Source organism: Fundulus heteroclitus, chromosome 23, assembly GCF_011125445.2.
Source record: "Fundulus heteroclitus isolate FHET01 chromosome 23, MU-UCD_Fhet_4.1, whole genome shotgun sequence".
Lineage (NCBI taxonomy): Eukaryota > Metazoa > Chordata > Actinopteri > Cyprinodontiformes > Fundulidae > Fundulus > Fundulus heteroclitus.
In genome coordinates this window covers 21,073,254-21,145,342 of record NC_046383.1, presented here as the reverse complement: position 1 = coordinate 21,145,342, position 72,089 = coordinate 21,073,254, and the positions used below count along the sequence as shown (strand labels likewise).

At 39.7% G+C, this 72,089-nt stretch overlaps 2 protein-coding genes across 4 annotated transcripts in view; both read right to left on the bottom strand.

Annotated features, from left to right (window-relative positions):
* The window catches only part of spock1 (SPARC (osteonectin), cwcv and kazal like domains proteoglycan 1), a 194,545-nt gene extending 193,070 nt beyond the window's left edge, over positions 1 to 1,475 (bottom strand). Inside the window, exons 1-2 of one of the 3 annotated variants that reach the window (XM_036127090.1) lie at positions 1,327 to 1,475; positions 680 to 817 (exon numbers count right to left, since the gene is read on the bottom strand). In XM_036127090.1, coding sequence (XP_035982983.1) covers positions 680 to 814 — 135 coding nt within the window. In that variant the 5' untranslated portion in view covers positions 815 to 817; positions 1,327 to 1,475. The remainder of the gene's footprint in view (positions 1 to 679; positions 818 to 1,326) is intronic. The other 2 variants (XM_036127089.1, XM_012882163.3) reach the window with 2 other exon arrangements.
* Positions 1,476 to 31,633: 30,158 nt separating this feature from the next.
* LOC105939827 (serine/threonine-protein kinase kin-29) lies at positions 31,634 to 56,433 on the bottom strand. The gene is made up of 10 exons (XM_036127739.1): positions 56,365 to 56,433; positions 55,055 to 55,186; positions 51,688 to 51,784; positions 49,763 to 49,872; positions 49,584 to 49,667; positions 49,431 to 49,492; positions 42,270 to 42,359; positions 41,983 to 42,046; positions 38,170 to 38,352; positions 31,634 to 33,145 (listed from the first exon to the last, which is right to left on the bottom strand). The coding sequence occupies exons 2-10, from the start codon at positions 55,175 to 55,177 to the stop codon at positions 32,171 to 32,173; spliced, it is 1,788 nt and encodes a 595-aa protein (XP_035983632.1). The 5' UTR covers positions 55,178 to 55,186; positions 56,365 to 56,433; the 3' UTR covers positions 31,634 to 32,170.
* Between the last annotated feature and the right edge of the window lie 15,656 nt (positions 56,434 to 72,089).

Genomic DNA, 72,089 nt, shown 5'->3' with positions numbered 1-72,089 from the left:
AAGTATAGCCAAAACTATAGTTCTCTGGAAGTGCAAAGCTGCTATACACTGAAATTATGCACAACTTTATATGGTCTGTAGCACAAAGTCCCACCACATTGTTAATAATAATAATAATAATAATAATAATAATAATAATAATAATAATAATAATAATAATAATAATAATAATAATAATAATAATACCTTAGCAAGGTACTGCAGGTGGGATTTCTGCTTGTAAAGTTATTCATTGTATGAAATTTGACGTTGTTTTGTGTAGGCAAATGGAAGAAAATACGGGTGACATACCAGAAAGGCCAATTCTGATGAGGGAAAGATCAGGCGGTTTAGTGAGAAAGCAACTCATTCATTCAGAGCAGAAGAGAATCATTCCGCCATGTGCAGCACAGTAATTCTGTTTGTCTAAAAGTCTGACTGGCTTTCAAGCAGGGTTCCAACCTGCTGAGTTTCTACAAGGTGGATTACGCCTGCTGGCAAAAGCTCAAGTTCTCACTGGGTGTATCAAGGGCGCTGTGCGCTCACCCACACATGCACACAGAGGCGCGCGTTAACAAAGATAAGCCCCACTCGCACGCCTTTACGCACAAAGGGTCTAATTACATGCTCATTTTTGGGAGCAAGTTCGTTTTCTTTTTTTCTTTTTCTTTTTTTTTTTTTTTTTTGCAGCGCGACTCACATCTCTGAATCTGTTCCAGGATCGATCCTTGTTGTTCTGAGCCACGGTGCTCGGCCATTTCTCGTGACTGATGCCGTAGACCGCCGTCTCTGTGCTCAGCAAGAGAGCCAAGGCAGGTAGCAGAAAGAAGAGCATCTTCTGTAAGCAAAGAGAGAGAGAGAGAGAGAGAGAGAGGAGAAAAGGCTGACAGGGGAAGCACATGCGGAGGATGCTGCACAGTGTAGACTATGAAGAGAAAAAAAGTCTAATAGAGCACTTTGGAAGAAATCTTACAAGGCGCCGCATGATGAATTACATGTGCAATATATAATTCAAAACTTTACAGCAAGAATATCCACTGTTTATGTCTGGGAGTAGCGTGATAATTTCTCAAACTGCTTATCCTTTGTCTAATCGGATTATAAACCCTGGACAGTTGCCACCGTAGCAGATGGGGCAAACAATTACCCCCCAGTGCACCCCCCCCCCTCCCCCCTTTTTTTTATAAAGCAATTAACGGCGTCAACACAATTACCGCCCCCCTCACAGCTTTGTTCTGCCTTTTTTCAGCCTCCTCCATCAGTCTCAAACTATAAATGCTTCACTTTATTTTGTTATATTTATTTTTGGTTAATTCTATCAGCTTCCAAAAACAATTCGTTGCTTACCTTTGATGTTCTTATGTGTCCGATCTGGATTGAAAATAAGTCCAAGACGGCAGCGGGATCTCCTAGTTGCGCCCGGCTGCTTGTGGGACTGACTGGGGGGGAAAACAAGAGCGGAGCAGGAAGGACAAGTGAGAGGACCGGGAGCTTTCTCCTCCTCCTCGGTCATAAGAGACCGCCCCTTCTCCCTCTCCCCTCTCCACTCTCTCCATCTCTCTCTCTCTCTCTTCAGCTCAAGCCGTGTCATTGATTTTCAGCTGGTGGATTTTTTCCTCTTTTTTTTTTTACATTCACGCCAAAGCGAAGGCAGGATTTTCGAGCCATGTCAGAGCCCTGTTCTGCCTGTGCAAACACTAATTCTGGTTTAGTCACGCGCATCGCTTGTGTAATTTCACTTCACGTGCAATCTTATACTAAAAGTTAAATAAAACATTTAAAAAATATGGATTTATTTGTGCTGGCGCAAGTCAAGTGGAGGACGAATTTCTTTGATCGGCACATTTTTTAGAAGCATGGAGAAAAATGCAACTCACAAAAAGCTAACATTTTTAATTAAAGAAGGCATCCAGATCCCAAACAGGCCACACTCCTGGGGCTTCCATTGAGAAAGACTAAATCTTTCATTTTTAATCAGCGATCATTCTCCTTTGTGATCACTTTCTCTTTCATTTTAGCACTTATCCAGTCAAATTATTGCTCTGATGCCCGTGTCAATGTTTGGGGCAAGTAAGAATAATGGAAACCACTCCTCTATAGTTTATCTGTTCTGCTCTATTGACTTCTTTTGGGGAAGAGGGAGCAGTAACTCAATGAAGTTCTATTTCCCCAAGTCTCACATGAAAGGTTTTTTCTGTTTTAGCAGTCGTGTCTGTTATCTCTGTTGCCTTTGCTGATGTGCATGCTTGAGAAGGGTGCAGCTATTATGGATGAATGGGATATCAGATACAAAAAACTTGTTTTGCAATGTGAAAATACATTTCTGATTATGAAATGTGTTGTGTTGTGTTTCATTTTTTTTTAATTTTATTTTTGTATCTTTTGATCATTTTCAAGAAGTATCTTTACTCAATGTCCATCCATCCATACATCCATCCATACATCCATCCATCATTCCATCCATGCAACCTTACTGTCATGATTGGGTTTTGTTTATCACCCGCCGTTCAGGGTCCTGCTCCATCGCCGGCCTCACACATCTGGCTGGGGTCGCCCACCAGATAGGCTTCTGCATCTGGGTCGCCTGCCAGACACGCCGAGGCCTGCCTCCAGAACTCCCACCAGAGCCCTTAGTTCGCCTTTTTGTTTTTTGCTTTTTTTGGTTTTTTTTTGGACAGCTACCAGCCATTACCCAATCAGCTCAATCTGCCTTCAGCCTCCACCCTGTTCTAGGTCATCTCCACCTATTTCCACTAATTAGTTACTCAGTTCACCTGTTCACCAACCTTCATATGCCATCCTCTGCCAACTTTACCCTGTCAGAACGTCTCTCCGCACTTCTCTCTTCACTGCTCTCTTCTCATGTTTGATCACCCAGTGTGATGTGCCCTTCGCTACCAGGTACTTTATGATCAACCAGTTGGACTCTTCAGTTAAGTGTTGTCTGCGTGAGTTCCAGCCGTTTGCTGTTCTGGTGGTTTCCCAGCCTACATCGCTCGGTCTGGTCTCTCCCTACCTACATCATCTGGTCTCCTCCTCATTTCTGCCTGCCTGCACCGTCTGCCAAGATTCATCTGCCAAGTCTGGTTCTATTTGTCTTCCTCACCCGCCACTACTCATCATTCCCTAAATAAACCTTTTAATCATAACTCTGTGTCTCGCTGAATATCGGGTTCACGTGCAGTAATCCTTAAGTTTACAACTAATTAACTCTTTTTTTTAATCATGATTTTATTCATATGGCTTTGAAATTTATTTTTTTGTTGTTGACCAGTGTTGTCAACTATGAGAGGTTTTGTTCTTTGACTGCCTTCACAATTTTTGTAGAGTATTTTTATATTCTGAACCTCTTTCAGCAGTTTTGGATAAATACTTTGTGCAGAGCTTTACAGTTGTTTTTGTTCTCAGTATTTCTTTGGCCTAAACTCTTATTTACATTAAAAATGTGTTACTTTTAATTTATTTTTTTTATCACCTTAGCAGTTCAATTAGTGTATCACTGTCAACAGTGGGATCCTCTCCCTAGTTTTGTGAACCTCCTGGTTTATACAATGCTTTATTTTTTTCTAAAACTAAGCTTAATCCCATGGTTAACAACTGGAGATCCTAGTTGTTTATGTTGTGTAAGTGAAGGGGTAAAGGGTTTGCGGCCCTTAACAATTTAGATTGTACGGAATTACCCTTGGAAATGAATGATGGAGGATGTGCTTGCAAACACACACGCATAAATATTTCCATGTCAATAGAGCTTTAATGACACAATGCCCACATTGAAGTTTAATTCAATGCAATACATTTTCTAAGAGTATTAATAAATCCACTAAGCATTAAAATAATAGCATTTCACCTTCACCACATTACAGTTTTTATTGGTTGCTTTGACGCAGCAGTCAACTCAAAACCCACATTTTTCAAAACCTTTAATGCAGAGGCCTCAACAGTGGCACCAATGGTCAAAATTAAACATTTTGTTTGCAAAAGGCTCCGACTCTGCCAAAACATTTAACATATGATCCAAAAGCACATTTTGCCCTCAAACAACACAACTTGCACACAAATGTTTGAGCCCTTCCAATCATTCGTTACACATGGGGTAACAAAATACAAAATACCACACTCAATGTGAATCAGTGCAGCATTGCTGGTTCATTGAAGCCAAAGACTGTACGCAGCTTACATGGCAGTGTCATTTGTAATCAAATTAGCCTTTTTGCAAAAAATGGATCCAGAATCAAATATGTTGTGATGCAAATTTTATTGATTCTTCATTCTTTTTTCCCCCCAGATAAACAAATGAAATATTACAAAAGATGAAAGATTCCAACAGAAAATACTAGGGCTGTATGTACCTTCTGGTCCATTCTGTCCTGACGAATAAGCCACATGGCCTCATCTTCATCACACTCAATATTTTCACTTGTGATGCACCTAGGGAAAAATCTTCTTGCATGCCTGATCCATGCATCCATTGACATGCCTCTGCATCTACATCTTGGGCAGCAGCAGTCATTGCATTGAGCGAGGGCATCTGCTCATAGGGGCGGTGATCATATACCTTCCATCTCCATGCACTGAAGAATTCCTCTATAGGAATAGATAGAGATGTATATACTGTAAAGCAGCAATACCTGCTGTCCTGTCGAAAAACTCTTACCATGGATGCAACCATGTTTCTACTGAGAACAGGTTGGACTCTTTGTCCTGCACCTCTAAGTGAAAGGCCATGATTTACCACATGATCAATCATAGTTGCCCAAATTTCATCTGTAACTTCAGCCCTTCCAGCTACACTGCCACCTCGTACACGGACTCCTCTTCCTCATAATCTTCTTCCCCTGACCCATCTACCTCTTACTCTGACTCTCATCTGCCTTAGACCATTCATGCTTGCAAAGAACAACACACAACATGGCACCTTTTACGTAAAGCCTGCAAACTGACTGCAAATTGAAAAATTGTGTAAAGAGGTGTCAATCAAGTGCTTCAGTGATTTAATTCTGATCAAGAAGTTTCTAAGAGCTTGGAACAAATGGTTTCTGTTTTGCTATCACAGCTAAAGCAATGAAGTTTGGACTGCATGACTGACATCTGTGTTAACTGTTTTGCAAAAGGGTGGGGAAAATGAGTCAAACCAATGAGAATGGGTTAACTCATTTGCAAGAGGAGTCTTTTGCTCTGCTGAGATGGTGATGCTGAAAACTGAGAGGTTGCCAGTTTCTTCAAATAGGTCAAAGCAATCAATAAAAACTGTAAGTGAAAGGCCATGATTTGCCACATGATCAATCATAGTTGCCCAAATTTCATCTGTAACTTCAGCCCTTCCAGCTACACTGCCACCTCACACATGGATTCCTCTTCCTCATAATTTTCTTCCCCTGACCCATCTACCTCTTACTCTGACTCTCATCTGCCTTACGTTGACCATCCATGCTTGCAAAGAACAACACACAACATGGCACCTTTTACGTAAAGCCTGCAAACTGACTGCAAATTGAAAAATTGTGTAAAGAGGTGTCAATCAGGTGCTTCAGTGATTTCATTCTCATCAAGAAGTTTCTAAAAGCTTGGAACATATAGCTTCTGTTTTGCTACCACAGCTAAAGCAATGGAGTTTGGACTGCATGAATGACATCTGCGTTAACTGTTTTGCAAAAGGGTGGGGAAAATGAGTCAAACCAATGAGAATGGGTTAACTCATTTGCAAGAAGTGTCTTTTGCTCTGCAGAGATGGTGATGCTGAAAACTGAGAGGTTGCCAGTTTCTTCAAACAGGTCAAAGCAACCAATAAAAACTGTAGTAACATTGGTATCACTAAAAATATATTCTCACCGTCAACAAAACAAAGAAACAAAACAGTTCAGCTCTATTTTGTTTATTTTTGTAAAATGTAATGACAGGAGTATCTTAGTCTAGGAGAGAAACAGAGCTAAAAAGAAAAGCTCTGAGCCAGAAACAGAGCTAAAAAGAAAAGTCTTTGAGTGTAGAGGATAATAGACATACGGTTTTGCAGGTTAAGCTCAGCCAATGGTTAGGTCTAGGAAAGAGATAGGGATCAACACTGAAGGAATGGGTTAATTGTTTCCGTTATACGAGGAGAAAATTAAGTTGTTGGCAGAAGTAGTTCGGCAGATGCCCCTTTCCAGGACGGTCTCTCAGCTCAACAACGCCACGTCAGATGCAGCTACTATGAAGAAAAAACAAAGAAAACATCAAGTTAAAAGTAGAATCAACACATAATGCAGAATTGGACATTAGCAGAATGTAGCAGAGTAAGGTATCATGGCCATTATGACCTCAAGCAGCATAAGCTTAAAGCTCAGGATAACCTAAGCCACTCTAACTATAGGTTTTTCAAAAAGGAAGGTTTTAAACATAGCCCTAAAAGTAGACAGGGTGTCTGCCCCCTGGACTAAAACAAAACAAGATGTGTACAACAATTGGAGTTAAACCATTTCTGTCAAAGCCACTTAATGTCGCTGGCAATTCAAGATGCTCAAGTTAAATGCTAAAGAACACTTTCTTGCATTGCTTAAGAAGCACACATGTATTGTGTTTTTCCCGCTTTATGACACAGAATAGCCCTAGCTGCATTATATTAATAAAGAATGAAGTGGAGGCCTGCACAAAACAGACTCACAATGTGACATTTTTAGTTGTAAGTGCATTCCACAGTAAGCCCTCTTTTGCTGTGAAGTACAAGGGAGAACTGGGAACATTGTGTATCAGACTTAATGGAAAAAAGCAGATAGGCAGTTTATAGGTTAACACTTAAGGTGGACAATTTGGGGCTCTGAAAGGCAGTCATACATAGTGTATGTTAATAAAGATGCATCTTTTATAAAAGTATATCCAGAAATGTACAGGAAATTTTGATAAAGTTTTAAAAGTTTTTTTTTCCATTTTATGTTCAGTTTTGTTGAACCAACAGTTCAAAGTGAACAAAAGGTTGTAGAGTAAGCTTGTAGAGCATAAAATAATAAGGTGCAAAAATAATGAGCCCACTAAAGTTGTCTTGTAAAGACATGGTCTCCCAAAAGACATCTTTCACGTACAAATGTTAAATTACTGATAGGGATAGGTATGTTACATTTTTGTATTCAAGTATCCAAAAAGGTATTTAAATTACACATATCTTCTATTTTAATCCTGGTAGCTGATGCAACTGTAATTTGGTTTTTATAACATTTCTGACGAAATTTCACCACTCTTTCATTTCAGTTAAGGTCCACTTCAGTCAGATATTTTTTCTCCAACCTTTTTTTTTTTTTTTCTCTGGGAGATAAGACACAGGGGCAGCTTTAGGATCAACCAGTTTTCAATATTAAACATCAAAACATGTTAAACAGGACAAGGGGGAACCCTGTCCATCCCAACAGTAAGTTTACAGTTATAGATCCCTCACACTGCGAGTGCAGCTGGCGAAAGGAAAAGACGGAGGGCATGGGGGAGAAAAACAGAATGATGAAACAAGATTAAAGCTGAGTGTGTGGATGTGTGTAGGTGTGTTAGAGACAAGAGAAGGGGCAGCTGATGTTTGAACATGAACAACAATGTGTGATGGACAGCGTCTTAATGAGTTTTATGTGTGTAACTTTTGCATGACAACAGTTTCCTACAAGTGGCTCCATCTGTCTGTCTGAGAATGGACTTTAAAGACAGCACACTGGATACATAGCACCTCTAGTCTTTCCTAGGCTAGAAGGTAAAGGAGCTTCAGCAAAACAGAACATCTCTGTCACACAAAAATTTACATTTATAGTGCTCTTCGGGGCATTCATAAATCCAATTACAGATGACGTTACACACAGGATGAAAAGAGAAAACTCATAGAGCATGGAACACACCAGCAAATAGGATAACATGCAGACAGATTTTTTTATATACTGTGGTTCAGTTCCTCATCAGGGACCGTAAACAGAGCAGGATGGTGATATACCCAATCTAAAAACAGCATTCATTTACTCTCCAAATAATAATGAGACTATGTTTAGCATGTAAACACTTTAAAATCCCATAGATGTAGACAGACTCACTGGGTAACATCCCTTCTGTCGGTTTGATGTTTGGTCGGTTTCTTCCGTGTTTTATTTGGTTGCCACTATGTGCAATCTTCTTCAAAGCAGAGGTTTGGTTGGATTTTGTTGTTTTTCCCCTTAATACCTCGGTGAAAGTTTGATTTATCAGAGCTTGGGAAACTCCTGCATGACCACAGTGTGTCTTTGTTGATCTAAAAATGCTTTTCTGAATGTAGAAGGAGAAATAAATGAATTTAGCTTATTCTGTGTCTCAGAAATGTTTGGAGGTGGTAAATATGACTGAACTAAATCAATTATATTAATTATATGTGTTAATTAAATGTGTTGTGTTGTGTTGTGTGTGTGTGTGTGTGTGTGTGTGTGTGTGTGTGTGTGTGTGTGTGTCTTCTTTGCAATTGGTAGGACTGTTTGGACATATTTATATGAGTCTGGAACAAACACAAGCAGAAAAACAAGAGCAAAAATGTCTAAGCATGATTTAAGAAATCCAAGTAATTTAACATGATGCTAAGAGGCAAAGGCTACTGTCTGGTTTCTAGATATCAAACAAGGTTAACTTTTAAGCACATTTATTAACAAGACACCACTGAAAGTGTGATAAAGTATGACTTTAGTAAGACTAGTCTTAAAACTTTTCTTTTTGACAAAGCTTATAGTTAGAGTTACCTGCAACTTGCCTGCAAAGGTTGCAGGCAAATTAACGAGGTCAGTAGTTCAGCAGGTCCTCTGATGATGGAACATTCCAGATAGGTAAGCTTGTAATTTTTGTTCTCAGGTTAAAACTGCAGAGAACTGACATAAAAATGCTAACCAAAGTTGAGCTCCACAGGAGGCACACAGGAAATCAGCAACAGAAAAGTCAAACTTAAAAATAGCAAAGCAGAGATGGATAAATGCAACCACATTAAATAATCAGGCAACAGGAGGAGACAAGCTGCAGTAACTAACAACCAGGAATTGATTGCAAAACAATCGAAAAAATCTGCAGATGTTGAGTGTTTACAGGACTTGGATCAATTGGAACAGAGATGCAACAAACGAATGCAGAGACACCACCTGAGAGGTATTGCTGAAATGCTGCTCCGTTTTCTCACCCTAATTGGGTGTATTTTCCATAAAATAAAATCTAAATAACTATAAACAGAATGAAATATTCAAATTATATTTGACTATTTTTAAACAATAATAATATGATCCTATTTCAAAATATTACAACTTTTTTAAACACTGATAAAAGATAGAACTGTGATGTATTTTTCTTAGTGTTATAACACTATCATAATTTCACGCTACCCAGTGGCCACTGTCAAGTTAAAGGTCAACCAGTATCGAAGGCAATTTTTAGATAAAGCATGCAGAATCCTGTCTTTTATTCAAAAATTGGGCAGCAGAACTCAATGGTAATGTAACACAGCATAAACCGTAGGCTAAGGAGCTGTCTATGGTGCTGAGATTTAAAACGCACTTTAAAGTCTGGAACAAACAAATATCCTTTTAATCTGAGACTAACTGGAGCATCTATAAATTTACTTTCACCTTCTAATGCAAATACAGGTAAACAGCAAGATTCAACATTTTGTACTTAAGAATTACTGGAAGAGGATTTTTATTTTGCAAGGAAAAAATAAATGTCCCCACTCCTCAAGTTTCACCTTTTTTGTGAAACCATAACTTGTGGGGCAACTAAAGATGACTTCATGTTTATCGGCAAAAACACAAATAACTATCTTATGAAACAGAAGTGACAGACATTTTTTAAAGAGAAAATATGTATGTTTAGCAAATGTAAAAGGCCACTGTGTGAAGAGGAAAACCTTCAGTGATGAAAAAGCATTGTTCAAACTGTCCTTCAAAAATAGAACATTGATTATCTAAAATGATGAACTGTAGTCAACCTTTAGGTGATATATTCAGCTTATATTCTGTACTGCAAAAATATTGGAAATCCCTTGGAGGTGCAAAACAATGCAGCATTATCAGCACATTGTTAAACAGCACTGACGAAATTATAGAATAGGGGCTGTGTAGAGATATTATGCAACATATCTCTAAAAAAAAAACTTCCACATGATCATATTAATCACTTGCTGACAAATATGGAATATTCAAACATGTGCTGATGCAATTGAAAATATAAAAAAAATGCTAAAAGAAAAAGAAATGCCACCAGTAATGAAAGTTTATTCAATCTCATTAAAGCATGCTATAATCATGTCCTCTAACAAGGATGACAAAACAGACAGTATGGCAGACAGTAAGTCAGTGGTCAAAGACATGAAAACTAAGGGTGAATTAATAACATACAAAAGGAGTGTTGGTAATGATACAGAATATAACTGGTGGGGGTGCGGGTGGGAGGGACCTGACCCTGTAATAACTTTGCAAAATAGAGTTGTGTTTGAGGTTCAGACAATCCTGGAAGTTTGAGCTGCTTTCTGGCACCTCAGAGGACATTAGAGGAGAACAGTTTTGTGTTCTAAACCAGCAATGGCACTGATAGGTTATCTTCTTAGAGCAGCCCACTGTTCGAGAGGACTTAAAAGGAACAGAGGGGCACTGCAATGCAGCACTGCACTAAAAAACTGGGGCCTCCCTCCTGGATAGAGGCAACATACAAGGTCACTCGGGTTTCTCAACTCAGGTAGTCAGAAGAGTGTTTCTCTGGAGGAAGTTACCTACTACAAAACCAAAGTATCCAGGTGAGGAGTTTAAGACTAATACGTTGTCCTGTGCTGAGTAACCTTGTTCTTCCCTTCATTTCTTTGGATCTAAGACCCATAAAAAGAACAATGTATTCTAAAATTCGTAAAACAAACTTATTCTTCAAACAACAGTAGAAAGGTTTTAATGGCGAATTACATAATATTTTAGAGACATAAAACACAAAATGTTTGGAAATATAAGATTTTTAATGTTTTTCAAAGCAAATACTTATTTGGAATTGCTGTTTTTGAAAACCAAATTACTCTTTTGGATAATGCTCACTAAAAAAGTATTTTCGGACCATAAAGTGCACCAGATTATAAGAACTGTGAATTAGTGTGTTAAGACTAACTGCCTACCTCATATATATGATGAGAGCAGATAAACACAGAATGATACTGGCTCAGATGTCGCCTGGTCAAACAAGGTCTGTATTAAGGAACCAGGGCACTTCAATGACAAATGGCTACTGGAACACAAAGGCAATGGAACTGAGAAGTATATTTATATATATATGTATATATATATTTATATATATGTATATAATTTTTATTTTTTTATCTTTTTCATGGGAAGATATGTTGAATGGATGTACGGGCTGGTACTGGCAATGCAAAAAAGGATATACTGAGCACTTTTACTGTAGTAAAAATACGCAAGGTATGTAGGTCAGTGACAGCAAATTGTCCTGGATTTGAAGAAATGGACAAATGAAAGCTAAGGGATAAGGAACTAACACAGTTCATGCCTTGGCCATGACAGATAGCTCAAGCAAGGAGTCAAAAACCAGACCACCAAGGCAAATGTTGGTGGTATTTATAATTTGCAGGAACAATTATCATGTTGATGTGAGAAAATTAACAGTTGATAGAGTTATACAGTTTGAGTGCTGCTGTGTATGTTTGGTACTTTCAGTTTCAGCAAAACCAAATGAGTATAATACAGACTGAATAGGTGGAGAAAGGTGAGACCACTATTAGACAACCACTGCAATGCAATTGCAACATTTAACCTCTGTGCTTCCAGAATGTCAGTGTTTCAAATGACAGTTGTGTTCAAAAACAGTCATGCCTGATAGTGGTAAAATACAGGCAGATTGAGCTTGACTTCAGTGTAGGGTGAAGAGTTAAATCTCCAAATTCCTGCACTAAGACACAACAGTTCGTGTGCCTTCCATTTTCTAACTGGATGTCACCAGATTAATAGTCACTTTACGAACTCCCGAGTTGAGCTGGAGACTTGGGTGGCCTTTGTTTTATGGATTATTGCCCTTAGTTTGCCAATCCAAATGTAACATCATCATCCCTCTAGATCTTCATTCCTGGTTGAAGTAAAGCAAATGTTCTAAAGATGTAAGGCAAGGCAAGGCAAATTTATTTATATAGCACAATTTAGTACAAGACAATACAAAGTGCTTTACATGATTAAGATATACCAAAATAATAAAATGTAGATAGAAAATAGAATAAAAGCAAGTAGGGATAGAATGTAGTAACAAAAAAGAACATTAAAAACAGTAAAACTGTTTAACTAGAACAGTCAAAGGCAATTTTAAACAGATGTGTTTTTAATCTTGATTTAAAAGTACTCAGGCTTTCTGCACTTTTACAGTTTTCTGGAAGTTTGTTCCAGATAAGCGGAGCATAGGAACTAAATGCTGCTTCTTCATGTTTAGTTCTGGTTCTAGGTATGTGGAGTAGACTGGAGCCAGAAGACCTTAGTGGTCTGGAGGGTTGATACACTGATAACAAGTCTGTGATGTATTTAGGTGCTAAGCCATTCAAGGATTTATAGACTAACAGAAGTATTTTAAAGTCTATTCTCTGAGATACAGGGAGCCAGTGTAAGGACTTTAGAACTGGGGTTATGTGCTCTACTTTCTTAGTCTTAGTGAGGACGCGGGCAGCAGCGTTTTGGATCAGCTGCAGCTGTCTGACCCACTTTTTAGGAAGTCCTGTGAAAACACCGTTGCAGTAATCAATTCTACTAAATATAAACGCATGGATTAGTTTTTCCAGATCCTGCTGAGACATCAGTCCTTTAATCCTAGAAATGTTCTTCTGGTGATAGAAAGCTGACCTTGTAATTGTCTTTAGATGCTTTTGAAGGTTCAGGTCTGAGTCCATCACTGCTCCCAGATTTCGGGCCTGATTGGTGGTTTTTAGCTGAAGCGACTGAAGCTGTGTGCTAACTTTTGATCTTTCCTCTATTGGTCCAAATATTATTACTTCAGTTTTGTTTTTATTCAATTGGAGAAAATTTTGGCACATCCATGCATTGATTTCTTCTAGGCATTTACTCAGTGCCTGAATTGGTTCATTTTCACCCGGTGACATGGTGATGTAGAGCTGTGTGTCGTCTGCATAGTTATGGTAGCTGATGTTGTTATTTTTTATTACAGTTTTTATTGGTTGCTTTGACACAGCAGTCAACTCAAAACCCACATTTTTCAAAACAGTTACAGTTTTTATTGGTTGCTTTGACGCAGCAGTCAATTCAAAACCCACATTTTTCAAAACCTTTAACGCAGAGGCCTAAACAGTGGCACCAATGGTCAAAATTAAACATTTTGTTTGCAAAAGGCTCCAACTCTGCCAAAACATTTAACATATGATCCAAAAGCACATTTTGCCCTCAAACAACACAACTTGCACACAAATGTTTGAGCCCTTCCAATCATTCGTTACACAAGGGGTAACAAAATACAAAACACCACACTCAATGTGAATCAGTGCAGCATTGCTGGTCATTGTAGCCAAAGACTGTACGCAGCTTACATGTCAGCGTCATTTGTAATCAAATTTGCATTTTTGCAAAAAATGGATCCAGAAGCAATTATGTTGTGATGCAAATTTTATTGATTCTTCATTCTTTTTTTCCAGATAAACAAATGAAATATTCCAAAAAATGAAAGATTCCAACAGAAAATACTAGGGCTGTTTGTTCCTTCTAGTCCATTCTGTCCTGAATATTGAATGTGACATCTACGTCACATTCAATATTTTCCCTTGTGATGCACCTAGGAAAAAATCTTCTTGCATGCCTGATCCATCCTTGGCATGCCTCTGCATCTACATCTTGTGCAGCAGCAGTCATTGCATTGAGTAAGGGCATCTGCTCATAGGGGCAGTGATCATATACTTTCCATCTCCATGCACCGAAGAATTCCTCTATAGGAATAGATAGAGATGTATATACTGTATAGCAGCATTACCTGCTGTCGTGTCGAAAAACTCTTACCATGGATGCAACCGTGTTTCTATTGAGAAAAGTTTGGACTCTTTGTCCTGCACCTCTAAGTGAAAGGACATGATTTACCACATGATCAATCATAGTTGCCCGAATTTCATCTGTAACTTCAGCCCTTCCAGCTACACTGCCACCTCGTACACGGACTCCTCTTCCTCATAATCTTCTTCCCCTGACCCATCTACCTCTTACTCTGACTCTCATCTGCCTTACGTTGACCATCCATGCTTGCAAAGAACAACACACAACATGGCACCTTTTATGTAAAGCCTGCAAACTGACTGCAAATTGAAAAATTGTGTAAAGAAGTGTCAATCAGGTGCTGCAGTGATTTCATTCTGATCAAGAAGTTTCTAAGAGATTGGAACATATAGTTTCTGTTTTGCTACCACAGCTAAAGCAATGGAGTTTGGACTGCTTGAATGACATCTGCGTTAACTGTTTTGCAAAAGGGTGGAGAAAATGAGTCAAACCAATGAAAATGGGTTAACTCATTTGCAAGAGGTGTCTTTTGCTCTGCAGAGATGGTGATGCTGAAAACTAAAAGGTTGCCAGTTTCTTCAAATAGGTCAAAGCAACCAATAAAAACTGTAATGCAGAGGTCTAAACAGTGGCACCAATGGTCAAAATTAAACATTTTGTTTGCAAAAGGCTCCAACTCTGCCAAAACATTTAACATATGATCCAAAAGCACATTTTGCCCTCAAACAACACAACCTGCACACAACTGTTTGAGCCCTTCCAATCATTCGTTACACAAGGGGCAACAAAATTCAAAACACCGCACTCAATGTGAATCAGTGCAGCATTGCTGGTTCATTGTAGCCAAAGACTGTACGCAGCTTACATGTCAGTGTCATATGTAATCAAATTTGCCTTTTTGCAAAAAAATAAATTGATCCAGAAGCAAATATGTTGTGATGCAAATTTTATTGATTCTTCCTTCTTTTTTTTCCAGATAAACAAATGAAATATTCCAAAAAATAAAAGATTCCAACAGAAAATACTAGGGCTGTTTGTTCCTTCTAGTCCATTCTGTCCTGACGAATAGGCCACATGGCCTTATCTACGTCACATTCAATATTTTCCCTTGCACCTAGGGAAAAATCTTCTTGCATGCCTAATCCATCCTTGACATGCCTCTGGATCTACATCTTGGGCAGCAGCAGTCATTGCATTGAGTAAGGGCATCTGCTCATAGGAGCAGTGATCATATACCTTCCATCTCCATGCACTGAAGAATTCCTCTATAAGAATAGATATAGATGTAAATACTGTATAGCAGCAATACCTGCTGTCCCGTCGAAAAACTCTTACCATGGATGCAACCATGTTTCTATTGAGAAAAGTTTGGACTCTTTGTCCTGCACCTCTAAGTGAAAGGCCATGATTTACCACATGATCATAGTTGCCTAAATTTCATCTGTAACTTCAGCCCTTCCAGCTACACTGCCACCTCACACATGGATTCCTCTTCCTCATAATCTTCTTCCCCTGACCCATCTACCTCTTACTCTGACTCTCATCTGCCTTACGTTGACCATTCATGCTTGCAAAGAACAATACACAACATGGCACCTTTTACGTAAAGCCTGCAAACTGACTGCAATTTGAAAAATTGTGTAAAGAGGTGTCAATCAGGTGCTTCAGTGATTTCATTCTGAGCAAGAAGTTTCTAAGAGCTTGGAACATATGGTTTCTGTTTTGCTACCACAGCTAAAGCAATGGAGTTTGGACTGCATGAATGACATCTGCGTTAACTGTTTTGCAAAAGGGTGGGGAAAATGAGTCAAACCAATGAAAATGAGTTAACTCATTTGCAAGAAGTGTCTTTTGCTCTGCAGAGATGGTGATGCTGAAAACTGAGAGGTTGCAAGTTTCTTCAAACAGGTCAAAGCAATCTATAAAAACTGTATCTGGGCTAGAGGGAGCATGTAGATATTGAATAGGAGGGGACCCTGGATGGACCCTTGGGGAACCCCACATGTGATTTTTGTCATCTCTGATGTAAAGTTACCTACTGATACAAAAAAGTCCCTGTCCTTTAAGTAGGATTTAAACCAGTTGAGAGCTGTACCAGAAAGGCCGACCCAGTTCTCCAGGCGTTCTAACAGGATGGAGTGATCAACAGTATCAAATGCTGCACTGAGGTCCAATAGAACCAGCACGGTGGTTCTTCCACAGTCTGTATTTATATGGATGTCATTAAACACCTTGATAAGGGCGGTCTCTGTACTGTGGTGAGCACAGAAACCTGACTGGAAAACATCAAAGCGGCTGGTCGTAGTTAAGAAGGTGTTTAATTGTTGAAATACAACTTTTTCAATGATCTTACTGATAAAGGGGAGGTTTGAGATGGGCCTGTAGTTCTGGAGTAGAAGTTTGTCTAAATTGTTCTTTTTCAGCAGTGGTTTGATAATTGCTGTTTTTAGGGACTGGGGGAAAACACCTGACAGGAGGGACGTGTTTATTATCTGAGTCAAATCAGACGCTATGACAGGTAAAACTTTTTTAAAGAAAGCTGCGGGGAGAACATCAAGGCAGCTTGAGGAGGAACTTAACTGCTGAATTATCTGCTGTAAGCTTTTGGAGTTTATTTGGCTGAATTGGGACATTTGGTCAAAATCAATTCTGGTAGGAGACAACGTTGGTACTGAACTTAGTATGGATGTACAAACAGATCCTCTAATCTTTTGGATTTTTTCAGTAAAGAAGTTTGCAAATTCATTGCAGGCCCTGGTGGAGTGGAGTTCTGAAGCCACGGACACAGGAGGATTTGTTAACCTGTCGACTGTGGAAAATAAGACACGAGCATTATTAATGTTTTTCTTAATGATCTCAGAGAAGAAAGATTCTCTTGCATTTTTCAATTGTAAGTTATATCTGTTAAGTCTCTCTTTATAGATGTCATAGTGAACCTGGAGTCTATTCTTTCTCCACCTGCGTTCAGCTTTTCGACATTCCCTTTTTTCACTAAAAAACGAAACAGTAGGAATACTGTTTGCCTTTAAGCATGATGTGCAAACCTGTTATGGATAAGTCTCCTACACTGAAAAATATACTGCTTTTAAGCTTCTCTCTTTCATTTCTGATGATACTATCTCCCATATAACACATCATAGCATACTTTCAAAGGGATTCCATTTATATAAAATCATACAGAACAGATTTATCACAATAATAGTAATTTAAATGATAATTAGGATGGAGGACTTCAGCTCAGCAAAATTGTTCAATGATCAGTATAACCCAGAAATAGTCTGAGCCAATGTATTAGCACCTTTTAGTTTTCAAATGAGGACAGATAGATTTTGACATTTTTTTAGCTTTGCAGAATAATCCAAAATTACAGCGCAAGCACACCCCTCTTCAATACTGAATCCCAGCTCGATAAGATAGAGGATGTTTTCAACCCACAGGAGTACAGGAAATCTAGCAACTGACCACAGTGGTGGGCCCACGGCTACATCTGAGTGGGAGGAAATAGATAACCCTTATCAAGTTTTTTCTCAAAGGGAACTCTCAGCCATGAAAGCTAATTACACTCAGGCTCCATGGAGAACAACTATAAAACTCACTGATCCACTACATGTTTTCATGTCTGAAGAGCAGTAGATGAAGATGTAGGCCCTATTTGCTTTTACTTTAAGTTTATTAACCCACATGTATACAAAATAAATCTGTTTAAACATAATGTAATGTGTTTTCTGTGATAGTTTTTCCAGTTAAAGAAAGGCTATTCATATTGAGCCCAAATCAGATGTGAATCAATGACCCACCTGTCACTGTCCTGGGTTGTTAGTAGCTATTGCTTGGTGTGAGTGGAGTACTTGGTCACCTTTTGGAATGTTTTGGCAGACCGAGCTGTAAACACTGGGGAGTTGGAAACACAATCCTCCTCCTCTGTTTAGTGATGACTTTTCTCTTTAGACCAAGATGGCTTCTTTCACCCCTCTTTCAAAATATATGTTCTCCCTGTCCAAAATCTGGACATCATTGTCATCAAAATAGTACCCTTTGTTCTTGATGTGCTAGTGGACTACTGAATCTTGCTCTGAGCTGCTGGCCCTCCTGTGCTGTGCCATGCGTTTATGTAGCTGTTGTTTAGTTTCTCCAAAGTAGGAGTCTGAGCGGTACTCGCTGCATTGGACAGCATACACAGTGCTGCTCAGCTGTGGTTTGGGTGTTCTGTCTTTGGGATGAACCAGTTTTTGTCTAAGAGAGTTATTAGCTTTGACATTTACTGCTATGTTGTGTTTTTTGAGAAAGCTCCTCTAAGTTTCTCAGAAACATCTTACATATATGGAATGACAATGTTTTTGAGTCTCTCTGTTTTCTCCTATGTGTTTGATGCAGTTTTTATTTCTGCCAGCTTTGTTCTATTGAGCTGGTGATTTCCTGTATTAATTCCGGGACTCCTGATGCTGTGGATCCCTATGATCCAAACTCATTGACTTTCAGAAATTAGTTTGTATTTATCAATTAAATGTTCCAGTCTATTAATAGAGTTTTTTAAAATCTTGAAAAATTGTGGAAGTAGAGAAAAACGCCAATAGTTCAATTCAGTTTAATTTATATATCACCAATTCACAACACATGTCATCTCAAGGCACTTTACAAAGTCAAATACAATCAAACCAAAAGGACAGATTGGTCAAAAGTTCCCTATCTAAGGAAAACCACCAGATTTGTAACTTGTAGTTTGTAAATTTGTGTCTTTATTGTGAGTGGAGAGTCTAAGTCAAAATTGGTTTTCCTACCACAGATTGTCAATTTGTATTTATGTCATAAATTTGGCAGGGCTAATTTAAAACACAATTGTGCATCAATCTAAACCATTTGTTTCATGGTGGGGGTGGTTTGCTCAGGTTTGTACACTGCTGGTTTTCCACCCTCTATAGGATTAAAAACGCATGCTGGCCAAAACATGCTCTTTCCCCAGAGCAATGCCTTATAACAAACTGCAAATGGGATGTCTTGTGGCTTACATGTAATACTGGCATTCATCTTGCCACTCTTACATAGTCCAAATTTATGGAGCAGCTGACTTAATAGTTGTCCTATGGACATATTTCCCCACCAGAGCTGTAGATTCCCCTTGCTCCTCCAGTGTAACTGGGCGAGGAGTAGAAAACAATACTGGAGCTGCAGCTTATGTAAAAGTGGCATGTTAAAAATGTCCCTTAATGCAGCTGACTGATTTTATTCTGCCTCCTTCAACAGCTCCTCAAGGCTCAGAGAAAGTAGCAGAGGATATGACTCCCACAGCAAGCACTTGAAATCAGTTGCAACGACTAAATGCCTTCATAAGGAACAAGGCGGTGTTTACATATATTTTAAGTCTACTTTAACTTGACAAAACACTCTGCTTGCTGGGTCATAGTGGCTGGATTATTCCATTATGTCTAGTTTTAGATGAACCCAAATGCAGACTGAACCAGATGCAGAGCGATAAAGTGACTAGTCTTTCACAATAAAATAAACAAGACTTACAATTTTGACACAAAGGGAACAGGACAGACATGAGAAAAACTGTCAGGGAAACAGAACAACAGAGTAAATGACAGTTTGATGGAAGAATCGAGAGGTGAACAAAGAGAACAACTCAGCTTATTTTCTGAGGCAGGGTTGGAAAATGAAAAATGAACCAGAGTGAGTTTCTCTGTGGCAAATCCATTTCCAGGAGGATGACCAGAGGTGACGATGGTTTGAGAGCCAGGTAGAAACGGAAAAGAGAGAGTCAAAGAGGCAAGGAGGCATGGTCGGAACTGCTGGCGAAGGAGAGGCTGACTGTGGAAAGGTTTTGGAAAGGTAACAGTCATGGAGATTACTTGTGAAGGACAGCCGATGTAGGCCTGGAGCAACCTGAAGAACTGCAACCTGGGAGGCAAAAAAATCCAATGATGAGTTCAAAAGCGAGAACTACATTTCTCTAGAAATCATTGAAAAAGAACTCAGGATGGTTCTTTCAACCTTACACTTTAGGGTAGGTTGAGCATTGTCTCACAACTCCTTATATCTCCTGCAGGTTGACAAACAGATTCCTGTCATGTGAGCATTCTGCACCCAGTAGCCATGCCCTCCAGCAAAGATCCTCTGCTCAGGAAAGATCTCATGTGTGCACACAAACAAACACTCATGCACCAAGACTGTGATTGGCTGTGCTGGTGCTAACTCATCAGCCCATTTTTTTCCAGGAGGAAAGCAATGCAGCCATCTGGGCCAGCAGCTTTTCAAATGTATTTATACTGTATGTTTGAAATTGATCTTAATTGCTCCATCAGTAATGATAATTTTATCAGTAGACTTGAGTTCAATATTTTGAAATATTTCTATCCACTCGTATGACAGGTGACATCTATAAAAACAAAATATTCAGTTCATCTGAAAACATGGTTTTTTATTTTTATTTTCTGCTTTTATCAGTTTTGTTGTAGTTGACATTCCTAACATTTTTTCATGGTCTCCTACACCTGTATTGTTACTGGTTTGACTACTTCTAGTTTCCTTCTGTGAACTTGTTCAGCCTGTTTCCATTTAATCATAATTTCAACAGTTTTTCTCTCTGAGTGTTTTTCTGTCTTTTTGAAAATGGCTTTCCTTCTGTTTATCACTAGTTTTACATATCGGGAAACATACAACTTTCTTTTGCAGGAATAACAAAATGCTCACATAATTTAAAGACCAGCCTAAAGCCTGCCTTGATTTAAATGAGTGGAGTATATTCCGTTCATTGATTGAGGCTACAATTGTTATAAATGATTACTATTATTAACTTTTGTGAGCATATTATTGTAGTTTGATTAAAATGTAAAGACGTTCCAGGAATGAACAATTAAGCACAGCTGGTACCTCACTTGCAGTGGACATGAATCAAAGCAATATAAGATAGGAAAAAGAAGATCAAATGTTTAGTCTGGGGCAGTTAAAGAGCAGATTTAAGATATTTAAAATAATCCATGTATGCAATATGCAAAATTTGAGGATCAAAAACCTTTCAACTTTCATGCTAGTCTGCTGTTAAATCTTTCATTGTTTTCTCAAGCAAACAATGTCTGTGTGCACCGATGTGCTGTAGCTGCGTCTTATTAATCATCGGAGAACCATTATTTTGCCAGTACAATCCCAGATCTGCCAAGAATTGAATAAACATTTGGATCTGCCCCCCTCCCCCAGCACATTTAATATCACTCTGTGTCATATAGAAATATAAAGGTTAACAGTATTTTAATGTAGCTTTATATATATATATATATATATATATATATATATATATATATATATATATATATATATATATATATATATATATATATATATATATATATATATATATATATATATGTATATGTATATATATATATGTGTGTGTGTGTGTGTGTGTGTGTAGTGATTACCAATAGCTATAAATCTCAACTTTCTCTATTAAAAAGTAACCTAGCAAAAGTTAAATAATTATCTGATGTCTAGGCAACCATTTCCAATACCCTTTGCAACGAGCTAAATGTGATCCAATTATCAACTATGAAACAGTTACAGCAATTCCTATAAACCTGTCTTATTTTTGAAAGGACATTTTAAAACTGTCTCTCGCACAGCTGAACAAATCAGTCATTCCTTCAGAATCCTGACACTGATGAAAACTGACTGCCAATTAAAAAGACTTTTTCGCCTCTCTGTCCATCAATCAACCCAATACTTGCACATTCAGTCAAAACCTGAATGTTTTGACATGAGACATGGCATTTAAATTAAACAAATAATGCCTAATGCAGATTGTGTATTTAGTGTTTGGAAAATAAAAAGTGAAATGACTGTAAGCATAAATTCTGTTTGGATTGAAACTATTGGAGTGGCAGTCCCTAAATTCTCTGCTTATTAATATGATTACTTTATGTGCTTTTAAAAGAAACAGTTGAAAAAGATAACAGAGACCCTGTTTAAACATTGGAGACCTTAATGACTCCAAATGAACAACTCTTATCAAACATAGAGCCTTTTTTTTTTCTTAAACTCAGCATCCAGGACATAGCTTTTTTTTTTTTATCCACACCTTTTTTGTCACACACAGCCACCTGACAACTCAACTTCTAATAAGATGACCTAGATTTAAACAGCCTTTCCCCTTGTGTTAAAAATTCATCAATCAGTTGAGGGCTATGAACAGACTTTAGGAAAATAGGTGCTCCAAAACATGTGAAAAATTGACTGGAGCCACTTCAGTCTTCACTTTGTGGGTGTGTCACATTTTCCCCTACGAAAATCTTGTAATCTAAAAAAATAAGACCACAGAGGACATCAAGTGTCATTGTGCATTCTCATCTCATTGGGGTATAATTACGCTCAAATGGTGTATTTACAATAAGGTGTAAGCCCTATGCAGAGAGACCGGTGCAGGGTATTTCCATTTAAAAACTAAAAAATTCTGGCACCAGTTGTGTATATGGTCAGACTTCTCTTCTCTGTCATCACTAGAATGCTCTGATCTACCACAGAGAAAAATGTGTAACATATTTCCAACAAAGTTATTAAAGATGAGATCTAGACAAGAATTTTAGGCATTATTTTATTGTCATTTAGCAGAACGTTCAATTTACAATTAGGCAAAATTGTGTCGCAAGGCTCCAAGAAAAAAATAAAGAAAAAAGAGAAACATTATAAATATAAGTATTTGTCTTTTTTCAGAAATGTAGTGGAAAACCAAACATAAGTTGTACATGTATCGAAGAGTTATGTGTAAGACCATATGAGTATTACAAACAGTATGTACTGCAACAATGAAGAGACCATATGACGATGCAGATAGTACCATACCATAAATAAATACTGCCATGCCATAAATATTGTTCATGCACAAGAAGACTAGCGTAAAATCAAAAGTTAGTCAAATAATCAAAGTCTCCTGGTTTAACCATAACGTCACTAAAATGGCATACACATCAAAAACGTGGCACATTATTTCATTTTATTTGAAGAGCACTTTTCTAATACAACCATTCACCCATCTTCACTGAAGGATGACAGAACTACCAAGCGTAGTAGTTTGATCCTACTTTGCAAAAATGCTGCTGCTTGACAAGATCGGTGTGGCTGAATCTTAGGAAAGCTACAGATTCTAAATCTACTTAGTTGAGTTTGACTCACGATTCAGTTAAACAGAAGCTTGATGGCTGTTAGATATATTTGCGGAAATTTCTGAATGTCAAATAAACTACAACCCTGAGATTACTTCACATTGCTTAAGTTGTAAAATAAATGTATCACTTGAAAGTTGAAATTTTGTTATTCAGCATACATCTATTTTATATACCCTGCTTAATCTGTGGTGGAATGCTATATCCCGCAGTAATTAAGCAAGAGGCAGGATACACCTTTGCTGACACACATTCAAAAGAAGAACATACAACCTCCATGCAGAGATACCATATGCAGGATTTAGACTCTGGATCTTCAAGCTGCAACTACTTCACCATTGTACATCCTGGTACTCACCTTTCAATTTTTATCTTCCTTCAAAAGCAAATAAAATATAGCAAAATCAAGAATCTAGAATCTTTGTTCACTACATATTACCATAGTGAAATCTTTGATCAGACAGACACTGGTTCAGGATGCTCAAAATTACATGCAACATGCAGACACAAGGCATAAAGGTTTCTCACACATCTTTAATTAAATCAGTGGATTTCACGGACCAACACATTTCCTAAAAAAGATAATAGCACAGAAATAGTCTTTAGAGTCTGATAAGACTCGTATGAGTCCAAAAAGTCTGATAGTAGTCCAACACTCCTTCGATGATGTACTCATGGCCGTAATAAATACAGCTCAATAATTTTTAGCCGTCATTTTACAGAGCTGTGCAATCTGCATGGATGGATGTCCAGCCAGGCATTCCCTGAGAGATTTGAGTGTGTAAATAGGCATTACCAGTTATGTGTTTGTAATATGTCACAGCCGGTAAACCTCTCAGCTGGGGGCAATGCAGCATTACAGCTTTTAGAAAGAAGCTGTTTTTGTGCCTATTAGTTTTTGATTTGATGTTTCTGAAGTGTTTACCTGACGTGGGTCAATCAGTGCATTGACCAAGTGGGTGGAATAGTGTCAATGCGTGTGGCCCTTTTCTGGACTCGTGCAGCATAAACCGTATCCAGATCCTTTAGAGAGCATCCAACAATCCATTGTGCTGTCTTCACCACTCTTGCTAAATCTTTCCTCTCCTGTGCAGGGCAGCTGCTGTACCACACTGTTACGCTGAGACAAAAGGTGCTTTATATTGTAATGCTAAATAAGTTTATTAACGACTGAATAGAAAGTCCATTCGATTTCAGTTTCCTGAGGAAAAAGAGCCACCGTTGGGCCTCTTCAACAGGTAGGAGGTGTTGACAGTTCAGGAGAGGTCATAAGAGATGTGAATGCCCAGGAAATGTATGCTGTCTACATGGTCCACCATCTACCGCTGTATGCAGAGAGGAGCATGGTCAGACTTCCTGGACTTCCTGTAGTCCACTATTACCACCTTGGTCTTGCTGGTGTTCAGGATGAGGTTATTCCTGGAGCACCACTGTTTCATGTTGTGGACCTTCTCTCTGTAATAGGTCTCATCACTTTTGTACTTGAGACCCACCACAGTGGTGTCATCAACACACTTCACAACCGTGTTTTTGGGGTGGATAGCAGAGCAGTCGTGTGTGAAGAGGGTGAAGAGAGCAGGGCTCAAGACATTCCAGTGTTTTAGGATCAGGGGGGTATATGTGAGTTTCCTTATCCTTACCACCTGGGGCCTGTCGGTGAAAAACAAATGTGGAGTGGCATTGGGCAAATGCTGATTTGAGAGAATCAACTTTTAAAACATTGTTGACAAGCAAAAACGTCAGCTAATGTTCAAGTTATCTAGCAATATTTACAGTGATAGGTCTCCTCAGAACTTTAAACAATAAACTTTTTTGAAGTTACTGTGTGCAAGACTAGGAGACACAATACAAATGAAAGAAATCTTGAACTAGGCAAGAGCTTAAGAGCCAATCTGTCATGCAGGATGAGTATCCTGTGTGTTGGCCTGATTCAAGGCAGTGATAAACTCTACAAGGGGTGCTGATTTCAATCTCCTATATTTTCTTATCACCCACAGCTAAATAAGTTTCTACACATGAACAAAGAAAAGCACAGAGTGTGAAATCTAATCCCTACCTCCTGTAAATGCTGTGGCCACCTGTAAAGACGCTTGCCTTTTGTCTTTGGTACTTTCTGAAGGAAAACAAATGATTCCCGAGTGAAGAGAGATGAGAGAAAAACTGGAAGAAAGGAAAACAAATGAAACACAGCCAGGGGTGGCATGTTGGAAGCTTATCAGCAGCTAGTAACTTCAAAACAACACATGGAGCTCTGAAAATACACAAGGTGGTGGTAAGTGAGGAAGTGGGGGTGAGTAAAACAGGAAGGGAGGCCAGTAAAACAAATGTTAAAACAAGGAAGGACAAGTCTGTATCTGTGATGGATAACACCTAATTTAAAAACTTTACCTTCACAGCCTTTTTTCAGATACATTTTGTAGTTATGCAGATTATGCGTTGCAATTTCAAACATCTGCAATTGAAGAGGTAAAAGCATGGATACACATTGCTGCATCCTGTAAAGAGAGCAATGGATGGAGTTTTTAGATGTTTTTGAGATGATAGACGAATGTCTTGCAAATATCTTAAATGTATTTATTTAAATGTAAGTAGAGGGTCATATCTCTTCATGTCCTTTACATCTGAGAAAGAGAGAGAGAGAGAGAGAGAAATATTCTTCAGTGATGTTGTCTCAGTCTTTTAATTATCTTCCACCTGCAACTTTTGCAACTGTTTCACATTAGCCTGCAATGTCTTTATCTACTTTATAATCTATACTTTATCTCATTTGGAAGCAAATTTTACACATGGACACACACACACACACACATACATACATACATACATACATACAAACATACATATATATATATATATATACAAACATACATATATATATATATATATATATATATATATATATATATATATAGATATAGATATAGATATAGATATAGATATATAGATATATATAGATATAGATATATATAGATATATTAGGGCTGGGCAAGTTAACGCGTTAATTTTGCGTTAACTCATTAGACTATTAACGGCGTTATTTTCTTTAACGCGCATTAACGCATGTTGCTCACATGCTTTTATTTTGTGAAGGTCTGTTGCTGCGGTGTAGGGGTTTGAATCAGAACAGTAGGTGGCGATAATGCTCCAATAACCTCGCTGTCAGCCAAGCCTCGGATTCAGAGGAAGAAAGGTGCTGGCCGGAAAAAAACAAAGCCGACATGTGGAAGGCGGTGTTTCCCGCAGGAATTTGCTTAGGCGAGGCGGTGAGTTGGCGGTCGGAACAAGTTTTGTGCGGAGCGGAGTCTACATCGACGCCGTCAGTGAAGTCGCTTCTCGCTTCAAAGTATCCATGTGTTTTTGCCTGTTTTTCCCTGCCATTCACTATATGCACGCGAGAAAGCAACAACAAAAAACCGCATGTTAACGTCAAATAAACGCAAGCATATCGAGTTAGCAAGCATTTCAGTTTAAAGTTCTTCCAGCATTGAATATGACAGAAACAAGTTAGTTGTAACCACTGCCAAGTTAAACTTTGGTATTGAACATAAAATGGTAATGCTGCTCCCTGCGGTTACCTCAGAAATTGCCTGTTTTTGGTAGATGTTTTCCCCATAAAGAGAATTCCCTGTCAGTGGCAATAAGCTTTAATTTATTATTATTGCTATTTTTTGTTTTACATGTTTAAGTTGAGCTTTACACCCTGCGACAGACTGGCGACCTGTCCAGGGTGTACCCCGCCTCTCGCCCAGTGAACGCTGGAGATAGGCACCAGCAACCCCCGCGACCCCATGAGGGATTAAGCCGTTTGGAAAATGGATGGATGGAAGTTGAGCTTTACACTAAATATGTGTTACTGATAAGTGCTACAAATGTTACAACACTTTTGTTCATATGGCAGCAGAACATTAAAATAAAAGTGCTCTTTACACTACTTTTGAATTCATTCTTGGAGTTTGTAAATACAATGCGATTAATCACGATTAATCAGGCAAATTATGCGATTAATGGCGATTAAATATTTTAGTCGTTGCCCAGCCCTATATATATATATATATATATATTTATATATATATATATATATATATATATATGATATATCATATGATATATGATATAATGAGTTGAAAAAAAAACACTGTTGAATTCACTGCTCACTAAAAACACAAACATTTTGAAAGAAACCATTTATCTATGCACACTAATCTAATTATTTGACCATCCTTCAGAGCTTCCTAACCAGACAACACTTAATTACACAACCTGATACACAAAGATGGGGTGAATTAATGTAGTTAGTAAAATACCTTTTTATTCCTTGTACTTCCTCTATCACACAGCTTTAAACAAATGGACAACCAAATGAAATAAAAAAATAATGCTGCCTTAATTGGCTTATTAGATTATCTCCTAATAAATGTATGCTTCACCACTTGTCACATATATTAAAACCAAACCTTATGGAGCAGATTCTTGGTGAAAATAATATGGACCATATGCGGCGTGCTAAGTACCAATTACCACAGTATAGCATCACCCTGGCTCCAAATGCTAATTTATGTTTATCATTCAGTAGGAACTAAAAAAAGAAGTGGCAGTGCATAACAATCCATTATAGCAAACACAATAGTTGTGTGACTCCGAAGCATATGTTTAATAACGCAGCAGCTATTAAGTTTTAGCTCCTAATTAATACAAATGTACTGTCAATTTCATACAAGTTAAGTTAGGCACGTTATCATTCCTCCATATTCCAGTGAAACATGCATTTGTGATCTTTCTGATCTGTTCTTTTAACTGCAGATTCAACCATTCAGACATGTAGCAAAAACCCTAAGTGTTCATGTGTCTGGACTTGTTAATGTCATGGTTTTTAGGTGTCTGGCCCACATGCAGAACACAGTCGGCAGACAACAAGCAGTTAAGATATTTATTTAAACACGAATAAATGCTCACAGAGTGAGCCGCAGACAATGATCGGGACGTCGGGATCAAAAGGCACTGCGGGAGAGAAAGGGACAGATTAACAAGAGCATGTGCGGGGAATCTACGCTGCGTGAAGCTCTGCTTACCGCCAGGTATGGAGAACCTATCCGGGGGACATGGAGTGGAGGAACAGACTCGGCAGTTATCTTACTCTTGGTGGAACTAGGTGACTGAGCGACAGGTGAGCTGGCAGGTGGAACAAAGGCAGGGAGGCCAAGCAGCACCACAGCAGAGAGCAGGAACGGAGAGCAGCTGAAGGAACTGGGGGGAATCCAGGGATGGGAACTCTTGTCCGACTTGGTAATGACAAGAGGGCTCGAGGGGAATGCCAGAGCAGGATCTGAGCGGCAGGGATTCAGGAGCCAGTTTTCAGCACCAGGAGAAGTGACTGGTGAGTAATCCAAAGCACAAAACGAACTACGAAAAACAGGAGACAAAGGTTTGCACAGGGAATCTGGAATATCTGAGACACAGGAATGAGGAAGTGTCGAAGGACTAAGCGTACCACAATGATTTAACACTCCGGCGTCCTTCAGCTGACTGCAACCTGCTTTTAAGCTCCAGCCGGAGCTTCCGAAACGAGCTGCAGTTGTGCACCACGCCCACCTGTCAACTACAGTCACCTCTGAGAGAAAAAGAGTGGATAACAGGCCGTGCAGGCACAGCCTGCAGAATCCTGACAGTTAAGGACATCTGTTTTTACCAACAGCTTTTTGTTGTCAGATTAGGAAGAGCAATGATACACACCGTTATGCCTAAAGCATACATTACAACGGAATTTGTTCTCTGCTTTTAACCCATCACCCTTGGGGAGCAGTGGGCTGCCATGTGCGGCACCCGGGGATGTACCCCACATCTTGCCCATTGACAGCTGGAAATAGGCATTAGCGACCCCAGCAGGGATAGGTTTGTCAGAAAATGGATGAATGTTTTTGGTATATAATTTGACACACTATCCCTTAAAACACTACAGTATAATTATATTCAAAGGTTTCCTTTCTTTTTGCTTCATTGATATGTGTACATTTTTGAAAATTATAACCCACACTACTTTGATAAGACATTCCAACACTAGCCTAAACCTGGAGAATCTAAGTCCTTGAGAAATTCTATCCTGCAACGTTATAGATGCATAACTTCTCCAACATGCCTGAATTAAATGGCCATATTCCCTTATCTCATTCCTGTTTCAGCTCTGCAGAGGCTTGAAACCAAACCATTAATTCTATTCAGGTGTGTTGGAGAAGAGATTCATCTAAAAGTTGCAGGATAGCAGGTCTCCAAGACTGGAATAGGGAACTCCTGGCCTAAACAACGTAAAAATATATAAATTGTTATTTTGATAGCTCTTCACCTGTTGTCAGCTTGCCTTACTCATTAAGGGATGCTAGCAGCTGTGAGAACTATTACCAAAATCTTCATTGACACTTTGGTGAACTAAAATGTTCTGTCAGAGCTGCTGCTGTAGCAGAATATTGGTGGTTGCACTCAGCAGGAAGATACCAGAAATTGGTGTCAAACTAGGAAGCTTACTAGGATATAAAATTACCTGACAAAAATAAATAACACATTTAACAATTTAGATCACAGTTTTGGAAAATAAATCCATACCAAAATCCAGTTTTTGTTTGTAAGGATAGTGCTATCAAACTCTATATTTCAGAACTACCAGTTAAATTACAGTGTTTTTAGGCAGTGATGGTAAATGACAGCAAGAGGCAAATTTCTGTGTATTCCTGGTTATCTATGTATCTATATGAGAAGTTGTCCTAAAATACTTTTCATTTCATGGTTCCTTTAACCTTAACAGCACATGATGTTTAAGTCCTTTATACATGGTGAACATTAATTTTCTATGTCCAAACCGTGACAAAGAAATAAAGAAATCCAATAGGCAAGACAAGTTTATTTGTATTGCACGCCCACTTTTTGCTCTCACAATTCAATGCAATGTCATTATTTGGAATCTTTGAAAATCAGGCCCTAGTTGTACCAAATGTACATTCAGGAATAAATTACCAACATCCTTTCCACAACCATGGGATGCGTCATTCTACATGGTTGTTTAAGAAATGAGAAGCAAATCATTGCATCAATTGGGCTTAAATAACTTGTTCCCAGATGAAACAGTCACCATTTGGCAATGTCATACACAGTATTAAGTTTTAAAACAATATTTCAACCTTTGAACATCTCAGAAAGCACTTTTCAATCCCTCACCCAAAAATATAGAGTACCTGTTGGCACAACAGTACATATGGCCTTTTGACATGCTAGGCAAGGCAAGGTAAGTTTATTTATGAAGCACTTTTCAGTTACAAGACGATTCAAAGTGCTGGGAAAAAATAGCAAAAAAAGCATTTTTTGCCATGGTAAAACTGAAAGAGCTATTAAGATACACAGATTAAAGTGGGACAAATAAGGAGGGCCTAAGCAGAAATATTTGCCTTACAAGTCATAAGTGTGGTGGAAAACTTACATTCCAAACATCACCATCATGTTGCAGGGAGTTATGGAGGGGATACTTTTCTTAGTAGGGATATGGAAGCTGGTCACAGTAGATGGGAAGGTACAAGATATAGTGTTGGGTCGTTGATGAATGATTCGTTCAAACAAACAAATAATTTTTGTGAAAGACCTGAATCAAATCACTCAATTAACTGATCCATTACTTAAGTTAAAGTTAAAGTCTGTGATTTCTCCATAAGTTTCCCCAAGTCCCTTTTTGAATAACTGCACATGCACAAAACTGTCTTACCTGCTCTTATGCTCCTCAAGAGGACTGGAAGAGCAAGCTCCCAAATCCACTCTGGTCTTATTTCTTTCTATTGAGGCCTTTCTCTTCATCTCATAAACTTGTACGCAGTTTGTTTCTTGTGACTCTCAGCCATGTTCAAAGTACACAGTGAGAGTTGTGGAGCTACAATGAACGGCTAACACTGAAGCTAATCACTAAGCTAACAGCTAAACTATTTGGATACATAAACACTAGAAGTGCTCCTGCACAGCCAGGAAACAAGGAACGTGCACGCACACTGGCGTTACGTGAGCACATCAGAATAATTGACATGCGGGACAACCAATAGATAAGACGGTACCCCAACCTTGAGGGACAGAGGGGGTGAGAGCAGGACCAAAATTCTGACAAATCCCTGCTCTTCGGTGCAAAGGTCAGGGATTGGTCAGAGTTTTTACAGTCCTGCAGCTTTCATAGAGATCAAATTAACCTCAGTTTTCAGAATACATAATGTATTGACTACTCTCAGGATGGAAGGACCATTTTACCCAGTATAACAAAAAGTGTTTCTGAACAAGATTACCAACTACAGCTTTAAAGCAGAACCATGTAACCTTTAGCCACTATGGGTGCTAGACCTGTAACTTTCAGGTTTAGAGCCCATTAAGGCCACTGGCAACCCTGCACTGTTGCAAAATTAAATAGTCTCCCTCTTTGTTTTCAAATTTGACAGACTCTACATGTATCCTGACATTTAATGAAAAATAGGTTAATTGTTCTCTAAAAGTGGTAGCACATAATAACACAAGACATTTTTACATATTCCTTTATTTTTATTCCATGTTAAGCAATAACAATGATTGTTGTAGATCTGTTAATAATTAGACTCATACCCAGATAATATACTTCACAGTGGCAGAATGTTTGATCAGAATCATCATTCCCTCTGTTTTGGGATAATCAAAGTTTCAAGTGAACATAAACAGCAATACTATTTAGAAAAGAGTTTACCAATGACAAAGTTCATAAATTTAAGTGTATAATTATTGAAAGCATGTCAGAATTTCAACAAACCAGTAACAAAAAAAAAAAAAAAAGTATAAGGCATAATTGAAAATTATCAGAAACTTTTGTCAGAAAGCATTTTTAGAGATGGTTGATTTTGAAAAGCTTGAATGAGGAGAACATCTGCTGACATTAGTCCAGTTGTTTTATTTTCTAACCTTTTTTGTATTGATGATGACTTGGATGACTGAGAATCTTGACCAGCATCAGCCACTTTATTAATGAATGATCAAGCTTGGACACAAAATCAAAAGCAGTATACTATTTTAAAACTGTAATTTTGCTTACATTAATTCCATATTCTGCCATTCGAGCTCGTTTTCTTCATGAAACAAAGTGATGGATAAGATGATGTTTTTTAACTCATCAAGGACTTGTTTCAGGTTATCTGCTGCCTCCCTGACCGTTTGGACAAATTTCATGATTTCAGATTTGATTTCAGCTGGTGGGGAAGATGCCCCCTGGGCCCCAAATCTAAAGTCACTCTCTGAACCGTCAGACTCTTGCATCAATGAGTTTGATAACAGCGTTGCCTCATCAGAGGAAGACATTGTGCCCCCAGTTTCAGACTCTGACGTAGAAGGACGTTCATTTCTCATCTCTGCTTCCCTTGCTTCCCTAATGTGGTGAATCTCTTTTGCATCCATAGCAATGAAGAAGAGATCCACGGCTACAAACAAACCAGACAGTACACCTGTTGCCACTTCTGCCACACGCACTGCCCTGGATGCTTGTGCGGCAATCTTGCCAATGTTAACCACACTGACAAGTCGGATTAGTTCAGCAATGCCACCAAGACCTTTTCCTGCCCTACAGCCAGCCATCCTCAGGTTTTCCTCTGTAAGCTTGCTATCAGTGCCAGGTGTTTGTGGACACTGACTCCTGATAGTTTGCAGACCATTGTTGATCTCCAAGAGCCAGGAGACAACTGCACTAACTTTCTGCTCTATTTCTTTGATGATGCTGCGGACTGCTTTACGATCAGAGGACTGATTGACCATATTTGTGATGTTTGAGGCACCTGCAGTGACCCCACCAACAGCACCCACTCCCACACCAACTCCAGTGACAATAAGTGAGGCTCCTAAAGTGAAAGGTGCCAGTACAAGCCCCACTATGGATGTAATTCCTCCCACTGCTCCAATCACACCTCCTGTCAGACTGCCAATGGTGGTCCCCTCATGAACACGCTCCAGAGCATCAGCCAGGGCTCTCAACTTTCCAAGCTTGGTCTGAAGCTCCTCCACAGTTGTTTGGCACTAGGAGAAAAAGTAAACAAACAAACAATAAATGTTCTTTGCAAAAGCTTCTAAGGTTTTAGCTGAAAAGAGAATGTTATTATTTACACTACTTTTCAAAAAAGTATTTTCTTCCCTACAAATATATGCTTTTTTTGCCTTTTTATCACACTTCTAGTCAAAACCACACATTCACATTTGCTGACATTAACATTCTGTGACATCACATAAGAAACTTTTACACATGTACATACGTCCATAAAAAAAATAATACAAATACCTGGCCCTGTAAATACAAGTTCCTACTTCAGTGACATGGCTTGTGTGCTTTAGGCCCTTTTCCATTGCCCTCAAAAGCCTGGAACTTCTGAGAAGTTTTGGCTTTTCAAATCCCAGGTTGTGTTCCCATTTACATTTACCTGGGGCTTTGGTCCCTCACGTGACCCAGTACTTTGCTTTGCTTTCCCAGGGCTTGTTAAGGGGGCTGGTTTGCGTGTAAAAAAGAAAAAAAACAAAGAAAAAAGAAAAACTGTCCACTATAGGTTGGGGGGGGGGGGGGGGGGTGTGAGGAGTTCATCGGGATTATGAGCCAATTTTAATATTGCTCGGACTTGCGGCAGCAAGTCCGAGCAATAGAAAGAGGGAAATAGAAAGAGGGATTGTGGCAACCTCATGTCAGTCAGTGTGAAGCGAGAACTGAGCCAATAGGTGAAGCTCTCAATATAACTGTCCATCTACTGTCCCCACCTATATTTATGAGATACAGATAATTATTGAACAGGGTTTATACAGTAACTCACTTTAATGCTTTTTAATGCTCTTTTAATGCACTTAGAAATAATTCTAATGCCATCAACAAGTACCCATGCTGTTTGCGGTAGCTACTGCAGATTTGTCAAGTTACTGCAAAGTAACTTGACATTGTTAGCTGTTGTCTGCCCCTTGCAGCTGATCTGTGGCTGTTTGCAGTGGTGTAGTGGTCCCTGAAGAAGTGGGTATACTCTCATTGTTTGCCCTTTTAGACGCAGCTCAGAAAAATGCCGTTTTAGAAACAATGACATGTAACACTGCTCTATTTAGTTTACCCAAAAATTAATCAGTAGCGTTTACTCATTTTAGCCTTAAATATTTAGATTAAAATATTTCCTTGAGCTACTACGTGAGGTGTGAAAATACTGTTGTCTCTTTTTTAAAGATTTTTTCCAGCTTCTGGCAGGTAATGTAAAATTTTCTTTGGTTTATATTGAAGGAATTCCTACACTACATCCAGAATCAACATTTCATAACTTTACTGTAGGTTTTTCAATATAGACTTAGATGATAAGGCATATGGAAAGTTCTGAATTGAATGGGAAAGAGAATTTATAGAAAGAGATAAAGGTAATGACGAGGAGAACATCAAAACTCGAATCACTTTGTCTTTGCAAATCATGAATTGTCAAATATACCAGTTTGACAATGAATGTTTGGCCCCGATTTATCAACCTCCATTCAAAAATGGGCGGTGATATTAAAGCTGACAGTCAAAAAGGGACCTCAGTTAAGTAATTTTTATCATGTAAGGAACAAAGCAAAGGTAAACCCTATTCTTTCAAGACAAAAATATGGAAACCCTACTCCAAGCCTTCATTTCATCATGGCTGGATTAATCTAATTCTCTTTATCTCTGAATCGGTCAGTCCTCACTCAAACGTCTGCAGCTGGTTCAAACGCTGCTGCACACCTTTTAATGGAAAAACATAAAAAGAGCACATTACCCCATCCTGGCCTCCCTTCATTGGTTGCCTATTTATCTTAGAGTTCAGTTTAAAGAACTTTTGTTTGTTTTCAAGGTTTTAAACAGCTTTGCCCACCTTACTTAAATGAGCTACTCCTTCACCTTTATACCCCTGCTTGCTCATTCACGTCTGCTGACCAACTGCTCACGGTCATTCACAGTTCTGCCCAGAAGCTTAGAGGGAACAGGGCCTTCTCTATTGGGTGCCCTAAGATCGAGAACAACTTACCTTTGTACATTTGTAAGGCCCCTCCGCTGTCCAGTTTTAAAACCTATTTTTGCTCATTAGCCTTCAACCTTACTGAGATTTTTATCTTTCTCAACTTTTCTTGGTAATTGTATTTCTGCTGTGCCAGCTGGTTCTATTATAATTGATATCAAGTTTGTATTAATATTATTATTATTATTGTTTTAAACTGTTGAGTCTTTACCCAAATCATTTTATTAAATGTTATTTTGTTTTACCTCGTGTTAAAGTGCTATTTAAATAATGATGACAATGATGATGATTATGATCACAAGAAACTTTTGCATCATCACCCAGAAGCTGGAAAGAAAAGAGACCAAAATATTTTTCACACCTCACTTATTAACTCAAGAAATTATTTTAGACTAAATATTTTAGACTAAAATATTAAACTGTTTATTGGTTGTTGTTTTTTCTTCAATCCCACTGTTATGTTTAATAATTTCTGGCAAAAGCTGCAGCATTTTGATTTAATCCATCTGAATACAGTATTTGCAAGCCATATTCTGATTGGATGGAAAGAAACCTGTCTGTGATTGGCTGGTGAGGTGGACAGTTTTTGAAGTCACGAGCGCACAGACAGAATCCAGCGAGCGCACAGCTGGTATTGAGCGTGTAAGGATCAGGTCAAGCGCGCGAGCAGACACGGAACCGAGCACGATGATAGTGGGTTGAGAAGAGTTTATCAGATTTGAGCGTGCGCCAAACAGGTTTTGAGCGTGCTCCAAAAGTTGGTATACGGAATGCTGACTGAAAAATAAGTGGGTATACGCCGTATACCCTGGACTACACCACTGCCTGTCCGACTTCACGTGAGAATTGTGAAGCATTGACACCCATTGACACGGCAAAATCCTTCGTCATCTTTACCGTCGACAGGCTGCAGCCATATCCCGAATTCCTTGTTTTCCACCCACTTTTGTTGAAATTTGCATTTTCCCATTCTCTTGCTCTTTCTCCACCTTGAGCTTCTTTTTCAAACATTGTAAAAACATACGGCTTCACGATCAACCAGAAGCAGTTCAGCATGTTTGGTTCGGCGCAAACACGCGGATTCAGTTATATCTGATATAATATATCTCACGAAAGTGTTTTGATGAACGTATTTTTTTTTAGAAAGAAGGCATTTTAAATGCCACTGATAATCACATTTAATGACTTTTAATGCCAATTAAGGCCTTAATATGTATATAAAAAAATTCTGACTTTTAATGACCCTCGGAAACCCTGTTGAAGGAATTCTATAGTGGAAAGAAGGGACAGCAACTGAGCTCAATGTTAGAAGAGATGGATGAGCTCCGACATTCGGGAGGAGCTTAAGATAGAGTTTTTTCACCTTGAAATCAGCCCACTCAAGTCGTTTGGAGATCTGATGAGGCTGCCTGCAGTGCATCTGCCTTGGGAGGCTTTTGAGGCATGTCCCACTTAGAAAACGGCCACACCACATGCATATTTCACTGGTGGTACTATACATCCCTTTAGGTCTCCGAAACACTTTTATATCCCCTAGAGTGAGCTGCAGAGTATCGCTGGGCAAAAGGCTATTTAGGTTTTCCTCCTAGACCTCAGCAAGACATGATCTCTGATTGTCAGGGTGCAGTTTTTGCCTGCTGCACCCTGAGCATTTCCAGCACCTTCCTCCTCTCGTCCAGCCCTGATTCCACTCTCCTAATCTCCCACACCTGTCATCAATCATCTCGGACTCAATCCACCTGCAAGCCTCCCTAAGTCAGCTCTTCCCTGCTGGATCGTCTGCAGTATTCATCATTCTTCTATGTACCTCGTCCTCACCTCATGTCTGCCTGCCTGCTCCCTACGTCTACCTGCCTGAGCTCCCTTCACCTGCCAAGTCTCAGCTTCGCCGTCCTGCTCCAGCCATCATCACAGACCTACTACAGTCTGGTACAGCCTCCGGTCCTCTTACCATTATTCAACATCTTCAATAAAGACACTAAAGAGATCTTAAACCATGACACTGATAAGCAAGAATCAATAGATGGATAAATTACTTTCTGAAGGTTTCTACAAATTGTACTGGCTTTTATTAGTAGTGAAAAGACATTTGTAATCGTTCCATTAAAAAATAGTTATTTGGATGATTTCATAAACTACACCATGCAACAAAAAAGCTGTAGAGGAAAACAAACAGTGTGTCACCTCCCAAAACCTTAAAGGGGTATAGCCACGTGATTTGACTTTTTATTTATTTAGACGTCAGTAGCTCACTCTGGTTGCATACAAAGTTTTTATGAAAGCGTATTATGTCCTGCTGCCATATTAGGTATTATTTTGCCGTTTTACGCTTTGTTTTTGCTCAATTAGTTAGTAAATAAAGCCTTTTATGTTTATTTTTAATAGTGGAAGTACAACACTGCACATGTGCAGCAGGGAATAAAACAAGGAAGCGGTTAACAGCTATTTTCAAATCTCCCAGCAAAATAATGCGAAATGGTCCAAGATCCAGTGAAGAAAAAAAATGCCAACAAAAATATCTGATTTGTAGAGGGAAAAGACTGGAATGTCACTGGGAATACAGTATGACCATTGGTGTTCACTGAATGGGACTCTAAACCTGTCGATTGCTCAGATATGACAGGAGAATTGATTGACATAAGTACATTAAAGTTGCTGTAGATGGTTGTTTTTAATTAAAAAGGGTTGGTCTTTGATCATGTCGAACTGCCGCTTTTCTGCGAAGCATTGCAAAGTGTCAGGCTCGGTTCAGCATTACTTAATACTGTTTTATTAATTATGTAAACCAGCATTATGTGAGTTCTACAATACTGCAGCTAGATGATACCACAACTGTTTATATATGGTTATTGTACCTGGCTGTTTGTATTCACAAAAAGGACCATCAAATATTATCATGATGGAGGCTTGGTGTTATAAAACTTAACATGATCAAACGGTTTTTGGTCTTTTTTGATAAGCATTTAATGTGGCTATATACCTTTTAAGATTACAAAAAAAAAGATATTACAAGCTTGTTTAAATATTACAACAATGAAAATATCATACCTTTTTCCTAAGAAACCTCATAATGATGGGCCGCCTCAGGATCTCACCGGCTGTTGGTCTTGCATCAGGCTCTTTATTCAGAAGATCACCCAGGAGATCACAAAGCTCAAAGTGGTTTGTAAGAGGTTCGTTATCACCACTAATTATATTAGGCATCAGCTTGATTGTTGTATCTGCAGAGAACTGAAAAAGTACCAGAGTAGGATTTCTTATATTAGCATTTATTATTTTTATTATTGTATTTATTATTTTTACAATTTTAACATATATAAATATTTCTGTCATTGTATCAGAGGTATGTAGCGAAGCCTTAAGAGACTGATAAAATTTGACTTTTTTTTTTTTAAATGTTGTTTTTGATAATTCTTAACAAGTTGTCTTTAAGTGAACAAAAAGAGAAAATGATGTACAAATTGTACAGTCTTTCAAACAATAGAAATTTTCATCTCATTAAGCTTATTTCTTATTAGGCTTATTACCGCATTTTTCAGACCATAAGGCGCACCGGATTGTAAGGCACACTAAATATTGTTTCCAAGTGTGTAATATCACTCCACCCCTCCACAAACACAGCTCTCTCCTGAGACAAGAGAGCTATCCGTCTCTGTCAGGAGGACAGAGTAGTTAGACTACACTGCCCTGTTTCTAACATAATGCCAAAATAAACGTAACTTTTATATTGACTTAACGTACTAGGCAGAACGAATGGTAAAATGTGTGATTAGCTAGCTGAGCACCTAAAGCCGTTTCTTTTCCAGCAGGCTCCCACCGCACACTTGTCAGTGAGAACAGAGAGAGACTGTGATGCCATGCATCCTTGCGACCGCCTGCTTGGTGCAGCTCAGTGTATCAAGCTCAGTGTCCTACATAAAACAGTTGGATAAAAAGACTTCTTGCCTCCGAAAAGTTTATAGTTTGATACTTGTACGCAGTCATAGAATTTGTTCTGCACATACCAGTATGTATGTATGGAGTCCCCGTCTAGTATGTGGGGACCTCTGCAGAGTGAAGTACACCCGAGTATGTGGGGGCATTTACATGAATGCACTTCTAGTTCAACATTTTAGTCAGGCAGTCTTGTAGACTGCTCAGGGATTCGATCACATAGTGACACAGTGTACTATGCCTAGAAATGGACATATCTTTCAGGAGCCTGATATTTGTGCTTAAAACAGTATTTTTTTTTTTGGTTGGTCTAATGTGATAATCTCATTTTCTGAGACACTTAACTTTGTTTTGTTTTACCTGTAAGCCATAAATCATCAAAAAGTACAAGAAATACAAGCTAGAAATATTTGTAATTAATCTCTGCAAAACAAAACATTTCACTTTCTAAAACGACCGGCAAAAATACTACACTTTGATGCAATATAGAATTTTTTTTAGATATACTAGTAGGCTTAAGTTTATTCCAGATATTGCTCATTCATACTTGACATTCAAAGTTGTTAAGTAGATTTACTTTGTGCCTTTTCTTCTTTTATTTCAAGAAACTGATGTAATTCTAAGCCTTAGCTTTGCTTGTCAAAGATCACGTTAAAAACACATTGCTCTCCTTTCAGTGGACTGCAAAAGTATTCATCCCTCTTGGAATTTTTCATCATTTATTGCCTTACATGTAATATTCTGTCTTGGTTCCTGTTTATGATTTGGTTAAAGTTAGCTTTTCCCTGCTTTTTGGTTTATTTGTGTTTTAGGTTCTGGGGTTCTGTCATAGTTGGAGTTTTGAGGTTTCTTTTACATTTATTGTTTTAAGTTTGGTTTCTGCTCTGGTCTTGTTTTGAGCCTCAGCACTGATGTCTGGTCTAATTACTTACTCTGCACACCTGCCCTACTCCACCCCTCCTGCAATCACCTCTCACCGGTTTCACCTGCTTCCACCTCCATATAAACTGTTGAGGCCAGACATCAGTGCCAGGTCGTCTTGTTGAGTTATGGGTGAGTCTCCTCCTGCAAGGTTCTGTTTATGGTTTGCTTTTGGATTTTTGACCCCCTTTGTCTCCAGAAACCTGAGCCATCATGTTCTGTCTGTTCTTGTCTGCCCTGCTAGTCTGTTTATTTTTTGTGCCGTCTTTTGGTTTGACGGTCTATTTGGCTTTTTTCTTGCTTTTGATTTTTGTTAATAAAAGAAGAACCTGATCTGAACCTCTGCTGGTCTGGCTGAATTCTGGGTCCCCTGTCTCTGATCATTACATCACAGCCTCAAATTAAAATGGATTGTTTGAAATTTAATGTAATGCCTACATGACTACAACTTTGAAGATTCAAACAGATAGGAAAACATGACAGAAACTTCAGCATGCATACGTGTTAAACCCCCCAATATCAGTACTTTGTAGATCCATCTTTTGTGGAATTACAGTTGCAAGTAGTTTTGAATAAGTCTCTATGAGCTTGCCATATCTTATCTCTGGTGTTTTGCACAATCAAGGCTAAACTGCTCTAGCGCCTTCATGTTGGATGGTTTTCACTGATGAACAGCAATTTTCAAGTCTAATCACAGACTCTCAATTGAACTGAAGTCTGGACCTCGACTAGTCCATCATTTAAATGTTTCCCCGCAAACTACCTGAGTATTGCTTTAGCAGCATGTTTTGAGTCATTGTCCTGCTGGAAGGTGAACCTACATCAGAGTCTCAAAAAATGCAGGGAGAGTGCCTGGTTCTGCTCAAGAATACTCAGATCAGTTTCCCAGCTACTTCTAATGAAAACTTCACCATACAATGATGCCACCACAAACACGTTGTGGGATGATGTTCTTGGGGTGATGGGATGTGTTTGGTTTGAATCAGACAAAGCATTTTCCTTGGTGGTCGATAAGTTACATTTTAGTCTCATCATCCCTCAATACCTTCCTCCATACATATGGGGGGTTGCGTTTGGCAGACAAAAATATGCCACCTTATTTCTAACACTAAGGGCTTTTTCTGGCCACTCTTCCCTAAAGTTCAGCTTTATGGAGTGTATGACATATTGTGGTCCTATAGACAGACCCTCCAGTCTCTGCTCTGGAACTCTGCAACACCTTCAGGGTTACCTTTGGTCTCTGTGCTGTTTTTATGATTAGTGTCATCCTTGCCCACTTTGGGACTTTGGGTGGGCTATCCCTCTCTTGGCAGGTTTCTCATGGTACCATGTGCATTCCATTTGAAGGTGATGGATTTGATGGTGCTATGGGGGAACTTCAAAGATTATATTTTTTATAACCCCACCATGACTTGTACTTCTCAACAACTTTGTCCCTGACTTGTCTGGGGAGCTCCTTAGTCTTCATTGTGTGACTCCTGCTTAGTGGTGTTGGTCAGATAAGATCTGTTTGTTTAACAGATCATGTGACACCAAAAATGTCACACAGGTGGAGTTGATTTCACTATTCATGTGACCTTTGATGGTAATTGGTTGCACCAAAAGTTTTGATTGGCTTCACAGTAAATGCAGTAGAAACATAAGCACATGTTAATTGACAGTTGTTTTTTTTTTTTTTTTTTTTTTTTTTTTTTACTTTCTAACTATATATTTTTCTCATTTCACTTATCCATCTTAGACTATTTTGTGAAGATCCATCTCATAAATTAAGATTAAAACACATTTAAATTATCGGTTGGTATGTAACAAAATAGGTAAAAATAGAAAAAGGAGGTGAATACTTTTGGCTCTGTAATTGTTTTTTTTTCTGCATACAACATTTTTGAAGTAATTAGGAGTTCATTTGGAAATACCTGTTCCTGAGCTGTATTTACTCCTGAGTTTGAAATAATATTTGTCACACATGTGGTGTTTAAATTTTCAAAGTCTACATTGTTATTTACTTACCGCTTGCTTATCTGTGCAGAGCTCGTAGAGCTCGTTGAGTATGCATCCCAGGGACAAGATGTCACTAAAAACAATATTTTACTTGGTTATTTCCACTAGCATGGACAAAGAAGCGCATAATCTATAACAAGAGTATATTAAGGTAAAATAATAGCATGCCTATACAACCCACAACGTAAAATGGTTTATTTTATTTATATATAACAAGACTACTATAATGTGAGTATCTAAAAACTGTATAACTCCCCTCCTCCCCCCAAAAGAAGCTTAAATGTTTTAACAAGTACCTTTTCTTGTCATATGTGCCTTCTGTAAATACCTCAGGTGGCAGGTAATTTATTGTTGGTTTTTTTTCTGTGGCTGACAGCCTTTTCAAGCTGTAAGAAAAATGTGAAAAAAAAGTAACTTAAAAAAGTAGTAATTTACTTCACACTTTGCATTTCTTCTTGGGAAACAGTGTACCTAACACACTTTGTACCACATTTTCACACTGTAGGTAACTTTTTCATTGTCTATTATTTTGCAACAACTGCAGATTGTCAGGATTTGTTTGTTGATGAACTCAGAACACACACAGGACAAAAGTTTGAGAGGTTTATTGAAGGGTAGATGACTGATGGAAGATGTAACCAGAGGTGCAGGAATACAGCGGCTCAGGGGTGCAGGTGAAGGCAGGGGCTGACGGCCAGGAGAGAGAGTCCAACAACGCTGAGTGGGGTGGCACAGAGCAGAGCCTTCTCAGAGCGGCTAGTCAGGTTAGCAAATCACTGGGGACACCAGAACACAGAGCAGAACTTCCCAAGAACAACGGTGAGGCACAAAGTCTTTCAACGTGGCATAACTAACCTTAACTCTGAAAACGGAAATAGACCTTCCAAGGCAAGGACGAGGACTGGCATGGAGTGGATGATACAGAAGACGGACCGGCACAAGAGTGAGACAGAGGGAGGCTTAAATAGGGAGACTAGGAGGTGAAATGCATCTGACTGATTACCAACAGGTGTGACTAATGGCTGTGGGAGGGAGAGCTGGGTGAACAACAAAACAAGAAAGAGGCCAGACAACTTAAACCATGACACTACCCCCCCCTCAAGGCCGAACACCGGACGGCTCAGAACCTCTTACCCTGGGTGGGGGGAGGGGGTCTCAGGACGGTGGGCACGAGTCAAAACAAGAAACCAAGGAACCAAAAGGTCAAGAACACTGGGAAACCAAGGGGCTAGAAAACCCTGGGGAAACCAAGGGGCCAGAGAACACCGGGGAACCAAGGAACTAAAGAACACTGGGGAACCAAGGAACCAGAGAACACCGACGTGCCAGACCACAACCAGTGCGCGGCACATCAGGAAAAGGCACGAGCGCTTGACAGTGCCGGGGGAAAGAGCGAGCGCTACACAGCGCCAAAGGGAAGGAACGGGCGCTACACAGCGCCAAAGGGAAGGAACGGGCGCTACACAGCGCCAAAGGGAAGGAACGGGCGCAACACAGCGCCAAAGGGAAGGAACGGGCGCAACACAGCGCCAAAGGGAAGGAACGGGCGCAACACAGCGCCAAAGGGAAGGAACGGGCGCACGACAGCGCCAAAAGGGAAGGAACGGGCGCACGACAGCGCCAAAGGGAAGGAACGGGCGCACGACAGCGCCAAAGGGAAGGGATGGACCAACGGCAGCGCTAAGGAAGGCAACGGGCGTACAGAAATGCCTACGGAAGGAACGGGCGCATGAAACGCCAAGGGGGAAAGAACAGGCGGACTGACACGCCAGAGCTCAACAGCGCAAGAAAACGCCGGAGCACAACTAACGCACAGAGACACCGGGGGAAAGGAACGGGCGTGCGAAAACGCCAAGAAAACGGGCGTGTGAAAACGCCAAGGAACGGGCGTGTGGAAACGCCAAGGAACGGGCGTGTGGAAACGCCAAGGAACGGGCGTGTGGAAACGCCAAGGAAACACAACGCTGGAGCGTGAGAGGAGCGCTGGGGCCCAAGGGACGAGATTGCCGGGGCGTGAGGGAACCGCCGGGGCGTAAGGGAGAAGTTTGCCGGGGCGTGAGGGAAACGCCGAGGCAAAACAGACGCATGACAGCGCCAAGGGGAAAATATAGGCGTACGAAAACGCCAAGAGGGAAAGAACGGACGTACTTAACGCCAAAGGGAAAGCACGGGCGTACTTAACGCCTAAGGGAAGGAACGGGCGTACTTAACGCCAGAGGGAAGAACAAGCGTACGACAACGCCAGAGGGAAGAACAAGCGTACGACAACGCCAGAGGGAAGAACAAGCGTACGAAAACACCAAGGCTCAACAACTCCTGCTGGAACACGACTGGTGTACAGAAACGCCAGGGGAAAACCCGCCGGGGCGTGAGGGAAACACCGGGGCTTGGGGAAGAGAACGCCGGGGCGTGGGGAGAACGCCGGGGCGCGAGGAAAGAAAACACCGGGACGCGAGGAAAACGCCGGGGCGCAAGGAAAGAGAACGCCGGGGCGTGAGGGAAGCAGGAACATCTAAACGCCAGGGAACAAGAACGGAGGGCGTACTAACACGCCGGGGAGCCGAGGGCATCCTAACATGCCGGGGAACCAAGAGTCAGAGGGCGTCCTAACACCCCGGGGAACCGAGAACAAAGGGCGTCCTAACACCCCGGGGAACCGAGAACAAAGGGCGTCCTAACACGCCGGGGAACCGAGAACAAAGGGCGTCCTAACACACACCAGGGGAGCCCTGAAATCTAAAAACCAGGATACAAAGGCGTTCTAACACGCCAGAGAACCGAGAAACAGAGGGCGTCCTAATACGCCGGGGAACCGAGAAACAGAGGGCGTCCTAACACGCCAGGGGAACCGAAAATCAGAGGGCGTCCTAACACGCCGGGGAACCGAGAATCAGAGGGCGTCCTAACACGCCAGAGAACCGAGAAACAGAGGGCGTCCTAATACGCCGGGGAACCGAGAAACAGAGGGCGTCCTAACACGCCAGAGAGCCAAGAATCAGTGGGCGTCCTAACACGCCAGGGGACTAAGGAACTAAGAGGCCAAAACAAAAACCAAGGAAGCTCGAACCAGCCAAAGCTAAGGAGCATGAAACAGCTCAGGGCCAGGGGTCAGAAATCTAAGTGAGTACTAAGACCTAAGGAGCGCTGGAAACTAAGAGCGCAGGACAAAAATAAAGAATCAAACCAAGAACTAGAAAATAAGGCAAAACTAGAGCAGGGATAACACCACAAAACTAAAGCTAACCATTAAATCAAAACAAACACTAAAGCAGAAAATGAAACTAAAGCTAACTACGAATGAAGGAAAAAACAAGAAAAACTAGGACTTGAACAAGTACACTAACGTGACAACCAGAGAGCTAAAGCTAAAATGACAAGGCTGGGCAAACCTAGAAAACTAAGGCAAAATCTAGACTCCTAAAACAGAGCAGGAAAAAACAAAGCAAAACAGAGACTAAGTACTCTAAGAAAACAAAGAACCCCCTAAATAATTCTAAACTGAGGAATTCTAAATCAATCAAAACAAAAGCCGAGCTTAAACAAAATAAAACAGAAAGCACTGGCCTTAAGGGCGTAGGCAAAGACGGCTGCTAAGCCGCAAGAGTTCTTGTGGAGGTCGTCCTGGACGAGGCAGGCGGCGGAGCAGCATCGCCCGACTAAGCCCTTGAGGAGGGCGGCCCTGACGAGGCAAAGTCAAGCGGCCTGGAGACCGCGGTCGGCAGCTCCGGCCGAACAGAAAAGTCAAAGGCGGGCGCCGTGGTGGACGGCCCCGACGAGGCAAAGTCAAGCGGCCTGGAGACCGCGGTCGGCAGCTCCGGCCGGACAGGAAAGTCAGAGGCGGGCGCCGTTGTGGACGGCCCCGACGAAGCAAAGTTGAGCGGCCCGGAGTCCGCAGTCTTTGGCTCCGGCCGAACAGGAAAGTCTGGTGCGGGCGTCGTGGAGGACGACCCCGGCACGACGAACTAGAAATAGGAGTAGCATCAACTAAGGCCTCATCCTGAGGCGAAACTACTCCCTCGGAGGCCTCATCCTGAGGCGAAACTACTCCCTCGGAGGCCTCATCCTGAGGCTAAACTACTCCCTCGGAGGCCTCATCCTGAGGCGAAACTACTCCCTCGGAGGCCTCATCCTGAGGCGAAACTACTCCCTCGGAGGCCTCATCCTGAGGCGAAACTACTCCCTCGGAGGCCTCATCCTGAGGCGAAACTACTCCCTCGGAGGCCTCGGCCTGAGGCAGGGCGGCTTCCTCGGAGGCCTCGGGCTGATCTGCGTCGGCCGGCGGAGCGGAGCTTTCAGCGGCCGGCAGAGCGAAGCTTGCGGTGGCCGTCAGAGCGGAGCTTACGTCGGCCGGCGGAGCGGAGCCTACGTCGGCCGGCGGAGCGGAGCTTTCAGCGGCCGGCGGAGCGAAGCCTTCAGAGGCCGGCAGAGCGGAGCCTACGGTGGCCGGCAGAGCGGAGCTTACGGTGGCCGGCAGAGCGGAGCTTACGGTGGCCGGCAGAGCGGAGCTTACGGTGGCCGGCAGAGCGGAGCCTACGTCGGCCGGCGGAGCGGAGCTTTCAGCGGCCGGCAGAGCGAAGCCTTCAGAGGCCGGCAGAGCGGAGCCTACGGTGGCCGGCAGAGCGGAGCTTACGGTGGCCGGCAGAGTGGAGCTTACAGTGGCCGGCAGAGTGGAGTTCTCGGGTGGAGGCGGAACCATCTCTTCAGCTACCTCGGACACTGCCGGGCTACAGGCTTCAGAGGGCGGGTCCTCCTGAACCCCCTCACGGGACGTGAGCGGAAGCGAGTCTTCGGAGGCCTTAAAGCGTCGGAGTGCCCGGCGTCCTAGCCGGGAGGAGCCAGACGGGGGTACAGAGGCTGTCAGAGGGGTGGCTGCAGGCCCACGGGGAAGAAGGTCGTCCCGGTCACCGTAATAGAAGCTCCACAGCTGGTCCTCCTCGACATGTGGGGCTCTGATGGATGGAACATTGAGCTTTACTCGGGGAGCCAGCTGCGAGTCATAGAGGTGATGACATAGGCGATGAAGGGATCTGCGGCTTCTCTTCTCGTGCCCTGGGGTAGCGGCAACAACGCCCACGTAGAACACCTGGGGAGTGGAGTCGGCCTTGATCGGCGGCGCAGGGTCCTGGGCAGAAGCCATCCTGGCGTACCTCTCTTTCCTCAGGCGTTCGCACATGTCCAGGTATGCGCGGATCTCCGGGGTGTCAGCCCCTGCAGGTAAGTTCCATGTGGTGTCTGAGTTCATCCTTGGGCCGGTCCGTACTGTCAGGATTTGTTTGTTGATGAACTCAGAACACACACAGGACAAAAGTTTGAGAGGTTTATTGAAGGGTAGATGACTGATGGAAGATGTAACCAGAGGTGCAGGAATACAGCGGCTCAGGGGTGCAGGTGAAGGCAGGGGCTGACGGCCAGGAGAGAGAGTCCAACAACGCTGAGTGGGGTGGCACAGAGCAGAGCCTTCTCAGAGCGGCTAGTCAGGTTAGCAAATCACTGGGGACACCAGAACACAGAGCAGAACTTCCCAAGAACAACGGTGAGGCACAAAGTCTTTCAACGTGGCATAACTAACCTTAACTCTGAAAACGGAAATAGACCTTCCAAGGCAAAGACGAGGACTGGCATGGAGTGGATGATACAGAAGACGGACCGGCACAAGAGTGAGACAGAGGGAGGCTTAAATAGGGAGACTAGGAGGTGAAATGCATCTGACTGATTACCAACAGGTGTGACTAATGGCTGTGGGAGGGAGAGCTGGGTGAACAACAAAACAAGAAAGAGGCCAGACAACTTAAACCATGACACAGATTAACTGTATTCTGTAAATGCACACACGGGTTTAGCCTTATTATTGTCAAATTGAGTGAAAAGTTCCGGTGGCCTGTACTTGTACAGCACTTTATAAAGTCCCTAGGACCCCAGAGTGCACTACATTCAGTCATACACCCATTCTTTCAAACATTCACACACTAGCGGTGTGATAAATAAGATATTGTTGATATTGGAAAGCCTTGCATGATACCTTAATGGAAGTGGGACAAACAGTGCATTGCAGGCATGGTGGGTCTGATCTGTGGCTATATGTCTAGCCTTTTTCTTTTTTTTTTCTGGATTTGATCAGCATAAACTGTGTCTAGATCTTGTGCCATATCCTTCCTCTCATGTGCTCTGCAGCCCTCATACCACACTGTCATGCTGAGACACAAAATGCTTTCAGTTGTAGTTATTTGAAAGTTTATTAGCAGCTGAGTAGAAAGTCCAGTCTATTTCAGTTCCCTGAGAAAGTAGAGTCATTGTTGGGTCTCTTCACCTGGGGTGAGGTGTTCACAGTCCATGAGAGGTCAGGGGAAATCTAAATGCCCAGGAACCTTATGCTGTCCACACACTCCACCACCCATGGACGCAGAGAGGAGCATGTTCAGTCTTCCTGGACCTCCTTTAGTACACTATGACCTCCTTAATCTTGTTGGTGTTCACGATGAGGTTATTCATGGAGCACCACTTTATCAGATCGTGGACCTCCTCACTGTAGTGGGTCTCACTGTTATTGGATATGAGACCCACCACAGTGGTTTTGTCTGCAAACTTCACAACCATGTTTGTGGGGTGGTTAGTAGAGCAGTTGCGGGTGAAGAGGGTAAAAAGAGGAGGGCTGAGCACCTAGCCCTGCAGCGTCCCAATGTTGAGGATCAGTAAACTTTATGGATTTGAAAATGTGTGGAACTTTTAATTCAACATGATTAAAGTCTCCATCTTTGACCATAGCTCACTCTGGATTGGTGTTAATTTGACTGCTGATAAATGGTAAATGGCCTGTACTTTTATAGTGCTTTATCAAGTCCGAAGACACAAAAGCAGTTTTCAGTCATTCACCCATTCATGCAGACACTTATTCTTGGTGAAAAGCTACATTGTTGCCACAGCTGCCCTGGGGCAGACTGACAGAAGCGAGGCTATCATACATCAGCACCGTTACTGGATAGACTCCCTAACTCCTGTGCCGCTGTTATCCCAAAAAGCAATATAGTTCTTCCATTTGCAAGCATGCAGAGGTGTTCCAAGAAGCATGCACAGATAAAAGCAAGTCACAAAAGCCGAAACCAGACCAAAACCATAGATAAGTACATAGACACTCTATTACATGCTGAGGGCATCCGGCATTGCCGCAATACTGGATGGGTCTCTTCTAATCTAGGCTAGCATAAGAGGCAATTGGAGTAAACATAGAGAGATGTATGTCTGTATATTGTGCAACTTACGGTTGTTACAACCGGCGTACTGGAAGTAGATCATCCAGTGCGGATCACCATTTTGTTCGGCTTGAGATTGGTTCAAAAGATGTGTTTTTACTTGGTAGACTCTTAAATTACTACCTATAATCTTATCTTGTAAGAACCAGAGGTTGGTGTTAGAAGACTATAGATTCTGAGAAACATACCTACCAAACTAATGTACATTACCTTTCATGAATATTTCCAAATCCACCCAAACGCACCAGTCCAAATTCTGAGAACAGTATGTTCTACAGAAAAATAAATGTTGTTAGTTATATAAGGTAAATAAAAATGCATTTATGAAAATCAATCTTGCCAATTGTGTAATACTGAATGTACCTCTGGTGTTAGAGCTTTGTGAAGCAATTGTGCTTCATGAATAGCTTTCAGAGCCATAGAGATCTCAACAAACCAGCTTAATACCTTGACAACAGATCATAGCATTAATGAAAAAACATGACTTTTTTCTTCTTTGACAAGAAAAATAGGAATTCTTTCAGTTTCAGTAAATACCATACCTCAGATATTTGCAGAGACCCTGGTGGAACTTTTCTCATCTTGTCAGCAAGGCGTTCAGACTGGCACTGTTTCATCACTATGTAGTAAATGTCTTCATCTTCATCTTCATCTTGATGACACACACACACACACACACACACACACACACACACACACACACACACACACACACACACACACACACTTGATATTTAATTGATATTTTTAAGTTTTGCTTTTTTCAACTTGGGTTGTGAAATATTTTCCCCATTAAATAAAAAGAAAGCTCAATGTTCCATCTTTTCAGTTTTTGTCTTTATAATGAAATGGTTACATTATTTAAAAAAAGTGATTCATTAATCCGGGCTGCACAGTGGCTCAGTGGGTAGCGCTGGTGCCTTGCAGCGAGAAGGTTCTGGGTTCAGATCCAACCCTGGGTCTTTCTGCATGGAGTTTGCATGTTCTCCCTGTGCATGCGTGGGTTCTCTCTGGGTACTCCGGCTTCCTCCCACACTCCAAAACCATAACTGTTAGGTTAACTGGCTTCTCTAAATTGTTCTTAGGTGAGAGTGTGTGCATGAATGGTTGTTTGTCCTGTTTGTCTCTGTGTTGCCCTGTGACAGACTGGCGACCTGTCCAGGGTGTACCCTGCCTCTTGCCAGGTGAACGCTGGAAATAGGCACCAGCAACCCCTGTGACCCCATGAGGGACTGAGCGGGTTAAAAATTGAATAGATGGATTCATTAATCCAATTATTTGGAAATCTATTTATTTTAAAAGTTTTAGAGGGCTTAGGTTTTTATAGAAAGAGATTTGGTCACTGGATATGATTTGGTTAAATATACATAAAATTGAAATAAGAAAACTGCAGTTCTCTTTCCAAAATAATATAATCTGATATATCATTATTAAAGCTGCTGTCAAGATCGCAGCTGAAGAGAATATTGAACAGCTGTTTGTTTTTTTTAAACTATGTTGTTTAAAAAAAAACATATTTTTTTAAGAAATTTTGAAATATGAAAAGGTTTGCTAAATGATTTTATTATGAGCTATGATTTCTAAAATTGTTTGTATAAATACACCTCCTGTAGAAAACTTTCTTAAGGAAGTCTAAATGTGCATACCATCCAGATAACTCTTACATGCATTGAGCGGTGATACATTTTTAAAGAAAATAAACTAGGAATTTTAAGTATGGCCCAGAAACACAATCATACAATAAATTATGCTTTTACAAAGCTTGTTCTGTGTAATAATTTTTTATTTAATCTTATTAGAGCTGAGAAACAGCCTAAAAGGCTACAGGTTTCATGTAAATTTAATTTTAAATATTTTAATCTAAACATTTACTGTAATATACGTAAGGGATAATGCCTGACAAGGTGTCCATTATCAGAAATAAATGGACTACATGGAGGCGTAAACCCTTCGACGCAAAACGTCAGACAGTTGCTTCCGCAAAGTCTATTAATTTCTGACAATGGACACCTCGAAGGGAATTATCCTGCTTATACAACGGTCACTTACAAAAAAAAGAAATATTAAATAAATTATTAAATTTTAATGTGTTTTTTTTTCACCTTTGAAATCACTTGTGAAATATTTTCACAAGATGCAGCTGAGGGAACTATTTAATATCTCTTGTTGTGTCTGTTGCCAAGGTAACCAGCATTGATTTTCTTACTGTCACCAGCTAACCTTCGAGCCAGTACAATAATTTAGGACAATCCGGCTAAACCGGAACTTTTTTTAGGTGTCCTATAAAACTTTTTAACAGGCACCCTGCATCGAATCAGAATCGAGTATTCACCCAGACCATGTCATAATTGAAAATTATGTTTCATGACCTGGAACCTATTCCCACTTTGTTGCTATGGTTACACGAGACATAAAATGTAGAAAAAAATAAAAAAATAAATAAATTATATATATATATACAACATACCTTTGAAAGAGTTCCTGATGTCGACAAGATGAGGATGGTTTGTTTGCTTAAGGACTTCTATCTCTGACATAAGTGCACCAAGAGATTGTCTAGGAAGCTGTAAGGCAAAACACAGTTGCATGACAATGATTTGATCTAAGAGTGTTCTCTATCAAACTAATACAAATAAATATATGGTAATTTTTAATAAATTGGAATATGCCATTTGAAACTGCTGGTTTTGTCAAATTAAAATTACCCTTTTGAAAATACCTGTAAGCAGGTACTGAACATACATTTCATTAAGCCTGCATCTCATTGTTAAATTTTTTTTTATTGGTCTGATGTATTATTCTATTGTAACAATGTCATGGTGGTCTCAAATCATTGCTCTCCGGATATTGAATTTTTGACTATTAAATGTGGGCCTTTATATCTGCCCTGTGAATTTACCATCATCATCGCTGCTGTTTAAATCTAACCTAAATCTCACAAGATGGATGTAGTTCGGCCCATAGACACCATATACGTAGACGCCCCACTGGTCGCTGCCGGCCGCTAGGCTGACGTGCCTGCAGGGCAGCCATCTTGGGTCAGACCATAGATCAGACAGCTGCTGTCAGAATGAATAGGAGGCAGCTCAGATCTAATTTTAATCATATGTTCACAATGCTGGTGACCTTTCAGTCAGATTACACATATTTATTCAGAACCAAAACTATTTAAACTGAAGTGAAACTGGATGAAAAATGTACACGCACTTACATATTTTGCAGTTACATATTAATCTAATATACACATCTTTCTTCATATATATATATATATATATATATATATATATATATATATATATATATATATATATATATATATATATATATATATACACACAGACACCGATTTACAGACAACAGCACTGATCTACATAGGAGCAAAACTATATACAGACAAGTGAGAGCAAAGGTGCTCATAACAGCATTTAAAAATGATATAATACAAACCGCGATCTGGAGAAAAAAAATCAACAAAAAACCTAATAACGCATCTTAGAATCAAATACATTGCAAAATCATAGCAAAAACAAAAATACTGTATAATATTTTACCCCCCCCCCCCCCCCCCCCCCATAAATCATGTCTATCCAGTAATTTAGGACCATTTTGTTTGTTTTAGGTGTTCAATGTACTTTTCTCTACTTCCATCCCTGCTACCCATTAGCACATATTGTGTTTATGCCGGAAAAACTGTAAATGTAAAGCATGAGGATTATCTATCGTAAAATCTTACTTATGGAAGGTAATTCCCCAGGATCTGGTTCCTAGTGTCCTTTTATTTGTGCACCCATAAGCGGAGTAAAAGTAGGGCTTCCTGGGACGTAGCTCTGGAAGTTTGCTTACTTTCAATACACAATCGAAATTATTTATTAAGTTAGACAATGATTTAATTTAATCAATTGGTCCCATGTAGCCCCTAAAGGGGTGATGTTTTCAGTCAGGTGATTTATCTGGAAATCAGGTGAGAATTCACCGGCTTCAGAGTGTCTGAAAACATAAAGTACATTTTCCTGAATTGACGTGTATTCTCTCTGAGCGCAGCTTGGTCTGACCTAAGATGGCCGCTCTGTTGGCATGCCTCTCACCCGACGACGCGGCGTCTACGTATACATGTCTGTGGTTCGGCCGAGCTACATCCATCTTGTGAGAGTCATGTTAGTTTACATCCCCCCGCCCCCTCCTCCTCCTCCCCAGTGCTAACACCAAGGAAGCTTTGAGTGTGCTCTACCGCTCCACCTGTGACTTGCAAACCACAGATCAAAAGGGTGTGTTCATTGTTGCTGGGGACTTTATTCAGGCCAACATAAAGACAGTATGTGAACTTTGCAACCAGAGGCTCAAACACACTAGGCAAGGCAAGGAAAATTTATTTGTATAGCACAATCCAGTACAGAGACTATGCAAAGTGCTTTACATGATTAAAATATATGCAAATAAAACAGAATAAAAGCAAGTAGGAATAAAGTGTAGAAACAAAAATAGAACATTAAAAACAGTAGGACTACAAAAGTTGTGATGTTTCAGTAGAACTATTTAACTAGAGCAGTTGAAGGCAGACAAAGACAGAAGACTAGACAAAGCCTGCGCAAACATTAAGGCAGCAGTCAAAGCAGAGCTCCGTCCCCACCTGGGCTCATCAGACAATTTCGCTGTTATGCTATTTCCTGCAAACAAGCCCTTGGTTATCTAATGAAAATCCAATGTAAAGCAAGCCTGCAGGATCTGTGCCAGCATTACATCACCGTTTTGAATGCATGGACTTGGACATGTGTAGGGAGGCTTCAACTGAAAACCAACACACCAATGTAAAGGAGTATGCTTAATCTATGTCTGCATACAACCAGAAGTGCAAGGAGGATGTCTCTGCAATTGAGCTTGCTCGTTCCTTGCTAGTTTCCTCTTGATGCACGTGTGCAATTTAAGTGTTCATGCATCCAGTAAGCGTCAGTTTCAGCCATTAATTGTAAGTCCACTGTTCTCACTGTAGACTTTGAAAATGAGTCTACAGTGTCACAGGAAGCAAACTGTCTTACAGGTTTATGAGAAGAAGAGAAAGGCCTCAGAAAAAAGGTAAGACCAGAGTGAATTTGGGTGCCTTAATTACATGACTTTTTGGTTTCAATTCTTCTATGAAGACTACTCCTGGCCAGACATCTCCGGAATGTGGGTGGTTATACATCCAACTCACTGATTTGTGCCCATTGTTAGCAGTTGGCATTGCTGGACTAGGGAAAAAAGCTTAATGCATTTTCATCTGATGCACTAAGGTAACTTGGCCAATCACTGAATCGCACTGAATCCTCAACTTTGCCTGTTTCTAAATATGGTTTGAGTGTCTATGGTTTCTGTATGCTATTTTTTTAGTCTGCCAAGCTGTGTTCTGTTCATAATAATAATTTAAAAAATCTTTCTCTTGTATTTAAATCTCTCCTCTCATCACATAATCAGATATTTGTATGTACTTGATTTATCAAAAAAATGTGACAATGGCAACATTTTCAAAGGTTATACCACATTTGATTTTTAATGTTAGAGCGTAGAAGAAGATCGGACTATGAATGCAGCGTTTATCTTAGATGGCTACCACTAGCAGTTAGGGATATAATCTAAGCAAGATCATCTATTATCTTTGTGGATATCTTTGTTAAACACTTGTACTAAAGCAACAGCTAGCACACAGCAAGGCACAGTGTATAACAACAATTTCTACCATTAATACTGCATGAAAAAGACAAAATTTTGTTAATGAAACTGAAGCAATGTTTGACAGTGAATATATTTTGTAATCTACATCACTGATATTTGATTTAGCATATATGAAGGTAAATTCTTACCTTTGTCAGATCAATCATCTTTATCAAATATGTATCATCATCTTTTGTGGCAATGATGTTATTTTTAGTTCCTGATGATATCACATAGCCTTTCTTTTCCAGTTTGCTTTGTTCTTTCCCCATTTTTGTTAACTACCAATGACAAAAGAAGTAAAATCAGAAGTGTTACTGCTAAAAGGAAACAATTCCACAGTCACTTGGTTGCCTCTTGTGGCTGCATTTATTTGCCTAGTCTGGCATACAATAAACAAAAAGAGAATATCACTCACAAATAAATCCATACTCTTAACTTATGCACTTGACTTTTACCTAAGTTTTATTTATTTAGTTAAACAAACATTATTTCAGCAACTCTAAATTACAGTTTAATTAAAATTAAATGCATATTCAATCAGCTTTTAAAACTACTTTTACAAAAGGACATAAATATAAATACTTTCCTGTAGGAATGAATGATAAAGAAGTTAAGTTGAAAGATACATAATATGTACATACCCAGAGGCAACACCTGTGACCCACAGTCAGGTTTGGTGCTCAACTGACTGTTGAGCACCAAGGTGAGAGGATATTTTTTGTCTTGAAATGAAAGCGAAAGTAAAGCAAAACTTTGTGCGTCAGCTCGAGTTTCATTGTGGCCAGGAAATGCACCGTGGTAAACTTAACTATGTTTTACTTGTTTTATATGTTTTGCTTTTACAAAAGAAGGTAAAAATATAGGAATCGTCCTTTCCATAGTTATAGTTAAATAATTGCCTCATAGATTCCATTGTATATTTTGCTGAGGATCATGACAAAATCGTCAACCTTTTTTTAATAGTTTTGCCATGCCATTCTTTGTATTCCTACAATCATTTAAGTGCTATTTTGTTTCAATACATGACATGTTTGTTATGACAGTTTCATGAAAACAACTTGTGGAACTTATTTTAATGTTTACACTGTGCTTTACCCAATTAAAATCCAGGCATAGCTTATGTGTGAAGACACCATCCAACCAACCAATGAGGCTATCGTATTTTTCAGACTATAGGCCACACGTTTTTCATGGTTTGGCTGATCCTGCGACTTATATCCAGGTGCAAATTATACAGTATATCAAATTTAAATGATAATTCATACTGACCAGAATGAACCAAGGAGACAACATTACGTTTATGGCCACAAGAGGGCTCGCTAGGCTTGTGAAAACTATCTTGCTCCTGTACCACTTAAAATACGGTGACCAGATGTGTCCAATTTCTGGGGACTGTCCCCGATTTCAGTATATCATGGTGGAGTAAAAAAAGTTTAGGGCAACGAGAGGTATTTACCCGGTCCTGGCGCTGTCCTGACGTAGTAGAAGAGCTGAGCTGAACGCGCCTTCCCACCCCGTCGGCATGGCAGATCATGCAAAACAAACCAACCCCCTGACAGACACAGCTGCTTGGAGGACCCAGACCGAGACAGAACCCTGTTAGTGGGCTGTCCGTGAAGCTAATAAAAGCTTTCGCTGTCTTGCTGGATTAGAGTGGCTCAAGTTACCCTGAGCTACCTCTATAGTTATGCTGCTATAGGCTTAGGCTACTGGAGGACATATTTTTCTCACTCTACTGAGTTCCACTGTTCTCCAATGTTGCATTGCAATTTTGCATGGGTGATGACCGTTCATATTAAGCCTGGTTCTGCTTCCCGTTAATGGGGAGTTTTTCTTTCCATCGCTTCATGCTTGCTCAGTATGAGGGATTGCTGCAAAGCCATGGACGATGTAGACGACTCTCCCTGTGGCTCTACCCTTCTTCAGGAGTGAATGCTTCCTTTCGGGACTTTGATGCATGATTACATGATTAAAATATTGTAAAATAAAACTAAATCAAAGCAAGTAGGAAAAAAATGTAGAAACAAAATAGAACATGGGAGAATAGAAACTAAAAGAAAACATTAAAAACAGTTGGACTACAAAGTTGAACTAATGATGTTTCAGTAAAACAGTTTAACTAGAACAGTCGAAGGCAATCCTAAACAAATGTGTTTTTAATCTTGATTTAAAGGAACTCAGGCTTTCCGCACTTTTACAATTTTCTGGAAGTTTGTTCCAGATAAGTGGAGCATAGGAACTAAATGCTGCTTTTCCGTGTTTGGTTCTGGTTCTAGGTATGTGGAGTAGGCTGGAGCCAGAAGACCTTAGTGGTCTGGAGGGTTGATACACTGATAATAAGTCTGTGATGTGTTTAGGAGCTAAGCCATTCAGTGATTTATAGACTAACAGAAGTATTTAAAGTCTATTCTCTGAGATACAGGGAGCCAGTGTAAGGACTTTGGAACTGGGGTGATGTGCTCTACTTTCTTGGTCTGCGTGGGGACGCAGGCAGCAGCGTTCTGGATCAGCTGCAGTTTTCTGATCCACTTTTTAGGCAGATCTGTGAAAACACCATTGCAGTAATCAATTCGACTAAAAATAAACACATGGATTAGTTTTTTTCCAGATCCTGCTGAGACATTAGTCCTTTAATCCTGGAAATGTTCTTCAGGTGACAGAAAGCAGACCTTGTAATTGTCTTTAGATGCTTTTGGAGGTTCAGGTCTGAGTCCATCACTACTCCCAGATTTTGGGCCTGATCAGTGGTTTGTAACTGAAGCAGCTGAAGCTGTGTGCTTACTTTTGATCTCTCCTCTATTGGTCCAAAGATTATTACTTCAGTTTTGTTTTTATTCAACTGAAGAAAATTTTGGCACATCCATGCAATGATTTCTTCTAGGCATTTACTCAGTGCTTGAACTAGTCCATAGTCACCTGGTGACATGGTGATGTAAAGCTGTGTGTCGTCTGCATAGTTATGGTAGCTGATGTTTTTTTATGATAGCTAGAGGGATCATGTAAATATTGAATAGGAGGGGACCCAGGATGGACCTTGGGGAACCCCACATGTACTTTTTGTCATCTCTGATGTAAAGTTACCTACTGACACAAAAAAGTCCCTGTCCTTTGGGTAGAATTTAAACCAGTCGAGAGCTGTACCAGAAAGGCCGATCCAGTTTACCAGGCCTTCTAACAGGATGAAGTGATCAACAGTATTGAATGCTGCACTGAGGTCCAATAGTACAAGGACTGTGGTTTTTCCACAGTCAGTATTTATATGGATGTCATTAAACACCTTCATAAGGGCGGTCTCTGTACTGTGGTGAGCACGGAAACCTGACTGGAAAACATCAAAGCGGCTGGTCGTTATTAAGAAGGTGTTTAATTGTTAAAAAAAACAGCTTTTTCAATAATCTTACTGATAAAGGGGAGGTTTGAGATGGGCATGCAGTTCTGCAGTAGTAGCTTGTCTAAACTGTTCTTTTTCAGCAGTGGTTTGATTATTGCTGTTTTTAGGGACTGGGAGAAAACACCTGACAGAAGGGACGTGTTTATTATCTGAGTCAAATCAGACGCTATGACAGGCAAAACTTTCTTAAAGAAAACTATGGGTAGAACATCAAGGCAGCAGGAGGAGGAACTAAGCTTTTGTAGTTTATTTGGCTGAATTGGGATATTTTGTCAAGATAAGTTCCTGTTGGATACAGCTTTGGTTCTGGAGTTGATATGGATGTACAAACTGATCCTCTGATCTTTAGGATTTGCTCAGTAAATAAGTTAGGCAATTTCATTACAGGCCCTGGTGGAGGAGTTCAGAAGCCACGGACACAAGAGGATTTGTTAACCTGTTGACTGTGGCAAATAAGGCACAAGCATTATTAATGTTTTTGTTGATGATCTCAAAGAAGAAAGATTCCCTTGCATTTTTCAGTTAAAAGTTATAAGTGTAAAGTCTTTCTTTATAGATGTCACAGTGAACCTCGAGTCTCGTCTTTCTCCACTTGCGGTCAGCTTTTCGACACTCCCTTTTTTCACTTCTAACCACTGAAGCACTTCTCCAAGGAGATTATAACCGCACCCTAGATACACAGCGTACACAGTAACACTTTAGCAATGATACTTCCTCTTTTAGTTTCCTGTATGCTGCTCTTGTCACGTTTTCCGTCCCTTGTTTGACTGTAATCATCTACATGTGAGAATAAACTTTTAATCAGAGCATTAGTTCTTTTGTTGCAAACCTGTCCATGTAATGAACGAGGCTGGCTGACGGACCTGGACCGCCAGGTTGTTTATATGAATTGAGTTTACACAGATGTGATCATCCTCAGATTAGACAAATGGTGTTCAAACAATCGCATAGGCTGCGACACCACGGGAGAGTAATAAAGGTTAATTTTCTAACTGAACGATGAGGTAACAACATCTCTACTTCCATGACTAGATGGCTGGAACTGAGATGGAGCTGACTGGATGCGCTGCTACAGGCCAAAGCCAGCACCCAGCATAGGGGTTGTAGTTTCTGTTGGGAGTATTAGTTGGCATGACACCTGCTGACATCTGGGTCCATGTGAGCCGCTTAATGAAACACGTTCAGTCAGAGCGTCCACACAACAGATAATAAAGTCTGGAATTATGTTGTCGTTTTCAAATCAAGTTGCTAAATGACTCAGCTCACTGATAACCTGGTAGCCAATGTGACAGCGGCAGTAGCTGCAGCCACTGATGGCAGCAGCATGTAGATTCTACCTATGGAAGTCTGTTGCTAAACAAGCAGCTAACCGAGCAGTTGCTGAAATGCTTTAGGAAATGGAAAATGGACAGGCATAAATAAATAGGGTTGAAGAAATAAATGGTGGAAAATATAGAAAGGAAAAATAAAATGGATACAGAAATTAATACATTTAAAAACAAATTAATATATAATATTGACAACAGTTATAATAAAAAATGTAGGTGAATATTAAAAAGAGAAATGTAATAGATATTTTTCATTTATGTCTCATTATATGATTTAATTACTGCTTACATTTATTTATATGCTGTATGTTTTTGTAATTATTTTATGCTTTTTTATTTACTGAACATTAATTTATTTCTGTGTTTTATGTTATTTCAAAGTAAATCCTCCATAGACTACATACCCTCTTACATTACAATGCTACATAATACACATGTAAAAATCTACCATGTTGTCCTTCCTCTTCAAATAGCTTATTCTTATCTATTCTTCTATTGTTCTTATACAATTTGCATTTGTTTTGTTTATACAATATTATATATTTTTTCATTTACTTATGTCAACTGTATGTTTGTCTATGTGTAGCCCCTTATCACCAAAGCAAATTTCTTATACATGTAAAATACTATTTAGCAATAAAGTTAATTCTGATTTTCATTTTTATTTGTTGATAGGGTGGAAATGATGTTAAATTCTTACCTGTGGTAGAAGGACCATCTTTATAAAGACTGCACTGTCACCTTTTGTGGCAATTTAATTTTGTTTTTCTTTGTTTTTTTTCCCATGTTGCCTTCCTTTCCTAGCTTCCTTTGTTCTTTCTCCATTTTTTCAGCAAAGGAACAATTCCTACAGCTTATAGATAAATTATGAGTAGTTCAAGTAGTTCTTCACACCTTTTTCCTTAGTTGATTTCAACTTTTAAAAAATGTCAATAAAATTCAAACTCACAGGTCTATAAAAACAAAATTTAAATGTTTAAAAAACAGATGAAATAATAAATCAGCCCTGTTAAATATACAGTAATACAAAACAAATCTGTACATACCAATATCCTTACCAGTATGTGAAGTCAGAGATTGCCTCTGTCTTTGCTTTGATAAAGTGAAACTAAGCTAAAAAAAATGGTCTTGAATTTATACTCAAAAATGCTGGTAATGTGGAACAACAATATATGGGTAAACATCATTTATCAGAAATGGTCAAATGCAAACGCCATCTCAGAAATTGCAAAGCAGCATCTTTAAATAAATATATTATATAAAATAATCATCATTCAAGAATTAACTGTGATTAACTACATTTACTGTAATGCTGGTACACAGTGAACCACACATTCAAACCAACAGAAGAAAAAGACGGAAGTGTTGATGCTCACAGTTAAATATGAGGCTTACTAGAACAAAACGCGCTGCTTTGGAAATTCTAAGAGTTGCTCCTTTGTAGTTTGACTCCATGTCACACGTACGGCCGTCATGCTTCTCTCCGCTCCTATGTTTTCGTTTGAGAAGACGAAGACAAATCTACTTGTTTGCGTGTGCGCAGTGCGTGAGGTCGGGGGAAATCGGCTCGTAGACGGTCGTAACTCCGCTTCAACAGCAGGACGCGCTCACGATCGCTCACGAGGGCCGACTGAATTTCAAACATGTTTGATTTTCAACCGACCGTCCGATCCCTGATCGGTAGGTGGTCGTGAGAGGCGAATCGCCTTTCGTTACCCCCTGTATACTTCACGACGCAGGACGCGCGATCAAGCTGTAACTCGGCCCGGTCCAAAAAATTCTCGTACGACTGAAGAATCAGCCCGAAAAGGGCCAAAACTCGTACAGTGTATGCCCGGCTTTAGGGACACTCTCCGATGAGGAGGAGGAAGGAGACACTATCTGTTTTATTTGTTGTTCTGATTTTAAATACTAGGTGTCATTATTACTTATTTCCTTTAAGATAGCATTGTTGCCTTGCAGCAAGGCAACAAGACTTCAGGTTAGATTTGAATACTAGCCTGAGGTCTTTCTACGTGAAGTTTGCATGTTCTCCCCATTTATGCATGGGTTCTCTCTGGGTACTCCAGCTTCCTACCACTGTCAAAAAATTTACATGCCCAGTGTCAATTTGTCTCTAAAATGTTTTTCAATTTTATTTTCAAGGGTTAACAATTGAATTATATAAAAAAATTCTTACAGATATGAAATAAAAATATTTTAACCTACTATGACTTTAATTATAATAATATCACCATTAATTAAAATTCACACCAACTCACAGAACATGCTAATATGTATATAATCAAATACTTTTAAGTAACAAAGAGCAGCCTTTTTATTGCAGTTCTTCAGCCTTTTTATTGCGAAAGTTTGAAGGAAATCCTGGGATTATCTGAGAAGAATTTCAGTGAAGAGGGATTTGGAGAGAGCGTATAGATTAAACAAATAACAAATAAGAACACATTAGCTATGTGGTATTGATACAAGTAAATAATATCTTTGTACTTTTCTCTACATTTGTCTAAACGTGTTCTTTTACATTTGCACAAACAAAATATATTTATATACAGTTCAAATCAAGCTATTAACTACTTTGAGGGAGTTCTAGCTCCTTTAGCTGGTTTTAAAGTTTATTAAATGAATACCATGATAGCATCAGGCATATATTTTTTAGAAATGAACTATTTGTTTGTTACCTGGCTCACAGCAATTGGTTGAAAATGTTTGCAGCAAACTGGTTAAGGCCTTCAATCTTGAGTCAACAATAACTGTACAAATATACATACATAGAAATAAAAGAGAACGTTGCACTACATAATTTTTGTTGGCTAAAAAACCTGCTACTAATTCAAAATTTTCTCTCCAGCAATTATTTTAAATAATGATGACAAGAGATTTAATACAGACAGTGTGCCATAAATAATGAGCAAACATAATTTTATTCAAAAGTTTATTATAAAAGCTCGACCTGTAGGCATGAGTTTTTGACTCATCCTTATGTGATGCAAAAGCCAAGGAAGCAAATCTCAGGTTTATGACTTTTTCTCCATCAACAAAAAAACCCCGTAGAAGAACACCTTTTTCTTTTATTCTTTTTTTCTTGTCATAACACAACTCATTATATCAGGGTGACAGCCGTTTTGTCATTATGACAAGCATCACAACAAGTAATGTAATGAGACGTGAAGGGAGAGCAGCAATATTTGGCACAAATGTTTGCAAGTCAAACAGTATCAGTCACATTCTGTTTCTCCCGTCTGTCCTTGTGTTGTTGTTTTTTTCATACAGCTTTAGCATCTCCCAGGGATAAATCCTAATATGGCACCAAGCATAAAAAAAAAATAACACAAAGAGGAATCCAGAACAGAAGGATAGAAAACATAATCATTTATGGTTAAGCAGTGTTTGAGTGGGAAACACCTTGAACAGGTCCCCAGTCCATCAAAGGGCAACATAGAGACAAACAGGACAAACGACCTGACATACACACTCACACTTAAGAACAATTTGAGAGAATAATTAACCTCTATGTTGCCCTTTAATCAGTCATGTTTAAAGGGCTGGGCAAACATGCAGAACATGCAAGTTCCATGCAGGAAGACCCCATAAACCTTCGTACTGCAATACATCAGTGCTACCAGCTGCATCACTGTGCAGCCCAGAACACCACTCTAAAATACTTTAGTACTATATCTGTCCTTAGGTTGCTTGGTGACTGGCTAATACTATATTAATGATGTAGGAATGCTATTGAAGTCACAAGTTTTTCTTTTTTACTTTTTTTGCTGCAGTATGTTTCTAGGTCAGTAATGATAATAACAACCCAACAGCAATATCAGTACTAGCCAGAGTACTTTTTTGGAAGATAAAATTAATAGCATCAAAGCAGGATGTTCATCTAAACAAACAGTGTATTAAAGCCACACAGTCTGTAGTGAGTGATTGCATAGACACATGGAAAATGGCTCACAGCTCAATTAAATGCAGAACTTTCCCTCTTAAGAAGACAAAAGACAAATACAAAAAAAGAACTCTTCAGCCTTTAAAGCTAAAAAAAAAGCTTTAAAGGCTTTAAAGACTATTCTAAGGTTTCATGAAATATTCCAACAAATCAAAATTTGGAAAATGTATGTTTCCATCGCTGATTGCATAGTTTAGATTTTTATTCTATTGAAAATGGCCGTAGTTCTTTAGAATTCCCCATACTTGTTCTGTATCATGACAGAGCCTTCTCCTCTCTAAATCCTGTCTTGTCAGATGTCCTGTGTGAAATAGTTACTCATCCATTCTGACATGTTCAATATTAGGAGAAATAAAAAGTGGATGGAGGAGCCAGCAGTTTTCATGTTTCAATCCCTGCTTTTTTTTTTTTTTTTTTTTTTCCCCAGTGTCCTGTCTAGCAATATGGCAATAGGAATTGATATCGTACGTACGTACGTACATACATACATGTATGGATGTATTTGGCCAAGCGTACATTCTGTGTCTGTCTTGACGGCCACATGTCCTCATCTGCTCCACTACCATGTGGTGTCCCGCAGGGTTCATTTCTGGGGCCTCTCCTTTTCATGGTATTCCTCTTCCCTTTTGGCTCTATTTTTAAGAAATATGGGATTCCTATTCATTGTTATGCGGATGAAATACAGCTTTATGTCCCGCTAAAGAAAACTGACTCCACCTCTCTTCGGTCCCTTTTTTTATGTTTGGAAGACTGAAAGCCTGGATGGCCCTGAATTTCTTAAAACTAAATGAAGAAAAGACTGAGGTGGTGATTCTTGATAGTTCCAGTGAAGACTCCCTGACTGATGTTGGCTCCTTGGCCCAGTACATCAGGCCTATTATTTAAAATTTAGGGGTAAAAATAGATGCTGAACTTAAGTTGGAAAACCATATTAGAGCTGTTGTAAAATCCAGCTTTTTCCACTTGAGGCAGCTTGCGAAAGTAAAGCCTATCCTTTCTAATCAACATTTTGAAACAGTAATCCATGCCCTTGTAACCACTTGGCTAGATTACTGTAATGAGTCAGTGATTTGCGCATTTCCCAACTTCAGAGGGTAGAACATGCTGCTGCAGGTCTCTTAACAGGTACAAGAAGGTTTGGGCATATTTCCCCTGTTTTAGCCTCGCTACACTGGCTGCCAGTACATTTTAGGATTCATTTTAAAATCCTTTTATTTGCTTCTAAAGCTCTTAATGGCCTTGCCCCCATCCTACCTGTCTGAGCTGCTACATCCCTACACAGCCTCCCGTTCCCTTAGATCAGCTGACCAGTTCTTACTGAGGGTGCCAAAGACAAAGCGCAAGCAAAGAGGGGATCATGTTTTTTCTGTAGCAGGTCCCAACCTGTGGAAATACCTTCCCTTGGGCAGTAGACAGGCCTATTCAATTTCTGATTTTAAATCCTTTATTCAGACCCATCCCTTTTCCTTGGCTTTGACACAATCTGGGATGTTGACTTTGTTTTACTGTGTTTTACTTTCTTTGATTTTATCAGTACTTTTATATACCATTTTGCTTATTGCTTTATGATTGATCATTTTGTATCTTATGAATGTGTACAGCACTTTGGTCCTGTGGGTGTGCTTTATAAATAAAATTGGTATGGTATGGTATGGTATGTTTATGGCCATTGTATATTGTAATCATCTTGGCTGGGAAGGGAAAATCTTGCTGGAACTCTGCACAAAAAGACAGCAGTTTCTGGGAGAAAACTAATCATGAGGGACCTGAAGTAAGCCCACGCATGGCCCCTTAGATCAGTACTGATTTCTAAAAGGTTCATGTAATGCTTTCAACAGAAAATGCATTGTAAACCAGTTTTATATTGTAGTTTTAGAATTTTTCCTAAATTGTTGTTTTAATCAGCAACTGAAAATGTTTAGTGAGACATGGTTGGAATCCCTGTCATGTAAAACAAATAGAAACAAAAAAAGAGAAGAAAACAAAATGCATGCATTTTTGCCAGTTATACATTTCTAAATTAATTAATACACTAAACACACATATGAGGACAAATGTGTTTGAAGGAATGAATGCAGTAAGTAGTCTAGCTGTTAACCTTTCCTTTCTATATCTACATGCATTTTACTATAATGGCTGGCAGCCAAAATGACGGAGGAGTCTAGAAACAACCACATCAATTTGACTTTTCAGTGTGCTCCTAGTATTGATCAACCACAACCCACTTCACCTTAACAGTCATGGTCTTATCTGAAAGACAAGGCTGTGTCCCTGAGAAGGACAAATTGAATGCAGGACCCAGTGAAATAAAAACAACCAACTGAACATCTTGCATACAAGGAAACAGTTATTACACAGTGGAATAGCAAAACATAATCACCCATCAAAAGTCCAGTGGGTTCCTGATATTGTTTACCGTTTGCAGTAACTCAGTAACAACAGAAACTCTGCCTCATTCACCATTTACCAGTTATTTATCCATTATTTTCTATTTCAGTGCTGTTCATATTGTTGATATTATCATATTGTAGACACTGTATGCACCTACCTCAAATACAACATATATAGAAAAAATTTATTCAAACATCCTCATTCTTTGCACTCATCTCAATGTGGACACATATGTTTGTATGTGGATGTGCACATCTACATCACTTTCACCTCTGATATGTACTAATCAACCTGCATCCTCTCTGCTCTGCTAATTGCACGATTAGCATTGTTTATATCACATTCATATGTGTTCTCTATACTGCAGACTGTGTTTGATCTTTATTACTTACCATTGTGTTATTGCATTATTGAATGTGTAGGGATATTGTGAGCATTGTACAATACAGAGTCATGCTCCTTGTATGTGTACACATACCTAGCAAATAAACCAGATTTGGATTCTAATTCTGAATTGCTTAACATGGAGTTATGCCAGTACCTCAGGTTGCAAGTTTAGACTGTTCAGTGAGGATTATTCTGTACAGAATAACCAAAAAACTATATAAACTATGTGTACTGCTGTAAATATTATATTTAATAAGTGAACTTGCAGATGGTCGTGTTCCGTTTTTTGACCCAGATGCAGGGAGAACTCAGAGATTAGTTTAAGAAGTTTATTGTAACAGGTGGGTTTGGGTCACTCGGATATCTGGAAAAGGGAAAGCAGGGTTTAGAACTGTAATGTTATGATGTTTGACAAATATTGCTGAGTTAGCTTACCATGTTCTGATGGTTTAACGGTTCAGTCCAGCTTGGAGATTGAGTGCTGGACATTTTCCAGAGTTCAGGGAAGTGTGTGAGGTATGTTGGAGAACAGGCAGGCTTGGGGTAGAAAGATCTGTGTATGATGACCTCTGATACAGATGTTTGTTCTAGAGGAACTTATGGAAAGGAAAGAGATGGGCTCTACAGTGTTTTGGAGTAATTGGAATGAACATCCCCTCAAGGATCTTGCTCAGGTAAGTACTTTCTCAAGTAAGCCTTGTGGAAAGGACAGAAACAAGAAACTCTCAGGAAGATCATTAGTGGTTGACCTGACTTGCTAACCTGGCAGGCCAGAGTGATAATGTATAGCACTCTCTGTTATGCACATTATCAATCTGGGACTGCTCCCATTGAATCTGTTCAGAGAAAGGAAGAACATGCAGCAAAACTCTCCAAGCTGATTGAGCAAAGTGACACCTAGGTCCCGCTTACCAATGGTGAAAATATGTCAGGCACACAGATCTGTGCGTATATCTGTGTGCTGCTCTTTCTCTGCAGGGAGCGACTGGTAGGATGCAGCCACAGCTGGCTCTAATCAAGAGCAATCAAAAGGAACACAAGAGGAGGCAGGATTGACGTGTTAGAACTAGTGCTGTCAGTTAAACGCGTTATTAACGGCGTTAACGTAAACCCATTTTAACGCCGACAATTTTGTTGTCGCCGTTAATCGCGCGTCAAAACACACACACCGTTCCCTAATGTTTTTCCCCCCGCCGCGCTCTCCGGACTGTGTTTCTTTTACCCTCGGCGCTTTCCGTAGTTTCAAGAGAGCTAGAGAACTGTAGCAAAACAGACCCGCGCTGCGCTCACTGTTGCCAACAGTGAGCGCAAAGTTTCTTTTACCCTCGGACACATGCGACTTTGGGCTTCCTTTTTCTAAAAGCGCTTCTAAATTTCATGAGTCATGGGTTGCGTTTTTTTAGGGCAGGTTTCTGAAAGTGAAATCACTTATTTGGGCTCTAAAATAAGTGACGAAATAGGGGTTATTATGAGACCTGCCTGCACTACATTTGAGTGTATCCAGCTGAAATATCCCTCCGCCATAGGAGCCGACGGTAGTAAAGGCAGACAGAGCAACTCTGCACGTATTTTCTGCAGTTTACGGTGCAATAACCGGTGATAACTTCTGAAAGTAGATTACTTGGTGCAGATCACCATTTTGAGCAGACATTGGTTCTGAAGATGAGCTTTTAACATGCTGAGAACATTGCAGAAACCCAACCCACAAACCGCACTTTAATGCTTATTAATTTGTTGTCTCTGTATTTGACAAACTAAGGCTGAATTACGTTGCCAAACGAAGGACCTGGAGTTACTAATCAGTTCCTAAACAGTCTCATTCAGGGTATTAAGCTCGTGCCCAGTTGCAAGCAAAGTGTAAGACTGGAATGACCTGGAAATTTAAAACCTTTTTCCAGGCTTAAACTGTATGAATATGGATATAAACAGCAAGCAAAAATATTCAAAGAAATTATTATTGTTGGTGTGAAAGCTCAGAATTAGATGTGTGTGTGGGTGAGAGAGAGAGAGAGAGAGAGAAGAAATGAACAAAACTTATGACTTTATTGAAATGTACAATTTTTATTAATTTATATGTTTATGCATAATACCATGTCTATCTTTGTTTAAGAGGCAAAAAAATATATATATCGGCATAAAAACAGGTATTTATTTACACATTTGTTTACACACTGTGTAAACATCAGGGTGTCATGATTAGTCTTATAGCCATTATAGTCCAGAGTTTAACATTTGGCACCAGGATGTTTTCATTCCAATTCTGAAAAGTGCTTGAAAATTAACAAAATAAAAATATTTTTTGTACAAGCATGTATTTTATTAGTCATTTATTGCAAAATTGCATATTAAAATGCCCGACCAGGCTATTACACTTTCAGAAATAAAAGGATAAAACATGCGATTAATTTGCAATTAATCTCGAGTTAACTATCGACATTATGCGATTAATCACGATTAAAAAATTTAATCGTTTGACAGCACTAGTTAGAACATTTGCTTACCAGTAACCATATCTGATCCCTATACCTGAGATCAACTGAGCAGTAATGCTTAACAGTACCTGCCTCTCATCCATGTTTTCTCCCCACAGATCGCCTTAGCTATGGTACTGGATCCTCACCCAGCTTATAACCATGTTCTTGCACTCTTCAGAGAAACCAAGTAGGCCTGCCTAGCCGTGTGTTTATGAGCCTTCACAAGCAATCATGAGCATGTTCAATCACAGGACTGGCCCGAATTGTTTTGGTTTGGGCCAAACGGTTGAGATGGGAGTGTTACAAGATTCTTGTATGTTTGTGAATGCACAAATGCCACAAGAATTCAGCTTGCAGGAAAGGTTATAGATTTGATACCAGGAGTGGTCACCATTCGGAACCGTATGGTCATCAGAGAGTTTCTTAAGTATTCTGAAGTAGATGAGATGATGGCAGTCAGGTGTGACTACTCAGCCAAGGGCATGCCCTCAGACACTAGTCCTGCAGCCTCTGGAGCAAGAACACAAGTGTACCCAGAAATAACATTCAAAACCATGACAGACATATGGCTAACCTTATCAGTTTTATTATTATTGATTTTACCTGTGGCAACCTTTAGACAGAAATTTATTGCTGAGAATATATTCTTCAGTTTTGCTATTGTCTTTTATAAATATTGGCTATTAGCCACCATGACAAAGGTTTCTGCAGCTAACCAAATGCTGCCAGTGTTTGTTTAGTGACCTAGTGGTTTTCAAGACCACTAACATCTGGAAAGCGGGTGAGTAAGAACAGAAGTGCAAAAGTGGTAGGGAGCACAACTGCATTAGTTAAACCAGGGCTTCCAAAAATCGTAATCTTGCGTACCTTGACTGAAAAACCCATTTCAATCTATTTACAATAACTGTTTATGCTGAGGCTGCACAGTGGCGCAGTGGGTAGCGCTGTTGCCTTGCAGCAAGAAGGTCCTGGGTTCAAGTACACCACTGGGTCTTTCTGCATGGAATTTGATTGTTCTCCCTGTGCATGCGTGGGTTCTCTCCGGGTACTCCGGCTTCCTCCCACAGACCAAAAACATGACTGTTAGGTTAATATGCTTCTCCAAATTGTCCTTAGGCGTGAGTGTGTGCGTGAATGGTTGTTTGTCTCTGTGTTGCCCTGCGACAGACTGGCGACCTGTCCAGGGTGTACCCCGCCTCTCGCCCAGTGAACACTGGAGATAGGCACCAGCAACCCCCGCAACCCCATGAGGGATAAAGCGGTTTGGAAAATGGATGGATGGATGTTTATGCTGATATGCTGGTGGATATGGCTCACTTATTAAAATTCTGAATAAAAAAAATTGCATTATTTTAAAGTAATGTAGTGTCCATCTTAAAATATGCTGTTAAAAGAAATCGGAGTTGAACCTTAAAGTTGCTATTATATCATATATATATCATATATCGCTCTATCTGATATTTATTCTGTTTTGTATGGGCATGTATGTGGGTAATTATTTAATAATTTTAAAATTTGGATATGTAGATGATAATTTAATCATATATTTCATCAAGTATGATAGTTAAGGATGGCATTGCTTTATGAATTGCAGCAGTTTAACTTTGTTTCTTAGGAATTAAAGGGCGTTATAAAACGCAAATCACCTGTATTGAAATTTACAAAAAGGGCTACTTTCTACATATACACCCCTTAAAATTATCAATTTCCCCAACATTAAAACAGATCTTCATTCACAGCAATTTAGTAACTATAAACCATCCATAACTGATTAGAAAGGAAAATGTGATGTGTTTAAACAGTAACTGAATACTTACTAACTACTGGTTCAGAGTAAACTTAACTATGAAAGAAAACGGGATAAAAATTATCTTAAGAATAAATTGACTGCACCTGTACAGCACTCTTATAATATTCCTTAGTGTATTTACAGAAAAAAAAATGGCTTTACCCATTCACTCAACGAAAGCCACCCTTATTGTCCATACAGTCATGAAATATGTCATACTTGTACAACTTTGTATGTGTGATTTTTCTTTTTGAGAATCCGCCCTGCTGCTTTAGGGTTCTTGTGTTCTTACTGTAACTGAGCCAAAATCACTTGTATTTTATCAGCTGCAATGCCTTTGCAACCTCCTGAGGATGTTATTTGCAGTAAGGATTTCCTTTGTCTATTTGCACATTGTCCTGTGTGAACTTTTTTATATCAAAAGGTGTAATGTTACACAAACTGTACATGATCATTCCCATAGGTAGAGTAATACTAAAGACATTAAAAGGGCTTTGCAGCATATATTTGTTGTTCCCTATGGTCGTGTTTTCCGGCAGCAGAGCAAAACATTACACTAAGATTAAGATCTTATCACAGAAAACGAGGAGTATATTAATTATCACACAAATGAGATGCACAACAGGGATATGGACTTTCTGTGTCATTTTAATTTAGAATATTGTAGATACCAACTACTGATTTAGTAAAACCTTTGCAAGATGTTGATGGAATGACTACTTAAATAGTTTGACTGTTAGACTAAGGATAAAACTAGACCAAACAATGCTGTAAAACAGAGGATATGTGTGTGCTGAGGAGATTCAACTCTCAGTGGCATCACTGAAAGACTGAATTCCTGGTGACTGCCTGGCAGAGTAGCAGGAATATCAACAGATTTACAATGTGCATGTACCCTAAAAATCCACCTTCCTATGCTGCAAGTTTTATTAGGAACTACTAGCAGCAAATTTTTACTGTGACACTAAAATTATAGTGCAGTTAATATGACAGTAATCTGCCATGTATTTTTAAAAGTGCCCTTTTTCAGTTTCTTTACAAAAGAATGAATTTGCATGTCTATGTACTAAACACATGAATAATTGGGTGGTGGAAATACTAATCTCTGTTATTATGATAATCAAAATGTAAGGCATTGTACAATTGTCATACTTAAATGTGTAGGCTGACAGTGAAATAATGTCAAATTCCAGTGGATGTAGAAGCAAGCCCAGAGGGATGTTTGGATTACTCAAACAGTAGACACATATTGTCTGAGACATGGGTGGTTTCTGCTTTGCAGCGAACAAGAAACTTCCCTGGAAGACAATAATTGTTTATGCATTCTGGGTATAAATCAGTCACACAGCTTCAAGCATGGATAGAATCTCCATATTCTCCTTGTGATGGTGTGTGATGTCTACCCTGCAAGCTAACCATGTTATCCCATAATGTAAAATATTATTCTGTTCTATTGTTTTACTGAGGCATACTGTTGC

What these genes read in the sequence shown, in the direction of transcription:
- LOC105939827 (XM_036127739.1), bottom strand. Translation starts at nt 55,177, where the DNA reads ATGGGGAAAGAACAAAGCAAACTGGAAAAGAAAGGCTATGTGATATCA. An exon ending in CATCAGGAACTCTTTCAAAG is followed by an intron (nt 49,873 to 51,687) that starts GTATGTTGTATA and finishes TGTGTCATCAAG; the next exon opens with ATGAAGATGAAGATGAAGAC. An exon ending in GGTCTCTGCAAATATCTGAG is followed by an intron (nt 49,668 to 49,762) that starts GTATGGTATTTA and finishes TCTGTTGTCAAG; the next exon opens with GTATTAAGCTGGTTTGTTGA.